Source organism: Agelaius phoeniceus, chromosome 6 (assembly GCF_051311805.1).
Source record: "Agelaius phoeniceus isolate bAgePho1 chromosome 6, bAgePho1.hap1, whole genome shotgun sequence".
In the NCBI taxonomy this organism is placed as follows: Eukaryota; Metazoa; Chordata; class Aves; order Passeriformes; family Icteridae; genus Agelaius; species Agelaius phoeniceus.
Window position 1 is genome coordinate 50,272,531 of NC_135270.1, and position 72,089 is coordinate 50,344,619.

General features: G+C 38.4%; 1 protein-coding gene across 3 annotated transcripts; it reads left to right on the forward strand.

The window, feature by feature from the left end:
• Positions 1–2,656: 2,656 nt before the first annotated feature.
• Positions 2,657–50,554, forward strand: VRK1 (VRK serine/threonine kinase 1). Of its 3 annotated transcripts, none has more exons than XM_077180666.1 (13): positions 2,657–2,804; positions 24,204–24,359; positions 25,840–25,895; positions 31,334–31,403; positions 31,806–31,893; positions 33,289–33,397; positions 33,539–33,631; positions 34,633–34,765; positions 35,997–36,117; positions 36,992–37,050; positions 37,895–38,073; positions 42,000–42,099; positions 49,239–50,554. In XM_077180666.1, the coding sequence occupies exons 2-13, from the start codon at positions 24,209–24,211 to the stop codon at positions 49,313–49,315; spliced, it is 1,236 nt and encodes a 411-aa protein (XP_077036781.1). In that variant the 5' UTR covers positions 2,657–2,804; positions 24,204–24,208; the 3' UTR covers positions 49,316–50,554. The 3 variants fall into 3 exon arrangements, with proteins under 3 accessions (XP_077036781.1, XP_054491673.2, XP_077036782.1); XM_054635698.2 differs by lacking the exon at positions 2,657–2,804 and adding an exon at positions 18,907–19,024; XM_077180667.1 differs by lacking the exon at positions 2,657–2,804 and adding an exon at positions 22,845–22,876.
• The last annotated feature ends 21,535 nt before the right edge of the window (positions 50,555–72,089 follow it).

The window sequence follows — 72,089 nt, forward strand, 5'->3', positions numbered from 1 at the left end:
TTAGTCACTCTCCAAAAATGTAGGTATTTCAGGACATATAGCACATACCCTTAGTGTCTAACTAAGCACACAGAAAGTGTGTGTGTGTGTATGTATTTATTAAACATGCAGAAGCATTTTGAAGGTTTGTGCTTTGGTGTTTGATACTTCAATAGAAGAACAGGAACACAGGATATTAACAGACAATAAATAGCTGAAAAATCTAAATAAGATACTGTGGACAGATAGTCACGCATGTTTATATTTAATGCTTGGTTTATTCCCCTTTTACCAGTTTTTCATTCCTTTTACTTTTAGAAGAGTTAAAAAAACCCTCTGCATATATTACTGCATTTTATGTCCATTTTCTGTCTTTGCTCATAATTAGCGCTGCTCTTTCTGCAGATGTGAGCCTGTATTTTTAAATATTCTCTTTCTAATGTCATGCAGTGTATTATAAACAAGATGTGGTTAGTTTTACAGAAATACTCACAAACATTTGTTTGTGTAAGAGCCACAAGACTAAGATCACTCACATTTTTGCCCTCTTCTGTACATTTTTCACAAATACTTTCTCACCAAATTTTTGTTTGAAAATGTTGCGCGGAAATTAATATAGTGCGATGTTTCTAGATGTGCATACATGGAAATCTTCAGCTCCAGCCAGTCAAAGTGCACAGATCTTTGTGTGGCCATTTTGGGAGTTCTTTGTGGTGGAGAACATTATCCAACTGAGGGGCAGGAATAACAGCATATGGCCTAGGTGGCCAAGCATGCAATGTGGCAGCACAGCTTCCAAGGCAGGCATGATTTGCCAGCACCTTGGTTCAGGCTCTTTGTGAAGTACAACCAGCACATAATCAAATCAGCAATTGTAATAACTAGTTTGCAAGCAAGTCAAGAGCTAAAATATGTACGTACAAATTAATCATCATATCATTTTAAATTTCAATCAAAACATAACTTTGAATTTGTCAATCTGTATATGACAAAGAGGTAAAATAATCAAATAAATTAACTGAGAATGTGTAACTTTTCCTTTCCTCTTAATCCCCACAAGATCTGTATTTGTTCCTTGTTTGCAGCGTTTTTACAATGTTATTTAAATAGCATCTGCTATATTCCACTTGCAATTACTCTGTTTTAATCAATTTACAATTAACTTTTTTTGTTAAATTCACTTTCTCAACAAAGCCCTTTGGTTGTTCCCTTCCTCTTGCTCTGTTGTTTCTTTTAAAAATATTCAGATTCCAAGTGCTTGCACTCGTGTTTGAAATAGCCTCTTGTTTGAGGAAGCCAGGTTTTTCTGCCAACAGGACACCTTTGTGTGCCAGGGTAAGGCTGAGAGAGAGCTGTTGTCACTGGGATTTGGTCTCGGGCTGCTCAGGAACTCCTGGCTCCAGGGCTGGAAGTGGGGAAGGCAGCAAGTGGGCGAGCTCTGCGAGAGCTGCCTGTGGTAGGCAATAGAATCCCCTTTCTTCCTCTGCCCCGTCCTCCAACATACTGCTTGTGCAAGGTAACAGCAAACCAGTTAATTTGGTTCGATGGGCAAAAGGATGTCTAATTCCATGTAGATTTCAGCAGTTCAATGTGCTGAATATTGTCACAGCTGAGTTGAATTCTGAGATTGTTATTTTAACCCTTTACTCATTTCTGTGCTGAGATTTTACGTGTGAGAAGTTAATCTAAGAGAAACGGCTGCATCTTGTCTAGAAATCTGTGTGTGCATATATATTTGTATAATCCATATTTGTATTTGTGGGGAGAAAAAAAAAGACCATATTGGATGTATGTAGAACAACTTTTTGGAGAAGATCTTTTTAACAGATTCCAGTCCTTTCACATTAAAAAAGATCAAAACAATGAGTTTCAACTAGAAACATTATTTTGATTAAAAAAATATTTCAAGAACAACTCTTTCTAGCTTGTCCTGATAATAATCTTTTTTTTTTAATTTATAAAAAATATATACATAGACATCTAAGTTGGAACATTATTAAAATGAGAAACTGTTAGGAATTAAATGAGGTGCTTTATACACACATGCAGCAATAGTTCAGGCATACTGCAATACACTTCAGAGACACATATGTACACACACTCACCTGCTCATTAGAAATATTACATTTATATTTCATGTGATTTCTATTGTCTTCTGAAACATTTATATTTATATGCTAGAAAAATATGAACAGCATGGTGTGCGGCACTATTTTAAAAATATTTAAATATGTCAATGGACCTCTCCTGGGTCTTTACTTTGCAGCTTCTCTAACTGGTAAATTAACAGGGTTTTTTTCAGGATGCACTTGTAGGATTTGAACATATTTCTCTACTGGAAAAGTTATTTCATGGAAATAAAAATCTGAAGATAGCTGCACCTTTTTATCCAGTGCTGGGTTTTAAAGAACTTAATAGCCTCTCAGTATTTTTAATGCGTGTGATATTACACAGCTAACAAATAATTTCAGAATTCAGTTACCACAATTAGGAATTTGAAGCAGGTGGCTCAATAATGGGGCTTTTTCATTTCATTTATTAGAAGGGGGAGGAAAAAGCCCAGCAACGCAGAGCTTCATTTATTTTCATCAGCTCCACAGTAAGAGCGTGGCAATTTGCAACACCAGAATCATTTCAAGTACAGCTTTGCATACATCATTCATTTCTTTAGTTTTAAAAGCTTCTTATCGTTCAACCAAAATTTGAAAAGATAATTTCCTGTCTAAAGTCCAATCTGGTCTGAGCATCCTGGCTGCTTTTTAACACTATGTTGGCTTTCTTGGTAAGCAGATGGAGTGTCGCTGTCACTGCTGCGTGACCCCCAGGTGAGTGTGACTTTGCCTGCGTGTGCCCGTACGTAACACATCCGCAAGCAAGAGCCGTGCATGATACCCAGCTCGAAGTTTGCCTCACCTTCCCGCTCGCTAGGAAGAGAGTTTAATTTCATTTCGCTTCAGTCCCGAGCCTGGCAGCAGAAGCAGCACGCTCCCAGCAGGAGGATGCAGCGCTTGCAGCAGTGCAGCCGCGGGTTGCAGGGCAGCGCTCGGCGGGGCTGCGGCGGGCTCGGGGCGCGCACCCTCCTCTTCCTCGCACCGCTTCTCCCGTGCGCTCTCTGGGGGCTGGGGCTGCGGGGGGCTCACGCCTCGGAGAGCCCCACTGCCCTGCAGGGAACGACAGTGCGGACAGGATGCACTGTCGGCCCGGGAGACACTTTGTTGGCTTGTCACTAACGGGATGTGTTTATGCTGCTTTGAAGAACAACAAAGCTCTGTTGTTCTTGCGTCAGAATAAAGGGGTTTCACACCGCGGGAAGGTACCTCAATTTCTGCATGTATTGCGAGGGCAACGCTAAGGAAAACATCAAGGAAATGTGGCAATAGTCTAAGGCCAGGTGACAGGTCTTACCGTGCATTAGCAGGTTGCTCAGGTTTAAGTAAAACAGAGGCCTTGAAGTGGCCCCAGGTGCTGCCAGTGGGAGGATTTGCACTTTCAGCGTCTCACAATTTAGAGATCAATTCATGCTGCTACCACAAGTGCTGTTGCAGAGCATGAGTGGGCTATTACTGTCCACTGGCCCTTTGAGAACATGCAGCCCCTTCTATGCACAGGAATTCCCATCAGAAACCTCTCCCTGGTTCAGAATGCAGGCAGAAACTTTGTTTGGAAGCAATCTCTCGGAAGACTTTGAAGCCCCCCTGCACTGTACCATGGGCCCTGCAAAGCTGAACCAGCTTGTGTTTGCTACTGGGCTAAGTGCCCAACAAAGAGCCCCTTATCATGGCAGAGAGAATCTGTTACACACGATGCCATATTAAGCAATTAACAGGGTTGTGGGGCTGAGCTTAGTGCCTATCCTCTGCAGTTTAATAATTTCTCTGTTTGCAAGGTTCCTAGCAAATAAGACATCCATGTTCCTCGCATTAGCACATCAACAGTGTCTATGGGAAAGGCAGAGACACGAGGTGCACTGCTGATCTGCTCAGGAACAGGGTCATATTGGGCAATACTAATCAGAGGAGGTGCAGCTTCTCAGCTGACTGCTCCTGTTCCGACTGCACAGTCAGCTGCCTGCAGACAGGATGCCCTCCCTGTAAGACCTTGTCCAAACATGTTTGGCTCCATGTGGAAATTTTGCAATTCTTTGTATGAATATGTACTCGACAGTAAGCATTACTGAAAAGATTCTCCTTTTGCCCAGATGTTGCCTGCTTTCAAACCAGTTAATGAATATTGGCGATAATTTAAAATAATAATAAAAAAAAGACATATGATTCTTAGCCCTCAGAAACTCTCTTCTGCAGAGGCATGGGAGAGGCACAGGCTGCACAGGCAAAGCCTTCAGGGCTGTTTGAGCCAGCAGCCTCAACACTGGGCAGCCTCCACCTGCCCTTGCAGTACAAGAGTGCCCCAGCCCCAGTCTCAGATTCTGCAGCCCCAGGGAGCATTTGCCCGCCCTTGGATCTCCTCCATGCAGCCACTCCTGCCACTGCTGGCACAGCTACCTGCTCTTTGACAGGAGCTCAACAACCCTGTGTAAAATTGTCCTTTCCCATGCTGGAGGGAACATGAACCCCCTGATGTTTCACTTTAGATTGACACAGTCCACAGTTAACATCACCCCAGGATACTGTATGCTGCTTCGGTGTAGTTCACTGCAATACTCAGGGAAATGGTAGGATTGCACTGAAATGGGAATAGTGCAACTGTGAAACTTGGAGACTGGCTCACTCCACTTACATTAGGGTATCTATGAATACCTTATATGCTGAATATCCAGAATAAAGTGAATTAACGTGAAGAGGCAAACTCTGTAAACTCACTCACTCTTTGCAGCCCACACAAAGAGGTAAATAGGGAGCCTCAGATAGGGAAAGATGCTGGAGAGGATGAAGGAAGACTATCCAGTGAGTGGAGCACTATTGCAAAAAGAATGGACACTACAGACTTGAGCCCCAGTCTGAAGGAAACATGGAAGCACCCCAGGCCTTTCATTCCCCATGTATAAATGGGAATGAATTTATCAGTCATCTAATGAAATGATTTCTGAGTATAATTGAAATAGGGGAGATATGTGTCTAAGATAGATGAATGGACAGATGGTTTACAGTCTCATCCTGCCCACCTGCTGCAGAACACAGCTAAGCCTGCTACAACTGTGTTATTTGTAAAGCATAGGAACTGCTGGTCCAAAAAACCCCAGTGAAAATGACAGCAGTAATGAAGGCAGCTCTCACATTTGCACAACAGTTCATATTTCCCACTAGCTAACAATTACTTCAAAAAAATGTAACTGTGTTATTTTTTGGCAGACAAAAACTTGAAATCCTGATGTGATCTATGATACTGCTCTCTTCCAAACACTGATTGTCTCAGTAAGAAAGCAGACATCAAGACTCTACATTGTGACATGGAGTACACCTGCTCCATCATCTGGACATTGAACTGACTTGCTTACTTTAGAAAGGGAAACATTGACTAGTGCTTAGTTTGTTTCCAGAATAGAACACTTTTCATTCTTTATGACATCCTAAAGTAGCTGCAGCCAGATTCTGCAATGATCTATTTGACAGTAGGGAGTCCCATGCAGTCTACAATAGTTCTTACTGACTTACATATCATAAATTTTACTGGAATGATAGAAGACTCACATTGCTTTTGTGATCAATGTAGCATTTCCTTATTAACCAGGGACACCAGTCCTACCCTTTCTGAAGTTAGTGAGAAATAATATTATTTTTATAAGGCCTTGCTACTGCTTCCAGTGCATCAGTAATGAGTTAAATATTGGTATTAAAATAATTTACTTTTGTTGGATAGTTTGTTGGTTGCTAGAACCCAGAATGTAATTTCTGGCTCTTCTTCCGTTGTTATTCTTTCCCCTCAAAATTTAGGACAAGGAACGTTGTTACAGCCTTAAATTTATCACTAAAAACTGATGCATGTTGGTGCAATGGAAAGAGGCTGGTTTCATTTAGGCATTCCGAAATTGATATCTAATTAAATTTTGAAATGAAATGTTAAAACCAGTGGGTGACAGACTGTCTGTAGGTGTGTCCCCTGAGGTGCTCCCTATTTTATTTGTTAATGATCTTTCTTCATTGCCCACACTAAGCCAAGCTCTACCAACTACTGCTATAGCACCATTATTCAGCATTTAATTTCTTACAATCTTAAAAAAAATTAAAAATCACACTATATTTAATTAGTTGCTCATTTAAACCCTCAGTGATTGGTTATCTCCTGTGTACAGATACTTATCTCTACCTATTTCAAATACTGAAGCATTGTTTTTCAATCACAAGATTCTGGCATTGACAAAAGTGAGGAGATATGGGGTAAATTAATGGACTCAAACTGGTATGACAAGAACATGCAGGTGGCCAAAGACTGAGATCTAATTTTAACTATGCTACTTGGAAAAGCATAGATGTGTAAAGAAGTGACTTGGGGGCATATATGCAGCCTCAACCTGGAATTTTAAACTTTTCCTTTTTGAAATTTTTCATTGCTTCTTTCTTTTTTCCCCATCTCCCTTCTCTATTAAATCAATGTCAAGAAACTACTTCTGTCTGACTTTAAATGAATACAAATGCTCATTACCTTTAGGTCTTTGCAGTTATCACTAAACAGAGATTTGATATTGTCTTGTTCCTTTTTTTTTTTGGTGTTTGTTTGCTTGTTTGGTTTTTCGGCGGGGGGGGAAGGGGAGTGTGTTGCTTTGTTTTTTATGTTTGCTTTTTTTATAACCACTGATACATCTCTGATATAGAGAAAGGCACTGGAGAAATGCATTAACAAGTACATGCAGTAGTCTTTTCAGCCTGTGCCACTGGATGGCTCAATGTGTCACAAAAGAAATCTCTGTTAGCAGTATAAGTTAAACTCAGTTATTCAGTTTGTGAAGAAGCTACTTCTCAAGGAGGATCTTAATCTATTTTGCTAAAGGTATGAAGATCAGAGCAGCCATGATGGCCATGTTATTGCAGACTGTGAAGTTTCCTTTATCTACAATTCTGTAATACCATTTTCAAAACCTCCTGTAAAGGACGGATATAAATTTTTCTCTGTGGGGGGCAAAAATAGCTTTTGGCAGTTGAGTTTCCTTTTTGACACTAAGGAATCAAGAACAGTAGGTAAACACTAACTTGGTGGCTCAAAATTTGCCTGTTCATGGACTTGGTAAGAAATGTTGTTATGGCTGCACCTTACCACTGGCATAAACAGAGAACAAGTTTGGTAAATATTGGAACATGTGTGTGACATGAAACCACAGAGACAAACTTCAGAATAGTTCCCTGCTTAGACAAACTCTAACAGTTTGCTGCTCTTCAGTCTGCAATACTGACTTGAAAACAGGCAGATAAAGCTATTTTTGTTATTTGTACCCTGTTTTTCTCTAGGAAATGTACTGAAACAACTAAACTCTTTGCAGTTGCTTACATAAGTTGGCAATCATTGTTTTTTTACCAATCTTGATACAGGCTAATAGCTCAAATCCAGCACAAGATTAGAAAGTAAAACTACCCATGTTTCAGGTCCCTGAGTTGTCCAGTCCTATGTGTTTTGGTTAGTAATGAGGTGAGGAAAAAGAAACCAAACTCACCCTTTCCTGTCTTCTTCCATGGGTCTTGAAAAACATGATGCAGCTTGTTAATAATGCAAGTCTTTATTTAAGACATAGTTTGCTGTACCAGCCTGAAATTTCAACTGCTCTTTGAATGATGATGTATTAAATTGTCTGCATTACAAATACACTTTTGGAACTGCTCTGTTTTTTGTGATAACTGTGTTGGATTCTGAGTCATAAAGGTTATAAAACAGATACAATAGACTATATTCTGCCACAGAGGTGGCATAGTTCAGCATGACTGAGTCACTGCTCTGAAGGTAGACAGCACTGATTTTTATGCAGGGTATTGCAAGTCAAGCCTGAAGTGCATTGGCAGAGCTGCATTGTAGCAGGCAAAAAGCTGCTCCTTAATACATGCCTAATTTTACTTGTACAATTCACATTTTTCCAGATACCCATCATATAACATTCTAAACTAGATTTTGATGCAAGTGACCCAGGATCATTTCAAGCAGTGAAAAGGGAACAAGTAAAATTCTGAACCATTATAAATGCTCAACTTGGCAGGTGCCAAGAGTAGCATGTGTGACCGTACTAAACAAACTTGGCTGGGAAACTTCAAGTTGGCAAGTATCTTCTACCTGCTGCCTTGTCTGCTTCAGTGTCCCTCTTTCCTCAGCTGGAAAAATCTTACTAGAGTAGTGGAGATCTTTGCAAGAGTCATGCTTTTCTTTTTCCTCCTCCTACCTCTGCTTGTCCTTTGCTTTACAATCTGTGCTGATTTGAAAAGGTTTTCCAGTTGGCCATGTCTCCTCTCCAGTAACTCCAGTTTTGTTCTCCTTGCCCTCTTCTGTCTGGACTGTCTGCCCTCTTTGTGCTTTGTCTATTTCCCAACAACTTTTGTGCCCAGAACACCAGGTGCAATTCTTTCCTCCTTGCCACCAGACCAAACCCCTGAGCTGCCCACTCCTACCTGCTGTCATCTCTGTCACTCATCTGTTAAATCCCCAGGCTTCTTCTATTCCTAGGCAAATGTCCCTTCTGGTTCTTTCTTGGAACATCTCCTATGGGTTTTCTGAATATTTCTGTGCGTATACTTCTCATGATAGTTTTGATTCTTTTTTTGGTGTTATTTCCTCGGTCAGTAGGGCACAGACTATTTCAATGCTCTATTTTGTTTATTAGTACCCTGAAAGGTTTTGCAGCTCATTATTGATGTGAAACATAAATTCACAATTATTAGACCACACCTTTAATGATTCATGTTCAATCCAGGATCATATTGCCCTGGTAAAAATGACCACACAAGGGCAGATAGGTTGATTTGCATTACGCTATGTTGTTAATTTGAAAAAAATTCCCTTCATCTAAAAATGGTGTTTTACAAGGACATTTTCTGATGTTTTATAATAATCTGAATTCCTTACCTTATGCTTAGCTTTCCATTGGAGGAAAAATAAACCAACAACCTAGAGGCTGTATGTGAGTTAAATATGTCATTCTATGAAGAAAATTATCCGTATGTCCTTTCAGTCTTTTATGCTTTCCATCTTTTGAGTGTTTAGTAACTAAAGATTATTATGCATGATAAATTAGAATCTTAATCAGTAATAAAACTTCAAATACTTCTACCCAGTATATTATACCTGTAACGTGAATTAATTGTTCACAAGTGGCTTGTTCTAAAGACCAGGTACAAACGTTTTTCAGGATATCCCTAGGAAAGTACACACCTACACATGCATACCTCTTCCTTCCATTCACCTTTGTGATTTTAGGATGACATAATAGTTTTTTTTTATTTCCAGCAGATGCTTTGGAAATTCAGAGATGTAACAAACAACATTTGCAGGAAAAGGTTATGTATCCTATCTGACCAATTGCATGCAGAGATGGCAAACTTCCATGCATATGATTTCCCCTTTCAATTTTCTTACATGAGAACATTTTCTTGCATCACATTCTGAACATTCCCAAACATAGCCTTTCTCTCTTTCATATGACACAAAAATTGGTCAATAAACAATTACATTTTGAGCTTAATCTAAACAACAGAACAAAGATGTTAGTGCTGAAATGGGCGCAAGAGTATCTTTAGCTGGTTATATAGGACTATGTTGTTTCTGGTTTTATAGGTTATATTATTTGGGCTTTTTTAAAGATTTTGGAACGTATGTAGGCTTTTTTTGATGCCTGGTGTGTGAGTGCTGTGTGCCATACCATGGGGTCTTGATTAAGAGTGAGAGGCAATGTAGCATCTATGTTGAATAGGTACTCCATGGTAGCAGACTACAGGAAGGGAGCTTTTCATCCCCAAACAAGTGCTTGAATAACATCTACACAAGCAGGAGAGAGAGACAGCATGTGCACTTTGGGATAATTTAGCTCGGTCTGCATGCAGGGTGGAGTAAACAGCACCAATGATTTCATGCCTGAGCCAGGCAGAACTGTCCCTCTGCTAGGAGGCTGTCTCACTTACAAACAATATAAAGCCAAGTAAACAGCAAGCACTCAGGAAACATTTTCAACTTTAAATAAATAACTTAATAAAAAGGCTAAAACACCTCATCAGGCAATCTACTTTTAAAAGTAGTTGTACCCTCTCAAGTTTTTACAACTAGAAATGCAGGAAAAGCAGGCTCTATTTTGGGGCTCTGCAGATAAATTATGCATTAAAAATATGCTCCAACTTTAATGATCATTCTCAAAAGGCTCTTTGAAAATGAAGGAAAAACAAAGTTTACTTTGGTCAAGGAGACGGGACACAATTCTAAAAAATATTCAAGAATAAGTTATATAAAATTCATGAAGCAGGAATATTTACTCTTTTACCCATCAATCTTGACCCAGCTAAGTTACTTTCATCAGGAGAGATGGAATGCTTTACACTTATAGCCTTTCTAGCAGTCAATATAGTATTGACTGTATTGCAGCCAATGTAGCCAGTGTGGTGATGAGATACTGTAGTTTTCACAAGCTTTCATTAAGTTTGCTGTGAAATGCCATGTTCTCATATTAGTCATCCTCTCTGCTTTATATCTTAGAAGATGCATTTCAAACTGTTTTTAAAGTACATTATTATTCAGCTGTTCACCAAAATAGACCAATATACATTATAATATGTTTACGAGGTGGCAGTCTTACAATTCAACAATTTAAAACTTACATTCTATCTGACATAGCTACAAAATTGTTTCAAATGGCTGTGTTTACTTTTTGGAGCAAGTGGTTCTAAATGAAAAGGTTGATGGCTTCAATTTGATTATTAGCAAGTAAAAGAACATTGATGAAAATATTGCAGTCAGTATGTTGATATTCCAGGGAGAATGAAAAATGTTTAGTGGACAGTTTAGAATACTGTCAGTATACAGTGTCATAAAAACTGCTGAACTTGCTTCTTTATTTATATCATTGATGTAGGTTTCATACCATTTAAATATCTTCAAAGCCACATCATTACTGAAAAAATTAGCTGTTTTAACAATAGATGGTGAACACTTTCTTCCTAGTATAATTCAACAAAATATGAGCTACAGGCAGCTGGAGAGGGACAAAACTTAGCATCTCCTGTCAAAAAGCAGCCAGTCTGCAGGGAGTGTGGAACTCACCACCTCCACCATGAGATATGCAAGGTCATATTTTGTATGAGTGGATGGAGTCAGGTTCAAGCATTTGAAGGGAAAGAAGGTGAGGAATGGAAGGAAAAGCCAGAAATTTAACCTATTGTCCCAGTAACAAATTATAAAACAGAGAGCCCATCAGATTCTACACAATTTTTCTCTGCCCTGGTAATTTCACTGTGGCAGAGGACAAAACTGATTATCATGTTTTCCTAGTTGCTACTACTATATTAATTAATTCAATGCTTTCAGCAGATGTCTGCATGAAAATACAGCAACTCAACTTGAAAAAACAGATCTTAAAAACAGAGGTCTTAGGAGGTGAGATAATACTCAAGTAAAACAGTAGTTCTCTGAATAACAGGGCCAGTGCCTGTGATATGGAAAATAAGCAAATGAGACCCTGAGGACAGAAAGAAGATGGAGAGAAGGAGCAGAGTTACAGTGTCTCCTGAAGTCGAGGTTGGAAAAGTGCTGAGATTGTGTGTGTTTCTGCAGCTTCTTAAAGCCATGCATAACTCTTCAGTGAAAAATGTGTTTGCAATTTTCCCCACCTACCATCGGAAAGAAAACAATTATTAATTTATTAACAGACAAGAAGATGTCCTAAACTATCCACACACATTTGCATCAAGCTATTCTAGTGGAATACCTGTCTACAGATATCCAAACAAGTGGCCTTTAAAGCAAAGAGTACTGGTCACAGAGAAGATCCCTGCACCACCAGTCCTGCACAGTGAAATGCAGCACTGTCAGAGGGACTGCAAACATCCACCATCCTCACCTGCCTCCCTGCAGCCAGAGAGAATGCAAACATCCACCATCCTCTCCTGCCTCCCTGCAGCCAGAGAGAATGCAAACATCCACCATCCTCACCTGCCTCCCTGCAGCCAGAGAGAATGCAACATCCACCATCCTCACCTGCCTCCTGCAGCCAGAGAGAATGCAAACATCCACCATCCTCTCCTGCCTCCCTGCAGCCAGAGAGAATGCAAACATCCACCATCCTCACCTGCCTCCTGCAGCCAGAGAGAATGCAAACATCCACCATCCTCTCCTGCCTCCCTGCAGCCAGAGAGAATGCCAACATCCACCATCCTCACCTGCCTCCCTGCAGCCAGAGAGAATGCAAACATCCACCATCCTCACCTGCCTCCTGCAGCCAGAGAGAATGCCAACATCCACCATCCTCACCTGCCTCCCTGCAGCCAGAGAGAATGCAAACATCCACCATCCTCTCCTGACTCCTGCAGCCAGAGAGAATGCAAACATCCACCATCCTCACCTGCCTCCCTGCAGCCAGAGAGAATGCAAACATCCACCATCCTCACCTGCCTCCCTGCAGCCAGAGAGAATGCAAACATCCACCATCCTCTCCTGCCTCCCTGCAGCCAGAGGATGCTCTCCTGTCTCCCTTCCATTCATCCTAAGCCTGTGCTGCTGCCAGCACGTGTGAAAACCATCGCCAATTGTGACAGTTGTTTTCATGAAGGGGGACATCTGTCTACATAAAATGATGCTGGGGTCTGCAAACTCATTCACACAGGACATGAAATAGTCATCAGATGGTAAAAATTACCTTCTTGGTTAAAAGACAAACTGCTGTCCCAGAAGTGAGAGAGAGTCTATCTGACTAACGCTCACCTGAGCCAGGCTGAAGTTTGTAACATATGTGTTCAGGGGAACCCGTGTAATTGCTGACAGATGGATCTCCATCTAAAGAGCCTTCCACCTCTACTTGCATCTCTCATGTTTTGAAGTATTAACAATAAAAATTACCTTCTCTACTATACATCAAAAACCAGGAATGTGAAATTCTTGAAGAAGGTATCAATATATACTCTAAATATCTTATCAATGAGCTGTTTACAAATGCCAACAAAACAGCCCATTGGCTTTGTGGCTCTTCATAAATGGGGTTGTCTCAGAGGAATATCAACATCAGCCTAAGTCTCTCCTTGGCATCCCCTTTCTCCTCTGATTGTTTCTCTAAATCTTTTGCTGTAAGCCTAAAAGCAAAAAAGTTCTCCATACAGTTGGTTCCAATTAAGAAAATTAAAGCTATATATTTGTAAGCAAAAATAAAAATGACACAGACAGCATTTAAACATTTAAAGCACAAGAACAGTGAATGGGCAGGCAGTTATATTGACTCTTGACAATCTACCTTATGCAACACATTTCCAGGGTAAATACATTAGCAGTTCAGTGTTTCTTTAATTTTTGCACAGAAGCATCATTTTTTTTTGTCCGATCACATTTTGTAACACAATATCAATCTTGCCATACCCATGTTCTAGACGGGCTGTAGGGATTCTGCTGTAATTATGTCAAAAAATGAAATATTCCAAAATCTGATTGACAGCTTGATTACAATAATGCATGTGACTAAATTGAGGGTGTGCTGGTGTAACAAAAGAGGGGATGTCAGTGGTAATCAATTGTATTTTTGTCAAATTTTGTGGAGCATTTCTTGCTCTTGGGTTGTAGTACATTGAAACCAATGAGACACCTAGTGGTAACACTTTTTTAGAGTTTCTTGGTGCCATTAGAGTTTGGGGAAAACCAGTTCTTATCCAAATCATGTATTTTGTTACATGTCAAGTAAATATGATGTAGACTAGAATAGTCATGAACACCAACACTATGCAGTGCAGTAGCACGACAGGAAGGATTCCATGCTATGCTCAAGTATAGAATAGCAGATCTGTAAGCACTTTTTCTTCTCCAGACAGCTATTTCTGTACAAGAAATCTTGCCAGAAGACAGACAAGTATGAATTATAATGAATTGCAGCGGTTTATTTTTAATTTTCATTGTATTACATTTCCTTCCAAGGAAACAGTCAAAGATTTCTGCCCCTTTTACTTTCTCAAAGAAAGTTTGTATGAGACAATTAATTAACCAAAAAACTATTCATATGAATATGGATTAACTTTTGATATTAAAAAGGATGAAAGGTGCTAATTTTCATTAGTTTTTTGTTGTTGTTTTTTTTTTTTTTTCTGAACAACATGCTCCTCAGACAAAAACTGCTGTCTCCAAATCTTATAAAAGATCTTAGGTGTTTCAGCATGCAGTTTATAAGTAAAAATATTACCTAAATGATAAATTTGTAGTGCTGTCTCTCATGAAACTGATGGATAAATGCAGAGACAAGAAATTATAATTTCCTGGATTTAAATAATTCAAGGTGCCACACAGTATAATTGACTCAAAACTGCGTTCTTTCATGGGTCTGCTGATAACTGCTAACCTTGATATTTTGCCTGCACATCTCTTCCACAAGTTTTACTGTCCTTTCAAATGTCTCCCTTACAACTGCAAAATCCATTCCAGGCCAATATTTTTCCCTCGACCCAGATTTTATTCCCTTTTAACCATCTGTAACCACTGACTTGTCAGAAACCAGGTTACCTATATTTGTTCTATTTTGGGGAGTCAGGAGACAGGGTAGAACAACTAACAAGGCTTTTGAATTTATTTGGTATTTACTGACTGTAATATCCTTGAACATGTGCTATGTTTTCCTCTGTATCTGGGTAGCATTCAATAAGCTTTGCTTCTTGGCAAGTTATATTTGGTAAAAATATACAAATAAGATGCAATCTACTATAATAAAGTGAAAGATAAAAAATATATAAAGCTGGCATACTCATTTATTTTCCATGAAAAGAACTGAAGAGATTGCTAGAGGAAGTAACAAGTACATGGTGATTCTTTATTTTTCCCAACACACAAATACATTTTCAATAAGTGTGCTGAAAGATGCTATTTCTTCTACTTTCAAGCAAAAGAGTTAATACTGTGTTGTTTAAAAATCCACTGTAGAAAACATATGACAGCTTGGTGACCTTGGAAGTGATAGTGATGTTTTTAAGCAGTGGGAAATAGGGAACTGTAGATAGGGAGTACAAGGCACAGAGCACTCCCTGTTTGCATCAAAAGAGGGTTTTAAAAAATATAGCCTCATTCTTTCGTGCATTTTTCTAGAGCCAAATCACCTTAAGAAATCACTATTTGATCAGGAAGTCCACAGCTAAGTATAAGCTCACCTCATTCAAGAGATCTATGTCCTCTGAGCTACAAAGAATATCAAATAATAAGTTTATAGAATTCTGGTTTCTTATTTAAATAGCATATAGTGACAACACTACTATTTAGCAGAGAAGTGTTTGGAGGTATGCTAATGACCACAAGAAAATTTCAAACCTCCATAATGTGCTTTAATCACCAGCTGGAGATCAAAAGCCACCATGTGATTTTATACAGCATGGGCAGTTTCCAGAACTGCCTTACATGGAAAGAGATCAATGGTAAAATTGGTAGATACAGCAAAGCTTTGCAATAAAAGCGTTTTATGTATCTTGTTCAAAGTATTTAAGTGCCTTTTAGATCACTGATTGAACCATAGACATTATAAAGTGGAACCTTTTAATACCAAAATAAATTTGCAGAGTAAAATTCCATTACAGGAAAAAGCATTGCACTGCAACAGGACAGATAATAATTCTTTCACATGTAATGGAATATATGAAATGTTTGATGATAAACAGAAGTTCTTTGCATCATTACAGTTGGATCCTATGCACTGCTGTTTGTGTGCATGTGAGTGAATCTACAGTGTAGGATATACACTGCCCCCAGATAAAATGCATTTGTACCTATAGATATCACTCGAACTGGGATGGGGGGAGACACTTCACAGTCAAGACAATTCAGTCATTTAAGTAGAGGAAAACTGCCTATGCATATGAGTTTGGACCTTGACCAAAGAAACATAGAAATGCTTTAGAAACTCATAAAAGTCCTTTAATTTGGATAAATTTAATGCATTTCAAACAGTTCTCATCTTAGAAGCTTCAACTTATTTAAAATTATTTCCCTTAAAATTGTGTGTCTGTTAGCATCACAAAACTACCAGGAAAAAAGTGAAACTTCCAATGGATCTCACTGTGTAGCTTTTCTTTCACAGTGTTTTCATCAAGTCTTCTAATACTTCATCCCTTTTCCATTGAATTATTGGGTACACTGTAGAGACTGAGTCTCTTCTACCCCATATTCCACTCCTCTCTTTAACAAATTAACTACTCAGGGAATGAATACAGATGATATTTTAAAAGAGCTGCAAGATTTAAAAACATTTTTCCTGCCTCAGTATCTTAATTTTGAATTTAAAATATCTTGAAAATAACAATCAATAATGTCTTTTTATTCATAATATAGAAATAAGAGTCAAGTAAACCAGGTCTTACTTTGAGATTTGTTACAAATTTTCTTTATCACTTCAAGTTAAGCAAACTTTACCCAGCATGTCTGTATCTGATTCTTCATTTGTAATAAAGGGTAAGTATTTATTTTGCTGAAGCGATTCTTTATTAAGTGATTCTTTATTAGGAAGTTGACCCTAACAAAAGACAGTATTATACCTTTCTTTGGTGAGGAAAACTTAGATGATGGCCTTATCTTATGGGGAACTTTTTAGACAGATGTGTAGTAACTTCATTGAGTTAAAAAATAATTTCATCAAATTGATTAAGTATTCAAAGTTTCTTATTCACTGCATTCTGAAGGAATTAATAAACAAAAATTTATATTCCTTCCCAAAAATACAAAAATTAGTCTAACTTGTAAAGACATCTGGAAAGATTGGGAAAACCAGTTTTGTTCCTATCTACCCTTTAACAGCACTCAGACACAATCAGATGTTGTACTGGTCTCCTAAAATACACACAAGCTCTGAGGTTACTGGGTAGATCACTTTAAATTCTCTTGAAATGTATATTAATGGATAAACAAGACAACTCTGGAGTGCCATATTGATATTCTTAGAGAATACTGATTACTCTTTTAAAGCTTAATAAAAGCACATTAGATGAAAAAAGCCACAGCCTTAATTTAATTTATATAACCTCTTTCCTCTGAGGAAAATAGTGTGAAATGTGAATGGGAGGACAAAAAGTAAGTTTGCAGTGAACACATTTTTCCCTTAGTGTCAGTATATTCCCACTGCAGGATAACAAGGGGATGTGATGGGCAGTATAATTTCTTGTACACCAGAGTAGGTGCAGGGCGGGTGCATGACAACAAAGGGTTCTGAATAAAAAACTTGCTCCTTGTAAAGTGATCATACCACTGCCCTTTTCCAGACTGTTTTTGGACTGTTTCTGACCACAAGGTTTTTAACAAAATCTTCTATGGTCTAGCCATTCATGAGGTCTGCAGTTTGAAGAAAATACTGTGATTATTTTTGATACAGTGACCTTAATCTCTACTCCCATCAGTGGTCCTCAACCCCCAGTTAGGACAGCTGAGTGTAGTGCATGTGTACTCTTTTATCAAGTATTTGTGGTGGCACAGTCTCCCCATTCATTTGGGAATTATCTACTATTTTTTTTTAAATTATTTTTTGTGGTTTTATTGCATTGTGTGTAGTATGACATGGTGATTGAGCAATGTATATGCATTTTTCTTTTCATGTTTCAAAGTAGAAAAATAAAGAAGATTGCAGAAAGAAAACAAATACTGGAATTATAAGACATTTAATTCTATAATTTTTGGAAGAATGGAAATGTGAAGAACATTTACTTTAGAACTTGAGTGCTACATTCTATTAAATAAAAATGTGATTCACAAGTAGAAGTGGAATATTTATTACATTTCTCCTTTAGTTTTCTCTATCAGCATCCTAAAATGGTTTCATGATCCCAGTAATTCAATACTAAAGAGGATGGTACTGCATGCAAAATGCTATGATGTCGGGTAGTTTTCTTCAGTAATACCCTAGAACATACAGAACAGTTCAGATTGTTGAACATCTCTAGTAGCACCTAATATTTAAAAAATAAATTTTTTAGTATTCTTAATGTAGACCAGGTGGTCAAGGAAATCTATGTAAGTATTGTTATGATGTACATTCATGATGATGATGATGTTCTTTGTTTGAGCAAAGATAATAGTTTGGTACTATTTAGTACCTCTAAAACTGCAGCATGTCAGGACAGTGGCCCTGAAATCATAATGCTTTTTTAAGAGTTGGAAACACCCAGTCAATTAACAAAACAAAATAATTATCCTTTTTATTTTCCTGCTTCATCCCCTAAATTCCCTGGTTTGCCATGTCTTTCATCTTCTGCTCCTCTCTCTCACTTCCCGGCTCAGCAGAATCAGGGGTGGATGTGCAGACATTTGTACTCGACAATGGAAGGAGGAGGAATCACCGTCCCTGGAGGTGTTTAAGGAAAGGCTGGGCTCAGTGCCCTGCTCTAGTTCACCTGGTGGTGCTCGGTCCTAGGCTGGATTCGATGATCTTTTCTAACCCGATTGATCCCGTGCTATCAGCTTGACAAAGGCCTTCCCAAACTCATTGCACCAGAAGAAACCAAAGTTTCTCGTAATTCTCAAAATTGTTTCACTGAAAAGAGCTGTGAAGCCCTAGAACAGGCTGCCAGGGCAGTAGTGGAGTCATCACCCCGGGAAACGTTCCACAAACGACTGGATGTGGCGCTTAGACACGGTTTTGCGGTGAACATGGGCTTTAAAGGTCTTCTCCAACCCAACGACTCCATGACTGCAAAAGACTTTAGCTCTTGGCCCATCTCGGGCCGCGGTGCCTGTTGGGAACTGTAGTCCGTGTCGGGCGCGCCTGCCGCCACTTGCTGCGGCCACGGACTACATTTCCCAGTAGGCATCGCAACCAGGGAGGGACGGAGGCGGAGGGCCGCGCTCGGCGGCCCAATGGGCGCGGGCGATGCTGGGAGGTGGCGCCGGGGCGGGCGGGCCGCCGGGGGCCGCGGGCAGTGCGGGAATTTCGGACCGGGAGGAAGGAGCGGCGCCGGGCCCGCTCGTCCAGGAGGTACTTGGAGCCAGCGGCTGCCTCTGGGCCGCAGCTGTTTGGGGTTTTTGTTTAGGAGGCGAGTTTTGGGGCACTGTTTCTCATCCGTTTCGCCGTGCCGAGCATCCTCGGCCCTTCTGGCGGCTTGCGGGCAGTTTTCCCCGCTTCCCTCGCGGAGGAGGCCGGTGGGACCGCGGGGCCCGCCCGAGCCTTGTTCCTCCCCAGGGGCAGGGAAGGCCCCTTCCCTCTCCCTTCCCTCTCCCTCTCCCTCTCCCGGCCAACCCGCAGAGCTCCCACAGTTTCACCCGTGAGGTCTGGGGCCCCGCCTTTGCCGGCTGTGGGCTCTAAAACTGCCTTCGGTGGCAGCGGCCTAAGTTGTTTTACTTCCTGTTTTTTTGGTTTTTGGGTTTTTTTGCACTAAAGCTAGGCGGAGGAGGCTGAGTAAAAGCTATGCTCTGTGCCACATTAGAGATTCGTCACCTTCGGGATTGTCTCGGTGTGGCATCACCTTGGCTGGGAGGCATTCCTGAGTTTTGCTTTGAAGTAATTTTTTTTTTGAACACAGGCCTACAAATCACAAGAATCTGCGATTTTAGGATCAGGGAAGGCCTGGTGTGTAAGAATTGGACTAACCTAGTTTCTGTCATTGGTTGTGGTTTTTCTTCAATTCCTATTTCTGTTTGACTTCCTTGTTTGAGATTTCAGCAGTTGCACACAGGGTGAACTGTATTGTTCTCTTTGGTTTTCAATTTGTGCTTAAGCACTCTGAGAACTATAGGCTTTTATTAATTTGTAGGGAATCCATAGACCCTTTTTTGGCTAAGAAAAATACAAGAGCTGTTGTGAAGCTTCCTGTAACTGTTACTGTATCAAAGGGCTTGTGCCCTCATCTGTAGGAATAAGCTGCCCAGTAAATTCTTGGGGATAATCCCTAAGTGAGGTTGGATTCCTGGTGAATTTCAGAGCTGATGATTTTTATACAGTGTGCCAAATTATCATAAAGCAGTTAAGTGTCTCACTCTCATTTTGCAGTTGGTATAGAGGTGAGGTGATTTGGAGTGACATGATTTGGTACCTTAGAATGCTCACTGGTTTTTATTGCAACAACTGAGTGATGATTAAAATTTTCAGGAGAACCTTAAATAACGTTAAACTTAAAAAAAGTAATGTATTCTTAAAAACGCAATTTAAAACTAGTAGCACAGTAATTCTACTTGTAAATGACTGTTTCCTACCTCTGAACAAGCTGCATTCTGAAATATTAAGTCATCTTGGTTTGTTTAGCAAAAAAAGGAAAAAAGGCATTTCCTTGGTCAACTGTGCTGCTATTGTGATTACATGTTTCTCAGTAATTGTGGTCCACCAATGGTATTTATTAATTTTGTCTAAAAGGAATTTTTTTTAAAATTTTTTGGGAGAGAATTGTAGTGCCCTTCTTGTGTGAGTGCCATTAATTGGCCAGTATCTTAATCAGGAACTTCGATTGGAGAGGTTTTCACAGACAGGGATCAGCCAGTCACAGAATGTCTGAACTTGTGTGCAAAAGTCTTTGTTCACTGTTTTCCTCACCTGGTGTGACAAGCCACTGACACATCAGTTATTTTTTGTGCTGTCCCTCCCATGAAACAGCTTTACATCTTCCAAGAGTCTTTAAGTGTCATGTTCTTTTTTCCCTACTCCTTGAGCAAAATTTTAGTTTTGTTTTCTCCTTGTGTTAATTTTTTTTTTCAGGCAGACGTGGATTTCTTGCTTTGACTAATGAGCAGTTTTAATGATACATAGATTTCAGGTCTTGCTGGAACTACCTGCTCCTCTAGGAGCACAGGTCACTAGCATGCCTTCTCTGGGTCGACAATGAAAATACATCCTACTAAAATAAACAACTATAAGAATTACAGTTTCCAGAAAATAAAAGAGGAAGATCAGGAAGCCACCAGTATGACTTGACACACAGCAGAAATTCCTTCAAAATAAATTTGTTTTGTATTCATTTCAGAGTTTTGTTGATAATGAATGGCAACAAGAATTAAGAAGTGGCTATTCATATTTGTTCTAAGAGTTCAAGTATCGCTTAAGTAGCAATTGTAGCAGGCAACATTTGTAAAGATAACACCGCTGATATGCAGACAGTTTTGCGTCAATAGTGCTATCTCAAGTACAGTGTATTCTGTTTCTTCCAAGATGTTTTATTAGGTGGAAGCCTTTGTAGTACTAAGAGGCTTCTGGAGAGAGTTTAGACAAATAGACTTCTATTATTCATACTTCTTAGTAGGAAAATCTTTGTTTTGAGCACATTGTAGCAACATAAAATGCTGCTGTTTACAATCATGCACCTTGAATATTGTTCTTGTCAGACACCTTAGCTAAGTAGGGTCAGGTCTGACACTTGAATGATAGTACAGTACTTGACATCCATGGCACTGTTTCCAAGGACTTTAGCATGATTGCAGGAACTAATGAATTAAACTTCACAATACCTGTGGATAGAAAATATTTCCTTTGTTGATGGAAAGAAGTACTGAGAGGAAAGTTTAAGATTTTTTTTTTCTTTTTGAAGGGATGGTGGTGGTGAATTTTTAAAACTGATTTTAGGGAGAAGTAGATGGCTTTATTCCAGTTCTGCAGTGTACAGTAGACAGCTCTATGTCATGTTTGTTGGTGCACAAGTTTCCTGACAAACCCCTTGTGTTTACTATATTTTGATTTGAAAAGCATATAGAATAATAGAATATGTACTCAATTTTAATTGTCTTTTAAATTTTTTTTATTGTGTTTTTTTTTTTCTAGTTCTATCTTTTCATGTAGAGAATTTCTGCTGTGTCCAGGTGTCTTTGGTGTCAATCAATAGAAGATATTTGAATGGATTTATCCAAATATATGTGAAAGCATGTGCAGCCATTGCTTAAATATTTCCTTGGGTAACAGCTTTTTTGCAAGAGATTGAGTGCTCAGCATTGTGCATGCTGCCCATTGCAAGCGATCAGTGTTTGGCACCTATGGCCTACTGATAGTTTGACCAACTTGTAAGTAGGCACAGTGCCATGTTAACAGATGGGTATGAATACAGACAGCCAAGAAACCATGTATGTGTATCTAGTATATTTGTTAAGGGCAGGGTTCCCAGCTGGGGACGTTCAAACTTATGTCCATTTTGAATTTTTGCTTTTATGGATAAAGGAAAGTTGTCATTAACAATTTTTTTTTTAAAATAAATACCTTCAGGCATACAATTATTGACCATGTTAAACAAAATAAGCGGGGGTGTGGAAGAAGAGGGAAGCACCAGCTCTTCCTTTGATACTCATGAGGAGCTATTTTAAGTAAATTTAAGTCCTTTTTAAGCAAGGCTGCTATCAAGAGTCTCACTGTGAATGTCAAAGATGTGGAGTGTATCAATAGCTTTGTTTCACAGGCTTGCTAGCCTTATTGGAAGAGAGGTTACAAAGTTTTCTTTTACGGGCAACAATCTGTCCAGCATTCAAGCACCTAAGTGCATCTGTCCAAGTCTTCCCCAAATTATTTGTAATAACTCAGAGATCAAGGGGGTGCAGTCCTTCAAGCCCTCTGCATGGTTCTTATATTGACAAGAAGTTATTTCTTAGCCTGAGGACGAGTGTGCTCATTTTGGATATGTTTTGGTATCCTTTAGACGACAGTGTGTGTGATCTTGTCCCACATCTGAGTCACTGGGCAATGCTGCTGATTTTTGCACTTTCTTGCCTTATCTGAGTCAGCTTTGGGGCTCCAGACTTCTGGTTTATTTCATTAGCACTTCTAATAATTTCAGTCTGCCCTTTGTTTTAATCCATTTCCTGATTTAGATGTCCTGTGAAGCTGCTTAAAGGTCTGCAGTGATCTTTCTGGCCTGCTCTTGTAAGTGATACCAACACATAGGCTTTTCTACTGCTCTGTTCTTTCTGACACTTTGACACCATTGCTTTCTCATTGGTATGGTCTTATCTGAGCTGGCTGGAATTGTCTTTGGTGCTTGAAAGTCTCATTTTTCTCCTGTAGAAAATCTGGAGGAAAGATCTTCCTCCAAGACAGTAAACTATGTATCACCTTGAAGATTAAAAAAAAAAAAAAGAAAGACAAAGGGATGTAGAGAGGAGTTTCTTGAAGAGACTATGGATAATGATGTGGGTAAAGGTAGTCTTAAAATTTATGTGTAAAATGTGTCTTGATAGTAGGGAAGAATGTTACTGTATAGAAGTGGAAATATGGAAAAATAATGCAGAATCAAAACATCCTGTTTTGTGATAATGATGAAGCTTATGCAATGTAGGTATTGATAAATACCAGTATCTTTCTGTGATATGAGTATTTCATAAAAATTTCTCATTTAGATATAAGTAATTTATTCAGACGTGGTTCCATGACACAAAAATTCCTCTCAAATTAACAAGGACCCTAAAAAAGAAGAACTTTGGCCTGGAATGATGCCCCTTCTTTTCTGTATTTATGCATGTATTGAGTGGCTGTTCTGGAGACTGCTTGCTGCCAGAGTCCATTACTCTCTGACTAGGTTCTTTTAGATGTTCAATGTATAAAGGATATAATATTTAATATCAAATTTACTTCTTTAAGATAGTTGATGCTATGTGAGATTTCTGATTTAGGAGAGTGATATAAAATATGCTGAAAACAATACAACTGCTAAGTTACACTTGGCAAAATACAGCAATTGCAATACACAGTTCAGTCATGGTACTGATGTAATTCTCATTACTGGTCTCTGTGGTGTGTGTTTTTTTACAGCTAAGAGGAATTCCTCTTATTACCACTGAAGACTTGCAGTTTTTCAGTATGCAAGTTTAACTCTAGGAAAACTGATGAGCTTTATTTCATAAATTTACTTTTTTCTAAGTTCAGACCTGTGATTTTTTGTGATTGATTGAATGTGAGAGATTCTGAGATCTTTTTAGCATGTATTATACAAGGTCTTGTAATAAGTTTCTCTTGTGAAGATTTTTGCTGTCAAATTTTTTTGTGATGCCTGGAAAAATGAGTTGTTTCTCACTTTTAATTCATGCTGATGAAACTGCTTATTGCATTTCTTTTCAGGTGTCTTTGTAGTAACAAATTAGGGCTTAAACAATCCATTCTTTTTTGTATTTCTAACAGATTTCTATGTAAAATAAGTTGGATCAACATGTAACTTATTTTTTTTTTAATTTTTCCATCCCTTCACTTTCTCTAGGGAAAATGCCTAAGAAGAAAACAGCTGGAAAAGCCCCTTCAAAAACGAAACTTGCTGAATTGTTTAGTCTGGGGGAGGTTCTAGCAGACACATCAAAAAAAGAATGGAAATTAGGTGTCCCTGTAGGGGAGGGAGGCTTTGGACGCCTATACCTTGGTAAGTGCAGCTATCTTTGATAATTCTTTAAAATGGACATTAAATGTTTTTCCCCATTTAAAACAATGAAAAGTTGACCCTAATATAGAAATATGAATATAGAATAGTGTCTTCACATGAACTTTTCTGCTAGAACCTTAGCTTGGGTCATGGTGTTGGAAAAAAAAGATGGAAATAGACAAATTGTTGCTTTAAGCACCAGTTTTATGAGTTTTCTGTGGTGGTTCATTCTTTTTAAAAATCAAAACCTTTATTACTTTTTAGCCATGGAAAGGATAGTTTAGTATTTATTTCAATTTGAATTTTGGTCTGTCTGAATGACTGGATTTTTGCATGATTGTCTTTATAATGATGAATTCTGAACTGAAACTATCAGTGCATATATCTGGAGGCTACTAGTCAGCCAATACTTGGACTGGCTTTGACTTTGGTATTGCTTTTATTTTTTCATTGCCTTCTGAATTTCTGGCATGACATATAATTTTTTTTAATGTAACCAGTGCTAAAAACAAATTGAAGTGTTGAACTTTACAGTTTAGAGCCTCAGTTTAGGTCTTGTTTGGCAATTCTGTTGCAAGGAAAACTTCTAAAAGTGAAATAGTGTTCCATACTTAGTAGCTCTTTCACTTGGACAGTTGAACAGGTAAGAGAGGTCTTGAGACTTTTCTGCTTTATTTACTCTAGTCATTTTTCAAACATTTCTGAAGGGATGAAAGTTAATATGGTCATTATAACATAGTCTTCCTCATCTTGGGGAAAAGGTTGTGCTGGATTCATACTGAGTTGGAAAACAGGAAAAAAATCTGTCCTGCTTTTAAAATGAACAGACTGCAGCATAAGTGGGTTAAGGAGAAAAAACAGGACCAGTGGGTGGCTTTTTGCCAAAGAAGCTTTCAACTTCTTACTCAGCCTCACTCAATGAGCTACTAAATTTACTGGAGTTCCAACTCGAATTCCTGCTTTGTTCAAGCCAAAGCTTGCTCTGCTTCCCCATTATTTGCACAAAGCTGTGACCCTGACTGTTCCTGTACTTTGTACTTGCCTAACTTGATGTTCTTCATATCTGTATCTTCTGTCACAAATACCAACAACTTAGTAGCAACAGAAGGTCACTTTTGGATACGTGACATGGCAGCATGGAATTTATTTTTCTTCTTTATGTTCACAAATGTGTATGTTTATAATAGTCCTAACAAGCAAAAGAATCACTATTGAATAGGAAAAAGTTACTCAATTAAAAAACAAAAAAGCCTTCATTTAATAAACAGTCTGTACTCCTCAAAAAGAAGGGAGAATGCAAGAATGCCATATCTGTATACAGCAGCCTTCACATATACTGTGATTCTCTTACCAAAGGCTAAGGTACTGCTCTGTGTTCATGTCAGCACTTAGTTACTTCATTGTATGTTTGTCCATCCTGCATAACAAGTGACTGTATGCTGTCCTCTCCTACTACTAATAAAAGCTTCCTTTTTAACAGCTGATGTTAATTCTTCAAAGTCGGTTGGCAGTGATGCCCCTTATGTTGCAAAAGTGGTAAGAGCATTTGAATCTTTACTTCTCAACTTGAAAATGTTTGTTCTAGAATAGAATGTGTAACTTAAAACATCTTCTGAAAATAATGCAATTGTGAAGTGCTGTTTGAAATAAAAGTGTGGGGAGACAGAGGAATGCTGCTGAGAATTGAGACTCCTGTGTATGAGGAACATCATGATAGAACATCAGTGGAGTTTAAAAGGATCCCTGAAATGGATCAGATTCTGTTTCATTTGCTTCCTGTAAACAACACAGATATCACCAAATGAATGAAATCTGTCTAGCTTTTGGAGAATTTCTGTGATTCAGCAGTGAGTCTCTGTGAACTGTTGCTCACCACTGGATGTTGATAAACTGACAGATGGCTCATGACTAGAAACAGCAAAACTTTAATTCCTGAGGTCTCCAGAAAGTTTTTTTCATAAAAATGGTTTTTCATTAGCCACATAGATGTTCTAATTTATATTGAACTAAAATAACATTGACATAATTTTTTTAACCTAATGATTAGAGAGAAGAAAAAGCATTGTTGATAGTTTATTTTTATCCCATTGTAGCAAATAATCAAAATCTTCTTATTACTTGAAATTTTCTTATGGTTTTAATAAAAAAAAAGTTTACTTGGATTTGGCTATTGCTCTTCCTAAGGTATTAAGTATTTTTTCTTAAATTTTGCCAGAGTTTATAGATATGGTAAGACCTTTCACAGTCTTAGTAAAAAACAAGGACCATGGCAATAGTCATAGTGGATCCAGAACCCTTCATTTTCTTGATAGTGATTCTGTTCCTGCAATAAAAGTAAATACCAGAGAACTGTACAAGAACTTCACAGTGTAGACGATTAGTTTTTCAGTGCAGTTCAGAACTGCACTGTTTTAACATTATATTTATTAAGCTATATGATGATTCTGAAATACCTTGCTACAGTAGCCAACCACTTTGTGTACATGTTAGTGCTTTTAATATTTGTTCCTGAAACTATAAGGTTAGGTTAAATTAGAGTAAAATACATTTTGGTTAGTATGTGCCTTTAATCTTGGTATTTACATCTGCTGACGAAAGGGAAATTCTAGAATACTGGTTTTGATCTGTTCAGGCACCCCAAGGTACAGTTTGTGATGACCCTCTCTCCGAAATGTTTTCCTCTGCTGAAAAAAGCAGTACTTGCTAAGCAAATGTCAGACTGCCACACTTTCAACATTGATCTGCTGCTGCTGCTGCCTTAGATGTTTGTGGGCAGGAATTCCAGACAGACCAGGAGCCCCAGGCTGCAGTTGTGTGGTGGCCAGCCTGTCCTCTTGAGGGTGGGGGTGTCCATTGTGCATCTGTTTTAGAGGAAGATAACAGCAGTGGCTTGCCTGGGAGAGGCAGTGGCTTCTAATTACTGGCTCCTGCTGAGTTTGGACTGATCAGGAAGCAGAGTGCCATTTCACTCCCATGGAAGAATCTGGTTTGACTTGCTGGAAAACCATCAGATATGCATTACTTTATGCTGTGTGTAATTGCTATTACCCTCTTTTCCTGAGTTTGAAACCCATCCATCATCTTCTCTCCACTTTGGGCTCTTAATTTAAGAGTTGCCCCAACTTTTTGGTTGCTCCTGTGCTAGATTCACATTGTTGCAGCATTTTGTAAATACCTCCATTGCTAATATCCCAGATGACTACTCAATTTTAATTTGACTTTCATAATTTTGTCTTTATGGCAATAAAGAGTAGCCCCAGTCTTTGTGCAAGCCTCACAAATGACCCATAACATATTATGCCTCTACAGTCTGGTATAACACAACTTCAGATAAGAGCCCATTTTCTGATGTCTGGGTGGATTCTAGTTTTTCCATCAGCTGAAGCAAAGTGCTTAACAGCTTTGAACAATTACTAGTGTTTAACAAAATATGTGCTTCTATAGTAACGTTCTTCAAATTAAGCTATTAGAGCAGGATGGAAATTGGCTTAGTCTTTGACATATCCTCATAGTATTGATGTCTGAGCAGTATGAAATGAATCACAGTTTTTATTAAAAAAGAAATGCTTTTTAACATGTGGACTTTTCAGATGTCATTGTTCAGGAGTGGATGCAGGGTTTAATTACACTTCATTACATTGCTGACTGAAAAAGATCAGAATTCTTAAAACACTACTTGAAATTTGTTCGGTTTTGACATGTACTCTATAATCTTTCATTGTGTTATCTTTTTGAATAAGACTTTTATTTCAGTTTTATAAGTAATGTATTTAGAATGAACCTGTGCACAAAGCTGTAGAAATTTGTGTTTGTACTCCTTCTGGGCTATTATGGCAAATACTGGATGCTGTGTAAGCTTTTTTTAGTATCATATATGCATTTCTTTTTCTGTAGGTAGAATTAATGGTACTGTGGGAAAACACTTTCATAGTCAACATAAAGATCTGCTCTATGTTTGAATCATTTATCCATTCTCCAAGTATGAAAAGATAGCAGATTTTTCTTTCTGACTAGAGAAAAATACACATTTTCAGCAGTGAGGCATAAATTTTTTTGAATACTTTATTTATGGATAAATAATGTAAAAAGTTTTAATGCCTACTTTTTTTGGCTGTATTTTAGTAGGAAAACAACATTGTTGAAATCCATGTAAATTAAATGAAAATTATATATGAGAATTCATATTCTAATAAGTTAGGGTATTGATAGATAATGCTACACAGGATCAAGTGAATAGGTCAAGTAAAAAAAAAATAAAGAATCTAGTTTACCCTTCTTCTCTGCATATATAATCTCTGTATTACTAATTTGTTATCCATTGTGGATAAATAAACTAACTGTGAAAGTAAATTTGCAGGTACCAAAGTTTGTGTGTGCTGATCACACAAACTGTCTGGTCTTTGGTTTTGGGTGTTTTTCTGGTTCCTCCTCAGAAGGAGAGGCCAGAAAGCTGTCTTGGCTCCATTGTTTATCAGTGCAGTGCTGTTGGAGAAAGGGAGGTGGAGACAGGCAGTAGCTTTGTAATCAAGTGTCCAGGCCTAGGAGTAGTGCCCAGGCTGGGGGTATCTGCTCCTAGTGTGTTCCAGCTGGGTGTGTCTGCTCCCAGCGTGTCCCATGTCCCAGCTGGGGGTGTCTGCTCCCAGTGTCCCATGTCCCAGCTGGGGGTATCTGCTCCCAGTGTCCCATGTCCCAGCTGGGGGTATCTGCTCCCAGTGTGTCCCATGTCCCAGCTGGGGGTATCTGCTCCCAGTGTGTCCCATGTCCCAGCTGGGGGTATCTGCTCCCAGCATGTCCCATGTCCCAGCTGGGGGTATCTGCTCCCAGTGTCCCATGTCCCAGCTGTGGGGGTATCTGCTCCCAGTGTCCCATGTCCCAGCTGTGGGGGTGTCTGCTCCCAGCGTGTCCCATGTCCCAGCTGGGGGTGTCTGCTCCCAGTGTCCCATGTCCCAGCTGGGGGTATCTGCTCCCAGTGTGTCCCATGTCCCAGCTGGGGGTATCTGCTCCCAGTGTGTCCCATGTCCCAGCTGGGGGTATCTGCTCCCAGCATGTCCCATGTCCCAGCTGGGGGTATCTGCTCCCAGTGTGTCCCATGTCCCAGCTGGGGGTATCTGCTCCCAGTGTCCCATGTCCCAGCTGTGGGGGTATCTGCTCCCAGCATGTCCCATGTCCCAGCTGGGGGTATCTGCTCCCAGCGTGTCCCAGCTGGGGGTATCTGCTCCCAGCATGTCCCATGTCCCAGCTGGGGGTATCTGCTCCCAGTGTCCCATGTCCCAGCTGGGGGTATCTGCTCCCAGCATGTCCCATGTCCCAGCTGGGGGTATCTGCTCCCAGCATGTCCCAGCTGGGGGTATCTGCTCCCAGCATGTCCCATGTCCCAGCTGGGGGTATCTGCTCCCAGTGTCCCATGTCCCAGCTGGGGGTATCTGCTCCCAGCATGTCCCATGTCCCAGCTGGGGGTATCTGCTCCCAGCATGTCCCATGTCCCAGCTGGGGGTGTCTGCTCCCAGTGTCCCATGTCCCAGCTGGGGGTATCTGCTCCCAGCATGTCCCATGTCCCAGCTGGGGGTATCTGCTCCCAGCATGTCCCATGTCCCAGCTGGGGGTATCTGCTCCCAGCATGTCCCATGTCCCAGCTGGGGGTATCTGCTCCCAGTGTCCCATGTCCCAGCTGGGGGTATCTGCTCCCAGTGTCCCATGTCCCAGCTGGGGGTATCTGCTCCCAGCGTGTCCCAGCTGGGGGTATCTGCTCCCAGTGTCCCATGTCCCAGCTGGGGGTATCTGCTCCCAGCATGTCCCATGTCCCAGCTGGGGGTATCTGCTCCCAGTGTGTCCCATGTCCCAGGTGGGGGTATCTTCTCCCAGTGTGTCCCATGTCCCAGCCCAGCAGAGCCCATGGTCAGGGTGCTTTGAGCTCTGCATTGCTCCTGTGAGACTGGACAGCAGTGAGCCTCTCTTAGCTCCGTGCTACACTCTGGCCTGTGGTAATTGGCCGAATCACATCTGCATTTAAAAGTTAAAATTAAACCCGATTAAAATTGGAGTGTATCTAATGTCATATGATTGTATTATTCTTGAGTTTCTTTGCCAGCAATTGCATATGTTTTATTTTTTAAATGTAGGATATTCCAAAACGGATATTTTCACAGAGATAGAATGAATTTGGATATCTATGAGTAACTAGACAAAAATAAATTGCTTAAGCTCACCTCAAAATCAGTTACTCAAAAATGACAAGAATTGAGATAATTTTTTTTTTACTTTTTTCTTTACTATGTTCTGGAAATGTAGAATCAAGATACTTGCCCATATGCTGTTCTTGCAGTATTTAAAATCATTGGTGTTTTCATAGGAATTTCTCTCTTGAACTTTACTTGTAATACATGGTTCCTGTAGTTTTGTCCCTTAAAAATGGAACTGAAATATACTAAATACAAGGTGTTTCTGAAATTGAAATAGGTGTAGTTCTTATAATTTAGAGAAATTTTGAAATCCTCTGTTATTTTTATCTTGGTCAACTAATGTATGAAGGGAACAAAATGCCTTATGTTCAATAAGGATTTAACTTCTGTTAAGATTTTTTTCATTGAATCATTTCAGGTGTTATTTTAAAATCACTAAAGGCTACTGTAACTGATGCAATCCAGCTGTAATCTGGAGAACCAGAGATAACGTTGTTTAATGTTCTCTGCTAAACTTCTTCCAATAATTGTTAATATTTCTATACATTTCAGTTAATTTCTTTAGTCTTTTGCTGTGGGACAGTGTTTTTTGATACCTTTAATGTCAAGCCAGTTATAATAAAAACAGCTTTTGGAGCTAAATTTCTTCTATAATAAGAAGATATTCTATGAGTTTATCAGCATCAGGTAGAGCATTTGAGGAAGAGTATGTTTTTATAGGGTGAATGCTTCAGATTTTAATAATTCTTAGGCATTAACACAGCAGTTTTTAATGAATTTTGAATTGTCTTAAAGGAACCCAGCGAGAGTGGACCTCTTTTTACTGAGTTAAGGTTCTACATGCGAGCTGCTAAGCCAAATGAAAGTAAGCAGTCTGTTAAAATGTTTTTAATGACCTACAACTATATATGAAAATAGAGCCTGTAGAAGTAAAGTAAGGTTAAACTTTGAGTATACTTTAGGTAATTTTCAAGATAATTTTTAAATTATTGAAATTGAATTCAGATATACAGTAAATTAGAGGGTTTTGGTAAGAAGTTCTTTGTAATTCTCTTGGTAGTATTGTCTAAATTTAAACTTGAGTTGCATCTCTGTCCTTACAATGGATATGTGATTAACTTTCCAGTATACTTTGCATATACATTTCCATGAAATAAGCAGCTCACAGGTACAGGTATGCAGAAACTGTAAGTGATGTGACTACTCCCTTTTTATGTAAGTCTCTACTCATGCAAATTCATGAACTTAACTTTATTTGTATTTTCAGTTCAGAAGTGGACTAAGTCCCATAAACTGAAATATTTAGGTGTACCAAGATATTGGGGTTCTGGCTTGCATGAAAGAAATGGAAACAGGTGAATATATCTTTTTTTGACATATATTGGCATTTATTTCATCCACAGACATTATCTCTTTTAGCCTAAGTTATTTTACAAGGTTATTTTCTGCTTATCTTCATGTTGTTAACTTCTGCTACAAATTTTCATGTGCATGGCAAGGGTGTGTTTAGGGACTATATAAATAGATATATTTTGTTTGCATTCTGTTTGTAACTCCTATTTGTGTTTGTTACAGTGTTTATAATTGAGATTTCATTTGTTGTGAACACTGCTGTAAAATAATGATGTAAATTATGTATATGTGGATTAGGAGCTTTTTAGATTGTAATTAAAACAAAGACAATTTCTAATGTACAAGTCCTGGAATAATATGACTAAAGTTCTTCTTGTTGTGTGCACTTAAAGTGTATTTTCACTCACAGATATTAAGGACTTACTGCTCTCTCAAATCTCTTCTATTTTCCATAGGGATGGAGCTTTTTCTGGCTTAATCTGTGAGCTGGAATAGCTGCTAGTCTCATGTTAAATATGTTTTAAGTCTAAGGATAGTTTTAGTATTGTTCCATGCCAGGAAAGGTTTTTGTTACTTGGTCTTTGATGCTAATGCCTGCTTATGTAATAGTCCTTGTTTCCTAGTGGCCCTTCTCTAAACAGCTGTGCTGCAGAGGAGTTTTCGTAGTTCTCTGGCAGCTTACAGTAGGTCAGGCTGCTTTGTGTGGCTGACTGCATAAAGCAGTCAGTGTGGGTGCCTTAGTATGTCAGAAATATCAGTTTCAGTAGATCCTCAGTTGTAAAACTAACCTAATGTAAAAACAAAATTCATTTTGATAGCAAAAGTAAATGTAGCATTTTTTTTTATCCTGCAAATAAAAGTGACTTTGCATTTAGTGTTTAGTGCATGAATTTCTTTAATATAATCACTATGAACTCTCCTAGTTCTAGAACCAGTTTGGCTATAGCAATGAATATCAGAACACCTCTGGCAAGTGAGAGGTTTCTGTTGTTAACAATAGGTCAAAAAAAGTTTGCAATAGATTTCAGTAAAGGAACATTTTACATGAACATGTTAAACACTTAGCCACTTCTAAAATCTAAGAAATGTATTTTTGTAAGTAGATGATGCTTGGTTTTGCCTATAGTGACTTACAATAGGGATGCTTTCCTCTGTGAGCACTTCTTATTTTGTTGCATAACTAGAATATAGAGCAGTTCTTTTGATGGATGAACATTTGAGTAGCTGATGTGAAAAAGGTAAGAATTGATGTACAGTGTGAAAAAAATGCTGTATTTCAAGTATTCCCCACAGTTTCTTTTGAGAGAGACATATTTTATCACTAGTTAGTACAGTTAACATGGAAATAAAAATTGCTGGTTTTTTGGCTTTGATTTTTTTTTTCTCCTTGAATTTAGCTATCGATTTATGATAATGGACCGATTTGGCAGAGATCTTCAGAAGATGTATGAAGAGAATGCAAAACAATTTCCTCATAAAACTGTACTACAATTAGGCCTGAGAGTAGTAAGTTTAAAAAATACATTTTGTTTTCTCAATCTGTCTTCCCCGTGTAAATGTCTCTGTTCAGTCCCACTTTTGTGCCGAGTCCAGGTCCTCTGGTGGGCAGACCTGGGTACTGCATTTAAATGACTTTTGTTTTGTTAGCTTGATATTCTGGAATATGTCCATGAACATGAATATGTGCATGCAGACATCAAGGCCTCAAACCTCCTTCTGAGTTACAAGAACCCTAATCAGGTATTTATAATGCATTTTACTCCTCGTGTTTTAAACCTTCTATTTGACAACAATGAAAGTGTTTTGAACCTGTGAAATCTAGCAGAAGCTCATTTTTAAGAATGTATATGGTAGCATTATTTCTGCTTGACATTTATATCTAGTTAATATTCTATGATTTTTTTAATGCATTTTTCTGGACAGTTATCAATTGACTATTTGGCCTAACTAGTATTCTAGAGAAATTCTTGAGATTAAAAAAAAATTGACTCACAAATAGGTATTTGCAGGTGGAAGCCTAAAATTATGTAGCACACTGGTAAATTATGTTTGCCTGTCTGCATTGTTACCTCTGCTTTGTTCAAGAAATCCATCAGATAAGTGTTCTGTTACTTGGAAAAATTGGCCTTTACAGTGTTGATTGTTCCACTTGATTTACGGAAGTCTTTCATTTTTCTGCATTTTTAACTCTCTTTACTATTCAAACAATGCATATTAGAGTTTCAAATTATGGATTTGTTCTTGCTCAAATGTTTTAGCTTGTGAAAGATGTAAAATAGTAAGTAATTTCAGTTCTCTTAAAGTAACTGGGTTGTTATTGAGAAGTAGTAGTATGCAGTATTGTTCAAATGGGTCAACTGACTTTAAAGAGGGTAGCACAGTGAATGTGTTTATAACTCTATGTACACTACTTCTTTTTTTGCTTGTTACTTGGGTTTGTTTTTCTTTTTTAAAATCTCATTTTACTGGTAATAACTATTGTACTGTACTTCTGTAGCAGCAAGAAATGAGTTCCAGATCAGACTGCTTTGTGGAAAACAATGAAACCTAACTGACGCATTGTTTTCAAATCATATGTGTTAAGATTAATAAAGTACTGAGAATCATTCACAGTTGAACAACTTGCCATTCTTAATACTTTCAAAGAAGTTGTGAGAATGGTTGGGAGTTGTGTTTATTATTTGTGTATTTTTTTGTATTTATGGTTCTTTAACATTCTAATACTTTGTGGGAACTACTAGGTGTACCTGGTGGATTATGGACTTGCCCACCGGTACTGTCCTGAAGGAGTTCACAAAGTATATAAAGAAAATCCTAAAAGGTGCCATGATGGAACTGTGGAATATACCAGTATTGATGCACACAAGGGTGTGGGTAAGGATGTAAAACTCTGCAATAGGCATTTACATATCCCTTTTTATAAATAAAGGACTTGTAAAACTCAGTGCAGCAAATAAACAAACCAGGTTTGTGATTCTAAAAAACACACTTTTCCTTTTTTTTTAAATTTTTGTTCTTCATGTGCTGTGCTGGCATTTTTCTTTTTTTCTATTAACTAAATTTTACTAATTGTATTTTTAATGTAACTTTGTTAAGAGCTCCTTAATTTATAAAAGTAAGATGTTCAGCATATTGCTTTTTATATTGCTTTTTATTAACCAAGTAGAAATGTAATAGTGCTTGGTAGATCTTGGTAGAAAAGTAGGTCCTGCTTTTAGGAGAAAAATAGTTGCTGTTATCAATGTGAAAATATTTTTTATTTTAACTCAAAAAAAAGTCATTTAATTAATTAATTATACCTATAGACACTGAACATCAAAAACAAGAAGTGAGAAAAGGTTGAATATGTAAAGGACAGGTTTATGTCTGATTAATCATTGAGGATTTATAGTGAATATCAATTTCATTTTCTTACTTCTTAAATTTTGCTTTATTAGCATAAGAGTGTTTTCTGCAAAAATAACAGTTGTTGAAAATGATTATATACTTGAGGATGCTTAAAGCTGAACATAGCCAAAGACAACTTGATCTGCTGATTTATATTTCTAGTATAGTCTGTGGTCACTGTGTACGTGAATTGTTTTGGTGGGTTTTTTTTGTGGTTGCTTATTTCTAGGTGGGTTTTTTTGTGAAGGCTTTGGGATCTGATCTCATACGGTCCTTTTATCAGTTTTCAGGCCACATAAAATAATTCAGCATTGTAGAATATTTTTGGGGGAGGTAGGGGTTTCAACATTTTTACCTTTTTTATACATGAAGGGAAGTAAAAACTATTTTGAACTGAAAGTCAATCACTTCACTAACTTGTTCTATTTTTTCCACAACCTGAGTACTTAAAAAGCTTCCCAAATTGGGATAACTGCAGCATGTCATGCCTTTGAATAGGAGAAGTTGATAAAGGGCTTGAAAAATAAGTGATCCTTCCAGATGTAGGAACAATATTTTTTTCCTTCCTAGCTTTCATGCTAAAATAAAGACATAAGTAACAGATAAAGCAGTGTTAGCATTGTCTTAACATATTTATAAATTTTTACTGTTGTTAAACTGTGTGTACTTTATTAACTTATGTCATGGTTGGTTTTTTTGTATGTGCATCTATATTTAGCACCATCGAGACGTGGTGATCTGGAGATCTTGGGTTACTGTATGATTCATTGGCTTAGTGGCCATCTACCATGGGAAGATAATTTGAAAGATCCAAATTTTGTCAGAGACTCAAAAATCAGGTGAGAAGCTATTTGTTTTCATTCTCTTTTGAAAATGAAAATGTCTTTCTGTAGAAATGCTTTGTACTTTGAGTACATTCCCTTTTGGTAAGCTGCTCTTACTGTGTATACCTCCCATTTTCCTTTTGTGTCTCATGTATCCTTGACATGTAATTAAACTTCAGTTGTACTGTTCTGCTGGCTTCTTTTGCGTGTCTGAGATGTTTATTTTTCCACTGCAGTATTGGCACTTTAGAATTGCCATGGTGAAGCCAAAAGCACTCTTAGCAGGATGCAGGTAACCATCAGTCGTGCTTTACAGGAAGAGAAGTGTGGAGTGTGAGTCCCTTTAACACCATGCTCTCATGCATGTGGTAGAAGTGAGGGCTAAAGGGGAGTCTTAAATGTCTTTGAGCATCATTCCAGCTAGAGCACTACTGTTATGGGATTTTAAGATTATTTTTCATTTTGTCCTTCAGCCTAAATGTCAACGTGCCTTCATCTTCCCCTCAGCCCAGATCAGCCTTCTCTCGTCACATATTTAATATGAAGAGAGCTGTCCCAGTGCAGCAGTTTCTGTCTCATTAACAAATATTTGTTATTTGGCTTCCTAGCATCAGTATGTGAGGGTTGAAAATGGACCAGTTCTTTTTCTTCAGTCTTCTACTTGCTTTTGAGAATCAAAAACTGTTTCAGATGGCCCATCTGGCATTCATCAGGTTCTGAAATGTGCTGCACACCTACAAATGGCTATGCTAAGTCATAACAGAGGCTTATGCAGTAGTGTTTCATGTGTCTGACAGTGGCCCAAACTGGGTACTTAAATAGATTATCAGAACAGGACAAAATTGAAAATTCAAAAGAAACAGTAGTTTTGATTAATTTTGTTTTTCAGATGTAGAGATAATATTTCCATTTTGATGGACAAATGCTTTCCTGGGAAAAATAAACCAGGTAAGAGGAGCTATTTTAAAATACTTGTTTACTGAACTTTTTACATATTTTAATTATTCCTTTCAATCAGGAGCAACAAAGTGGCATGAATTAGATTGTTGCTTAAGAGAAGTCTAGACTTCATTTTGGCTGCAGTTTTGTACACTACAGACACTGTGTTGTTTCTGGTTAAGCAAAGTATTCATTTCAAACATGAGATGTGCAAATTGATTTTTCACAACTGAATTTTAGATATGGAAATTTAAGAAGCAGTGCAGCCTTGAAGTATATGTTGTTCCTATTTGGCACAGGTGATTTGCTGAGTACATTATTTATTATTTTTAAACTGACTCTATTAGAAATACACTTTCCTGGGATCTTACTATTTAGTTATTTTTAGCTATTCCTGGTGATCAGAAGAGTTTTCTCATTCAAGTGTGACTTGTTTGTTTTTTCAGTGGCCTAATGTTTCATGTATTATTTAGTATATGTTTCAGTCTTGAACTGATGAAGTTCTGAGATAACATTGAATTTCCTTTTCCACATTTTTAAATATAGACATAAGAAATACTAAGTAAATAAGCATTCATTGGTGAAAATTGGCCTATTAGGGTTTTTTACGACTGACTGTTTTCTTCATTGCAATAAACATGTAAAAAACAGTGATGCTGTCATCACTGGGTAATGAACCTTGGTATAATTTTTTTCTAAAATGTGTAGTAAAGACATAATTATTATGAGTTTATAAATAACCATTTCAAGAATAGCACAAGTAGTGCATGCATAATTTCTGTCTCTTTTGTAGTAAAAGTGAATGATTAAAATGTTTTCAAATAGAAATTAATTGGAGGTGCCATTTCTTTAGATGAAATAGCCAAATACATGGAAAAGGTGAAGGTACTCAGCTATGAAGAGAAACCTGTTTATCAGCATTTCCGAGAAATACTTCTGCAAGGTCTCAAGGCCATTGGACAAAAAGATGATGGTTTGCTTGACTTTGGCTTGGCAGAGAATGGAGACTTTGAAAGAAATCCTGTGCAAAAGGTTTTACTCTCAAAATTCATGTCATCTTTTATTGCATTTGGTTGAGTAAGAGTGATGTTGGAAGTAGGTGTCATAACTTAATCCAGTAGCAAATAATTAAATAGTGAAATGTTTAAGTCCTAGTTGCACACATTATTTTTCTAATTAAACTTAACTAATTGTTAATAAAACTTAATACAGAATGATGTTTATAGGGGTACTTTTACAGTTGATAGTACCTTGGTTAACAAAATTTGTATACTTAGATATAATGATGTTTGAACATTATTTTGGTTAATTTACTTATTTCTTTAAATTGGTAAAACTCCAGATGGATCAAAGTATATGTAAGATTAGTCTAGTTTTTGTTTTGTATTAACTTCCTTTCCTTGACTAGTACAAAGCTTAGTTTTAAGTATACATCCTTATGCCAAGTATTTCATTCTGGAATTCACATATTGATTTCACTAATCTAATATGTTATTTTTGAGTCTTAACTGTATTGGTAGGCTAGGGGTGTTTTTAAGTAGCCTTGTATTTAAGAAGCCTTAAACTCTAGACTTGAATTCCAATTTGAATACGGCATTAAGGACTTTTTAAGCTTTAGGGAAAGTGTATGTTTAAACACCTTATATCCATAAAAAGGTGGTCACATAATGGGACAGTAATTATCATCTTCTACTTCAAACTGCATTTATTACTTCTTTATTTACATTTGTTAATAGCAGGTTGGCAGTTTGCTGGTTCCTTAGCATGAACCAGGGAACTGAGAATTATAATACAGGATAATAGTACAAGTACGTTGCATTGCTTACTGGCATGATCAGCAGTGTGTTAAAGATGAGGGAAAAGCAGGAAATAAAAAACCTATAGGATTTTAAAGTCTTCTAAAGATACACGTTCAGCATTTCTTAGATCTTTTTGCCCAGTAAATATTTTGGCTAAAATCGTACAGCTGTGATCTCTATACTAATATTTTCTGCTGAACTGAGTGTAAAGGTCCCTCCAGAAGGAGAGTTTGATGGCATAAGTTCTGTTCCCCTTGAGGTTTGATATGGCTTGTGACCTGTATTTTGGGGAAAAAATAATCTGACTTTAATGGTTGGCTGGTTTCTTTGCTGAGTAAGTTGGCCTGCTGCAGAGCCAGCATCTGTGACCTTTAATGTCCTTGTCCAGCAGAGATGTCTGGTGCACATTTGCAATAGAATAAAAACTTCAAAAATCTTGGGTTTTTTTAGCCTGTATCAGTCAAGACCATTCCCAAAGGGTGGATAATCCTTTTCCATAGGTTCTTACCTCCAAGCAAAAAGAAGTAAGCCTTTTCATTGGGTTTCTCTTGTTTTTATATACTTTTGAGAACCGTTTGCATGGTCAGCTTACTCAGTTGTCACAAATACGAAGCACTTAGGTAAAACAGGGAGTGCTACTGGCCCACTTGAGTAACTGTTTTCAGCTTCGTATTTCAGTGGACTTCATGCTACTTCATGCCAGCTACTGCTAGAGTGTCTGGACAGAATAAGATTGATGGACATCATAACATTCTTGCTTTTGACCAAACACCAGGACAGATGACTCTTCCTTCTATGTTGACTTTTGTAGGCCTTGTGACAGCTGCAGTATAGGCTAGGGTAGAAGATGACTTAGTGTTTTAAAAATAAGCTCCAAATTCCAAACTTCATTAAAAACTATTCTCCAAAAATAAAATTTGCCATTGATCAGTAGCATTTTGCCTCTAAAAGCCAGAATCTTCTATCACATGCTGAATTTTGTTTGACATGCTTAATGCCTAATTTGAAAAAGAAAAACACAGTCTGACATCCACCCTTGAGAAGATTGTGACCTCTAACACAAAATATTTATGACATTTTGGTTCTACTATTTTTTAATCACAGAAGGTCTTAACACACATATTCTTCATTTCTTTTGGTGCAAAGAATATTACCATAATATTTTCTTAAAACAGTGTTGTTTGACATTCTGAAGTTATGGTGTTTGATAGTTAGGAGATAATATTTCTAGCATCTATGTAAATACCTTCTTAGACTGTAGGAATCTCCTGTGCTATCAGCTAATTGAGCCATGGTGGGCATTTACCTGTTACATATAAACATGGTTGTTCTGGAATCTGAGTCATTCTCCAGTATTGGTATCTGGGTAAAAGTCACAGATGTCTGCTGTATTAAAAGTTAGCATTTTATTTTCTATATCATGTCTCAAGTTTCCCCAGATGTATGAGTAAATGAAACATAGTCCACAGATGTGCTTGAGGTTTTTCCCTTTTCTTTTTCTTTTTTCTTTTTTTTTTCTTTATAGTAAGCATGCTAGTTTGTGAGTGTGGTATTCTCTAGTAGTTCTAGACAAACAAGAAGCTAGCAGTACCACGTATTGAAGGAAGTATTTCAAGCTCTTGACTAAATTATTTAGGGCAAGGACCACATTTTACTGTTTTTCAGTGCCAAAGAGTGTCTGGGAAATATTGGGAGTGAAGTAGCCTGGAAAAATACAGATCTTAGTGATTTGTGGTTCCTTCTAATGTTCAGGTTCAGATGTGCAGGTGTTGCTTTTGTCAGATGAATGCTGCTTGATTTCTACTGCCATGTAATTCACCTGCATCAAGATTAAGAAACCGCTTTTTATTAAATAAGCTTGGAAACAAGATAAATGTATTTTGCTTTTCTGTAATATGTATTGAATATCTGTTTTTCTGATGAGCATTTAAAATGTTTCCTAGTACAATTGGGAGGAATGCATTATCTCTCATATAACAGCAGTACAGTGCTGAAATAGTCCTCCCTAATTTTGGTCAGAATGAACAAAAGTGTCTGTGTTTATTCCTGCCTAATGCATCACAAATCTGCTGACATGCTAACCTTGGAGTCTTGGCTGGCGGTAATCAGGCCTGTGCACCGGCAGGAAAGATGTACCTAATGCACTCCATCAGTGCAGTTTGCATATGGAAGTTCTCACAGGGGAGCTGCCCTGTGCCAGCTGAGGGTTACCTGCCCACTGCAGTTATTGTATGTAATTATCGAACCAATCTGTTCAGCCCAGCAGGGTTTAGATGGTAATCATGAAGCAACACTTTGGAAAGGAAAGATGTAATGCACTCTCCCCTTCTCCCGTGAGCTGTGTGAAGTTGTAGCCACTTTTAAAGCTCTATTAGTAAAGCTCTAGTCTCACACAATTAAAAAATAAATAAATTAAGAAGCAGGAAAAGTAAAACTCCTTCAGTGTTCAATGCTTTTCATGTATGCTCAATGCAGATCACTTCATCTTTTGCAAAAATTATGGCTTTAAAGCAATAATTTTCCATAACTACTTCAGGAATACTTTGCAATAGTAAGATTAATTGTAATACACAGATAATAAGAGTTCTATCCATTTAGAGGTTTTAAGATAATGTACCTTGAATAGAGTTCAGATTTTCCAAATACCTCTCTTTGGAACAGAACCCATGGTTGGTATTTAAAAAAAAGTACTGTCAGTGAGTATTAGCTGCTTTTGAGCTGTGCAAAGAAAGCCTTAAGAAGCAAGGATCCAAACAAACTTGACTTTAATGTGGTGTAATTTCTTTAGAAAACCCAATTAATATGAACTTGGGATAAAATGTTATGTGTTCTTTAAGCTTTTCAGATTGTTCCTTTTGTAACATTTATTCAGTGTAAGATAAAAAACCCCCAGGTTATGATCACAACACCTCATGTTTTCCTAAATTAAAATTTCAACTGCTAAAGTGATCTGCAGAGTGGGGAACTGTTGTTTCAAATTGTGTATGGATTAATACCAGTATTCTTGTGTTAATGCAGGAATACATCTTTTCTATGACTGAAGACATTTTATAATATATAATATAAAATAAGGGCATACCTTGTGAGGATATTGTCTGCTTTACGTGGTTTTTCTTGCTCTTGAGTTCAACTGCTAATTTTTTTTTTTTTTTTTAACAGAGAAGAAGAAAGGCAACGGCAGCAGCTGCAGCCAGTGAGAGCACTGAGGCAAAAATGGAAGATACAGGAAGTCCAAAGAAAAAGAAAGCTGCTATTTCGAGTAAGTCAAAAGATTGTTCTGACAGTCACACGTACTGGTGTGGCAGGATACCTTGGCTAAAGTCCAGACCCTCACACAGCACTTGCTCCCCTCCCCAGTGGGACAGAAGGAGAAAATAGGATGAGAAAACCCATTAGTTAAAACAAAGATGAAGAAATTTTTTACTGTTTTGGGCAAACCAGACTCAACTTGGGGAAAATAAATGTAATATATTGCAAATTTAAAATAAATTTGGATAGTGAAAAACATTAAAACAACACCTTTCCTTCCCCTTCCCCCAAGCTCAACCTAACCACTTCACACTAAACTCTACCACTTTCTTGGTTAGTGCATGGGTGCTGAAGGAGAAGTGTGCTGTGGTCTCTGCTGCTCCTTCATCCTTACATTTTCCCCCTGCTCCAGTGTGGACTCTCTCTTTTGGGTTGCAGTCTTTTAGGGGAAAAACAAATGTGGTCCATTTTTTTCAGGAAATATCTATTTTTTCCAGGTTGGGCTCTCACATGAGTTTCAGGGAATATCTCCTCCATTCTGGGTCCTTCCTGAGCTACAGGAAATAAGTGCTCTGGGGCAATGGAATACGACTTCCACCTCTGACTTTGGTGTTCTGTCTGCTGTTTCCCACTCTTCTCCCTGCACTGCTACTCCCTTTCTACCAGTCCAGTGATTTTTTTTTTAATCCTTTCTTAAATCTTTCCACAGAGGTGCCACAAACAAATTTGGCTCAGCTTTGGCCTACAATGGGCTTGTTTTGAGGCTTTGGCCTGCAGTGGGTTTGTACTGGAGCCAGCTGGAAAGGGCTCTGTCAGGCACAGGAGAGCAGCTGGCCTCTCCCCACAGAGGCTAGCCCTGAAGCTGACCTCAGCTTACCAAAACCCAGCCACATAAAATACCCAATAGAACCTTTAGCAGTTCAAGTGCTTTTGAGTTTTTGCAATTTCTTTTTAGATTAACTTTGTTAAGTAAAGTTAAAATATTTCAACTTTCTACGTAAGAAAGGATTATGCTCCAGTCAAGTAGTGCCCAAAGCTGGTGGAATTGCTGGTGATAAAAATTGGTAGCTGAACCAATTTATTTTCATTTTGCCATCGTTCATTCTCTGCTCATTCTCATTTTTGTCCATCTTGTCCAGTTCACTGTTAGAACATGCTGACTCCTCAGGATTCCTCTGCACAGAGTGTTAAAGCCAAGGGCTAACAGCAGCAGCTTCCAGAAGCAAGCATGTTTAAAGTCAAGGAAAGGATTATCTATAAGGATAGAAAATGCTGAAGCTATTATTTCAACATAATTTGGCATAGTTTCAGTGCAGTATGGAAAAAGTCATGGACAGATAAAGTAGGATTATTGAAAATCCAATGTGAGAAATCTTCAATAGATCTGTGTAGGGAAAGCTGGTGGTGAGTGTCCAGTTAAACTGCCTTATGGATCCAACCTTGTAGTGCCTCTATGTAAATGTGAACTGAATAGCAAAGATACTTTTCCTAAAGAATTTTTGATGTATAATTTTAAGTAAAATACCAGATGTTGTCTGTGGTCAAATAGTCTAAAAATAAAGCAGTAGGACTGAAGTCTACCCCAAAACAAATGTCCTTGTTTAAAAATGGTTTGATGGAGTATTGCAGGATGGGAAACTGTAAGCTCTCAAAGACAGTAATAATATTGGTGAGTTCTGGATTTACCCTGGTTTACTTATTTAAACTGTATGGAACAAAGTACAAGGAATGAAACTAATGTTATTCCAGGAAGTGAGTCTGCTTTGGTCATTTTCAGCTGTTCATATTATAGAATTTTAATCATTAAGGCCAGTGATTATTTCTGTTTTTTGAATATGTATTTACTTATTGATTTCAATTTATTATAAATTCTCTAGTCTGTCAGTGACTGAAAAAGTATTAATTGGATGATACTTTCTTTCAAAGCAATAGAATGATGCTGACACAGTTTTAGCATTTTAGATATAATTTAAGACTTTTTAACAAAATACTTAACACAGTTGACTATGTTCTGGTTGAGATTTGATACACATGTGCAGAACATACTTTCTTTTCTTATATTATACTAGTTTTTCCTGGGATTGTAGATTGAAATTCTTATAGAAGGAGATGGATAAGAACTTGAAGAATTGCAATCCAGGTGGTAACATCAGCTTTTTGTAAACAATGAGGTTTTTTTAAGACTAAGTAAAGGTATTTGTGAGGCTGTATAGATTTTCAACATAAGCTTAAATGAGAAAAACTTGCTAGTTCAATGAAGTTACAGATGAAATGGCTCTAATTTCACCTTTTTACACTACTCAATTTAATGAATACCAAGTAGAGGGAGTATATAAAATGCTTTCAGGTGAAATGTGATACATGTACTTACTCATTTGGTTCTCTCCAAATTTGGAATTAAAAACTTTACCAACTATTACATGATTCATAAACCTGTGTTGAAGGAAAGGGCAATTGTTTCATAATAGTTTCTGATTCTGATGCTTTTATAGTTTGAAAAGGGCTGATTATTATAGAAGTACTTAAAACTGTGTTTCCAAATCTGAGTTTTGTGTTACCATGGACTTGTTTCTCCATTAAATGGTTTTTCCTGTAACTTAAAAAAAAAAATCCTGAAGTTCAGTAAAATGGATATTTTCTTGGTGGCTCTTAGTTGTAAGTTTGAGGTTGAGTCATACAGCAATGCTTTGAAAGTTGTTGAAATTCTGTATTATTGGTTTCTAAGGGGCATAAATATGGTGGAACGGTGGTTGCTCTTCAGGGATTCACACAACATCTCATAAATATTTCAACAGAAAGCAGTGGCAAGAGCTTTGCAGCCTCTTCTCTTGCTGTTCAGCTCATCAGCATTAACCACATCTGACTATGCAGTTGTCTTGTCCAGTCCAGAAGATTAGCTGTCCCCAAAAGATCCTGATCAGCTGTGTGGCATTTTGAGTACCCAAAGGTGCTCAGTGGCCATAGGAAATCTGCCACTATTGAAGTCTGCTGGGGCTGGGGAGCCCCCAGACTTCAAGGAGGAGGAAGAAAGAATTGTTGGAGGATCTTCAAAAGCTATTTAACTTAGAAAAGGTGTGGTAGGAGGTGCTTTTAATGTTAAAGATTTTTAAATATTGTGGATAGGGAGGTTAAAATAGATTTGGTTTACATTTAATTTATCTTTGTGGTTCTTCATGAATAGTAGGGTTTTTTTCTGCAATTTGCAAGTGACAAATTCAGTGAGAATTAGTTTGAACATGTGTCACTAATCATAATAAAGAGAAAAAATTAGTGTCCAGCATGTAAAATATTGGAGTGTTACTGTGTACTTCTGTATGTGCTTGGAACACAGTTCTTTATTAAAATCTACCTTTATATTTTAAGCTTGTTTCTTTACAATATTTTCAGATCATTTCTAGCACTTAAACACATATAAGTAATTTATGTTCTCTTTTTATATTTAATGGGACTTTCTTGTGTTTGCTGCTAATAAAAAGTATTAAAACAAAACATCTTGTAATGAAAATTTTCCATGTGTAAGGTTTTGTATAATGACTTTACATGTAGAACTAAGTAATTTAAGAAAAAAAGTTTTGTCTGCTTTTTTGGTTGTTTTTCTGTGACCTGAAGATGAATTGCAGTATGTTGAACAAGTATTGCAATTCAAACTCAGATATAAAATTTGCAAGTGAAATTTTTCTACAGGAAAGAAAAATCATACTGCAGTGACTCAGATTTTTACAGGGAACTAACCTTTTGCAAGATTGCAAGTAATGTTTTGAATTAAACTGCCTTCCTCCTGCAAATTGCTGTGTGGCAAAGAGGAAGGTTAATTTCAGACACATGCTGCATGGGACGAATGATTTCTGTTTATGTACAATTGTGTTTTGAAATATCTTCAGTGAAGCAATTTTTGCAAATAGAAGTAAACCAGTTTCAGTTTCATCTGGAACAATTTCATATGAAAATTTTTAAAAGAACACTCATATATTTGGTGTTATCTGTAAGAAATACAGAGGCATAAAGTCATAAATAATAGATTCTTGTGTTCTGATGTTTTTCCTTATGAGAATACGAAAAGTATTTGCTTTATTTGTTGCAGGAAAGGGAGTACTTGGTAGAACAGAGTAGTTAAAGCTAAGCTCCATCCCACAATTTCACTGACTTTTCTCTCTCATCCCCACCCCACAGTCATGTATTTCCTGGAATTCAAGTCCATGTTTGCATTCTTCTGGCTTCTTTTTTTTTCTGAGTTGTATTTCTGAATTTTTGTAGAAAAAGAGCTGCTGTGAAAACAGAAAAAGCCAACTAACCACAACTACTATTTTTTGCCCTTGCAATTTCTTCGTGCAGCTTCAGGGCACTGAAGAATGCTGGTCTGAGAAGTGTTATTCACCAGGTGTTTTCAGTTATGCAGGGGTTCCCTGCCTGAACTGGGAAAGAGCTTGTCAGAGGACTCTTCCTTAAAGGAAAGAAGAGTTTTCTTAAAAGAAGACTTCATCTTCTTACAGTCTTTTTAAAAGAAGATTTTGTCTTTTATCTTCTTTAAAAGAAAAGTATCTCTTCATTGGCTCCATATTCAAACTGCCCTAAGTGATTGGAGAATGTTGGTGTTTAACTCATTAAATGCTGCATCATGGCCTAACTTCCCATTTGAACAGAGCAAACTTTTCCCGTTTGCTCTGTTTTCAGATATTCTAACCTATGATGTAACTTAGAAGCCACCTAAATCCTATCTGCTCAGTTGCTGTGTTTTCATGTTTCCAAATCTCACACTGTCCTCCTTTTCATCAAAGAAGGCAATTTAAACAGGAAAGTAGTGGCTTTGTTTTTACCAAAGGAACTTCTGTAATTTTATAAAAATTTTAATTTTTTTACTTGAGCACAGTTTTATTTCTTAGCTGTAAGCCTTGCGTGGTTTTAAGACAGTGTATGTAGAATTGGAAGATGAGAAGGGACATCAAGAAGAGATCTATCTCTAAGAAGAGATCTGTTATTTTATTTACACCAGTCTAATCAATTTATGTTGGTATTAATCTTGATAGATGCTAATGCTGTATGATTATTCTAAAACTTCCCTGGTCAACATCACTTGTAATACTTAATTGTCCTTACTATTACAAAGGATTTAATAAGGGGGAGTATTTTAATATTTTTATTACCTAATATGAATTTCCCTTAAGCTTAGTAGTTATTCTAGCCACTGTGGGCATGAAAATCACACTCATGCAGCAATCTTTTGCACATCATATGTCTCCCATTTTTCTTTTTTTTACTTTCTTCAGATAAACTAGTTAAATTCAATGTTTTCTTCTTGTTTTTGTTAGAGAATGGGAAACCACTTTTTCTCCCCATTTTTCTCAGACCTCTTGTAGGACAGAGCCCAGAACTACACACAGTACTGCTGGTTTTCTTTTGTAAAGCTTTGTTTTGCATTGTTCTCTGCCTCCTTGATTCACCCAAATTTACTCATTGAGCTTCAATGATCAGTGATTGCCCAAAGGCTGTTGTCTTAAGCAAGCAGCTTCTTTCTTCAGGTCTTCCATGAAATTCAGTTTTGCTTTTCTTTACCTGTGCACTTGACATGGATTGTGGAATTATAGATAGTTTTGCAAGCAAGAACTGAAGTAGCAAGGCATGCTGTCTTCAAGGAGGAATTTAGGATTAAGAAGAAAAAAAAATAATTACATGACTAGGAGATAAAAAATACTTCATTGTTACTGTACATGCAAAAAGGTAGAAATTTTTATTGTGTGTAATATTTTTTTGTCAAAGTGACTACAGTTGAATGTGATTCACAGAAATGAGCAGTGATGTTTTTTTCTTCCTTTTCCCTGGCAGTAGGCAGGCATGAATCAAAGTGCAGGGAGGTTTTTATTATTGCTTTTAGGTATGGTCTCTTTGAACAACCTGCCTGCCAGGTTTACTAGAAATCTTATTTAGATGGGATTATTCCTTAGCTTTGTTAATAAAATATTGTCAAGTGATGGCTTCAATCTATAGGCACAGTTGCACTGGCAGCTGAGCTGATTTAACAGCTGACATGGCCAAACAGAAATCTTCCTTTCTTTTTCACCTCTTTTTCTTCTACTTCCCCTTGTATGAACTCCATTTAGAATGCTCTAAGATGCCACATTTCACTAAACTGTGAGAATACCAGACCAAATTTTATTGCTAAGTGTCCTAGTTTCAGCTGGGATAGAGTTAGTTTCAGCTGGGATAGAATTAGTTTTCTTTGTAGTAGCTGGTGAAGTGTCGTGTTTTGGATTCAGTATGAGAATAATGTGGATAACACAGATGTTTTGGTTGTTGCTGAGCAGTGCTTACCCTAAGTCAAGGACTTTCCAGTTTCCTGTGCTTTGCCAGTGAGGAGCTTCACAAGAAGCCAGGAGGGAGCACAGCCAGGCCAGCTGATCCAGACTGGCCAGAGGGATATTCCATACCATTGGAATGTTATACCCAGTATATAAAATGGGGGAGCTGGCTGAAGGGACCAGTTATTGCTGGGGGTCAGGCTGGGCATCAGTCAGTGAGTGATGAGCTCTTGTATTGTGCATCACTTGTGGGTTGGGTTTTTTTTGCATGTGTGATAATTAATCTCTTTACTTTTTTTATTATTATATTTTACTTAATTGTAATTATTAAACTGTTCCTATTTCAACCCATGGGATTTTTTTCCTTTTTCCAATTCTCTTCCACTTCCCATTGGGAAGGGAGGGGGAGTCAGTGAATGAACTCTGCTTGATAGGTAGTTACTGTCTGGGGTTAAATTGTCATCCCAGAGCTGGAGGAGCTTAGCACAAGGTCCAAAAAATAGCTTAGTACTGGAAAGCATTATAAAACTAAAAGTTGGCACATGGAGAGGAAGGAGGGGTGTCCATTTTGTAGAGGATCTAATTCTTTGGTGAAGATGAGCTAAAAAAATGACTCAACTCCATGTGATGATACTCTTGGAGAAGTTGAGCCGAACAACATGTTTTTTAGGAGAAGGTCAGTGTCCAGAAATAGTTGAAGATTCTCCTCTGTCCGTGGCATATTCCCATCCCCACTTAAAGCTCAATAAATTATTTGATTTGAGCTATACTTTTAAAGACTAAAGTTGTTTTCTTGTGATCTGTTTTTGTTATTTTATTTAACACAGTCGGTCTTTCTGTTTTGTTTGAATTGCAGATGCAATTGCTGCCAGAACCCAGAAGATGACCTCACCAAAGAAAAGCACAGCAACCAGAAAGAGAGTCAAGAAGTAAATAATATATGGAGCAACAAATTAAGTTGCTCTGTGGCTCATTTCCAATTTTTTTTTGTTGTTGTTGGTAGCACTGGAATCTTTTTCTTTCCTTTTGAAATGATGAATTCTGTAAAAACATGGACTGCTGTTTGTACCTGTTTTTGAAGAATAAATGTTTTATTAAAATATTTGCATAATTTATATACATGTAAATACTAATGCAAAATTTTACCAACTTGTGAAGTGGGGATGCATTTTTATTCTTTATATACATGAATTCATGTCTTTAAGGCAAACTAAAAAAGAGTGCTTTTTTCCTGCTTTGTAATGTAGAGATCAAGCTTTTTTTAATAGTTTCATTATGGATACTGTATAAGAAAGAGCAGTGTTGCATCTGATTTCTCACAGTTCTGAGTAAAGTCATATTGGTGGTCACTTAAATGCACACTGAGATGAAATCTGAAAAAGCATAAATAACTTTTAAATATGTTACAAGTGTTTGAATTAAAAACAGAACATAAGGCAAAAATCATGTCCTTCCATTGTAGTTTGTATAAAATGCATTTAATTCTTTGGAAGACAGGTACTGAATTTTAGCCATTTTTTTGCGTAGTATTTGTGTTTCTATCACTTCCAATTATTCACAGTTTCTCTGGAAAGAAAGAGACCAGAATTTCAGACAAAGGGCCCATGGCAAAGAAAAGAACCAACTAAAAAACAATGCCTATTCTCAACACCCCCTCAGGTTTTCTTTTTATATTAGGGAAAAGACTAGAATATAATTGTGAGTAACTGTGTGCAGGATCTAGTTCCCATGAAATGTTGTCTCACGTCTGCTTCTCTCAGCAGTAATGGTTTACCTTTACTTGAGGGGCATGTAATCTTCCAAATGCTTTTGTACAAGTACTTCCTTGGTTAGCTTTGAGTCCTCTCTTCAGAGTTGTTAGTCAAAAATAGCGTTGGATTCCAGTGTGAAACACTGCTACTTTTCATATATCTACTGCAACATACACATGATGAGGAATGAGCATCATTCTTATCAGGACAACTGAAAGTTTGGCAAACCAAAAGGAATCCATATGAGCCAGTGAGAGTGTATTCGTGTGGATGTCCAGCTTGCTTGATTGTATAATGTCTGAGTAGCAACTCATGAGATTAAATAAATATGTTGTAGCATGAAATGTCGAATGAATGAATGATGAAGTTATTTTTTGGAACAAGGGAATCTGTTGTTTTGAAATAAAACTGGAATACCATATTTAAGAGGTGCTTTCTCATTTCTGTTGACTGTTAGGCTCGTCTTCCTGGGTGCTAGCAAAGTGTGGCTGACAACTTTAAGTGTAGCATTCTCTTCATTTCAGATGTAAAAATAGGTTTGCTAAAGCCTCTCTCATGTTTAAAACTCCTCAAATCAAACTATCATTTTAATGACTTCGTTTAATCATTTTGTTCAGAAAGTGTGTTACACTGTTCTGAATAGCTATTGTCAGGAAGGCATACTGTATTCTCTTCCTTGTCACATACTCAAAGTTAATGTCATTCTTTTGTACTTCAGTCGTCTGACATTTTGGTTTTTTTAGTAACTTATTTACCAGTAAACTTCCTTTGATTATTTTCCAAGTTTTCAAGCAATGTGTTTTCTTTTGACACCACCAAAGCCAAATGGAACAAACAGTTATTTCCATATATTTGAAAAGAATGTTTTGAGGTGCGAATTTCATAAGCCACCCTTACCTCCTCCCACCCCAAAAATGTCCCAGGAAAAGATGTCCTGGCAGGTGTTCTGTGAAGGAAAAGGGTGCTTTTTATTCAAGGTGAATGTTGTTTCAGGGCTTGTCTCTGCTCACAAGGCACTGCAAAGCCCCAGGCTCCAGCTGGCTGTAACTGCAGTAGTGTTTAAGGCGTGGGACGGGCAGGAGGAGCGCAGGGAAGGCTGTGATCATACCCGCAGCGCTGCCGTATGGATCACATACAGTGCTGCTTGCACACACGTGTTCCCTCTGCTTTGCAGAGCACTGATGGGGAAATTCAGCACTTCACGAGAGGCGGAGGGTGCAGTCGGATTTTGTTTGACATCCCCGTTTGAAAGTAAAGCCCCTAACACAAAAGAAGCAAGCTGCCTTTAGACTGCATTTACTGCTCTTGATGACTCCAGTTGTGTGTAAATATTAGAAAACAGCAGGGTCCTGCATTCCAAGAATCACTTGAGCAGTGCCATGAAGACAAGTGTCCTTACTAGTATTGTAGTCATACTCCCAAGCTCTCCTGCTGTTTCTAATCTGTGCGTGCAGCCGTGAAAAAACTGGACTGACATTTACAGGCACAGCAGGGAGACGCTTGAGAAGGGAATGTTAAAGACTCCGCTACCTATGTTTCAAAGTGGCCACCATACATGATAAATCTTCATAGGAGAACTAGTCAGCACTTCAGCTGATGGTGTAATGAGGATATTGATAATGAAGCACAGAATGCTTCTTTTAGTGCTTGAACGTTTTGCAGACAGATTGTTTATATTTTCCCCTAATATATCTGGAGAGACAGTCAAATTCAGCATGGATATAACATATTTTTTTAGATGGTGATGGTTTGATAATTTTTAAAGGATTATTTTCCAATAAGTTAATATAAAATAATAATTCCCAATATTTGCTGCAGCTAGCATTAAGAAGGGGGTCAGTTGCTTTCCTGAGTAGTTTGACAGACTTTTCTCACTGTTTTGTCCCAGTGAGCTGCCAGATTTGGGATGCCATAATACCAGTAATGCAATTAGGTTTTCTGCACGTTGTCTGGTTGACTTCTCAGTTAAGAGTTTCTTTCCCTTTGGGAATAAGACTAGACAGACTGTCATTTGCTATTACTAATTCTGCTTAGCATTATCACTGGAGCTTTTTTGTAATTAGCTATCTTAGTTGGCTCTTAAATTTTAATAGCCAATTGAAGCTACATTTTAGCCAAGTTCCATATCTAAATTGCATTCAGTCCATTAACAAAGTTGGTTAAAAGGCTATTAAAACAAAAGCCAATATATGGTGGTTAGCACTTAGATCTTTGCAGCAGTAGCAGTACCAGCCTCCAATGAATATTCTCAAGAAATGGCACTTCCTTCTAGAAAGGAATTGCACGAAGAATGACCAAAGTTTGCTTTGGCAACAAAGGCTGATATGCAGAATACTTGTAGGAAAAGTAAATAAATTGAAGTGTGTCCTTTCTGGAAGAAGGTGGGAAAGATGACAGGGGGAGATGTAGAAGGGGGCAATTAATGGTTCTGTTCAGATTTGACAGGTTCTGGAAAAGCCAAATAAATGAAATTATGTTTTTCTCCATTTCAGCTGATCAAAATTATTAGCAAAACCATCTGAAGCACCTTCTGGTGGAATTGTCATCTTGCTGAGTTTAGTTTGTAAAACATCCTGCCAGACATTAAAAAAAACTGTAAGCATGCCAGCACATAGGCTCAGAGCACCACTTCTGTAATTGATAGACCCTATAATTTTCTTTTTTACTGAAGATCATGGCTGGATACCTCAGCCTCCTATGTAATTTAATGTAGCATCAGTCTGAATTTTTTTATCCCTAGTAGCATTTGTTTAAATTAGCTTTCTCTCCTCTTTTCTTTCTCAAGGTGTAGACAGGAGATTAACTGCCTTTGGTTCATCCTGTGACTAATAATGCCTTTCTCAGACTTTTCTGCTTAAAAAAAAATCTTTACTTTTGGGAAGACATCAGATATTAATGCTGCTATGGCTTTAACAGAGAGTCTACCAGTTGCTGATGAGCTGTTTCAAGGATGGTTTGCAGTGCCCTGTATAGGTGATGATAGGTGAGTATCAGTAGCTTCATTGTAGGAGGTGTGAGGCAGACTCCAGATTGTGTCTTAATAACCAGTATATATCTGCTTTTGCCAGCATATGTAGTGGGACATCTCAATTAGAGTTTCCAAATTTTACCAGTTCTGCTGCAAAGCAGAACACAGAGCTGGTGCTCTTTGAACAAGAGTCAGATCCCGTTGCCTATAGTGGCAGTGCTACATCAAACCGACTGAGAAAGCTCTGTGGGAGTAAATACCAATTCCTTTACCTCCCATGTTGTTTTTGGGGGTGCTGGGCTCTTTACAATGATGAGGTACTCAAAGGGAGAAGGAGTCTGTTTTTTGTGAGAAGTGATTTTCATTATGTCCTTTCTCAATGGCAGAGAGAAAGCAGATGTGATGGGATCAACTTTTTTGAAAAGTCCTGGAGTCCTAGCTGGGACCTCAGATAGCTTTATGCAACTACATGCTACCTCATAGGCATTGCAGTTTTCTTCACTCATATTATCAAGATTCAGCAGCTGAAGATTTAGAAAGTTGATTCCATGAATTTGATGCTTCTTTTGATGCTAAGTTCTTTATCTCTGTTGTTTATCTATAGCACCAGTTTGGGGTTTGGAAACATGCTACAGCTCTAACTGGCTGCTACAATTTGACTACTTTTCTCTACATGGATGTACCATGTTGTTAAATATGAAATCACAAACAGTATTGCACTGGTACTTCCTTCTGGAGTCTGTGTTTCATCTTATCCTACCAAAGCCTGTCTTCTTCCAGACTGTTGCATATCTTGCTCATGTAGTCTTCCATGCCAGATTTTAATGCCCTTGCATTTAGTTCTGCATACAAATACTTGAAATTGTGAAATGGCCCTCAAGTTTCACAGCTTCCTAAGCTGCTATACATGAAGCTTTTTCTTCCCCATTGAGAATGTGGCAACAAGTCAAAATTGAGGTTTTGCATTTTCTCAGGAGTACCCCTAAGAGTAAAAGAGTTGTGGAGGAGCTGTCATTTGATAGCAGAAAGATTGGCTCCCATATTTCTACCCCTTGTCTTGGAAGGTCAGCTTTCCAACCCTGCAGACCTCAGCTGCTGTGATGGGTTTTCATAAGTATACTCAAAAGAAAAGTGATGAGAACACAGTGAGACAGTTGTGAAGTGTAGTACAAGTAAAAAGAAAGAATACATTTTTATGAACTTTCCTGAACTAATTCCTTATGCCAGACCACTCCAGACAGGAAGAAGCTGGCACAGTGGGAATCTGCATCTGCAGCTTCTGAGAGAAGAAAAATTCTTCCTTGGCAAATGGAGTTAGAAACCCAGGAAATTAAGGATTAATATGTTCATTTATACAGAAGCAGTGAGAACACAATAACATGAAATACAACCAAGGAGGATGCATTTAAAAGACAAAAGAGCCCTGGAAGGGACGGTACTTAGCTTTGTTCAGAATGCAAACTCTAACATGCAGTTCTGGGAATTGGTGAATTGCACAGCTTAATGTTAAAAGAAATTACTTCGTACCACAACTAATACACGATCTGTGCCTTGAAAACCTGAAGGTACTTTCTCTTTCTGCCAGGAAAGGAGTGGAACACTGGATCTACTTGAAAGTAAGTAACCCTCCAGCTAATTTTGTCTATCTGCTGCTAAACCTGAACAAAAACAGTGTAAGTAATAAATTGAATTCCTTTCTGAAAAGAGATATATCTATAAAAAAAATAATAATGCCTTCATTCTTACATTCTCACTAATCTCTCATTGTGGAGCTGTTTCCTTTGGTTTGTGAGGGTGTATCTGCAGTAGCAAATGTGCAGTCCCTGACTCACTTCTAACAATACTTGGTGATAGCACAGCAAAAAATATACATCAAAGAGCACATTTAGAAGACAATGTAGTGCTGAAAATATCTGGGTGTGGTGTAGCAACTGGTTTCCTCTGTCACTGAGAGAGCTGATCATCAGTAATTTGTAGGCTTTGGGCTTTTTAATTAGTGTGGTCAAATGTGGAAGAAGGCAGAATTTGAAAATTATCTTATCTAGACCAGGTATCACCTGATAAATCTCTTTGGAGACTGACAACAGTTTTTGCCTTTATTATTCTCATATGTGATATGGTTTATGTGTGGCAGTGAGTTGTCACTGATTGCTTGTTTCCCTCCCTCATGGCAAAGCCCTCCTAAAAACAATTTTGAAATTTGTCATCCATTTCTGGTGAAAGCACTGCCCAAGATTTTCTCTAAATCTGACCAGAATACTTGTCTTTCAGTGCATGGAAACTATTCTGTTTTGGGGGTGAATTCCAGTTGTTTATATTAAAAGCCTGACCTTTCAGAGGTAGTAGTGCCCAAAATATTATTTGAAGCCAGTAAGGGCTGCAGGTAACCACTATCTCTGAAAATCAAGTTTATGTTCCTCTGAAAGTATATCCTTTTCCTGCTAGGAAGATAATGACATTTTTGGCTGTCAAGCACACTGCTGAATTATCTTTAAAGATTAGGGGTAGGTGCAAAATTGCAAGAGAGATCCTAACAAGGAATGAGAAATTCAGAAGTGAAATTGCATGCTGCAAACCAGTAACTTGAGCTGAACCACAGAAATTGTGCTTGAACTTGACATTCCTTGATTAACTATGGGTACTGTGTCCAAGGTAATGAGGAGCTGGAGGAGTGAGAAAAAAAGTATTTAAATGTGTATGTGTTTTTGCTGCATTCTTCACAGGTTTTTTTCATAATGTCTCTTATAAGCTCTTTCAAGATGAGGTTGTCTTCTTACCCCTCTGCATAATACCTGCTGTACTAGACTGTGAGAAGTCGAGTGTCTGTGATAAAATAAATTTCCTTCTATTAGTTATTTTGTTTATTTCATGGCAATATGCTTCTTCCTTCTGCCTTTCAAGGGAGTATTTTGATTATTCAACGAGTTTGTTAGCTTTATTAGACTAATTATTTAGCCTCATTAGATTAATTATTAGCCTTAATGAAATTCATGTTGCCCTGAAGAGTACAGAAAATGAGGGGAGATGCAGGAGACCTGGGCCACTGGTAGGCATTGGAGTAGGCCCGGGCAAAACACTGTGCTTAAAGCTGAGGAAATGGAATGGCTGTTCTGGACAGGCTCTCTTGCCCCAGGCTGATTAATCAAGATGTGGGCCTTGCTTACAAGTGTGGCTGCCTTGCTGCTTCTCCTTCATCACATCTGCCTGGCAAAAGCAGGACAGAACCATCTGCCTTGGGTCTTTCCTTCAGCTGTCTCTTTCAATCCGATGCCTCTGATTTCTTCCCCATTTCAGCACAGACAATGCCATTTGCTGCACTGTTCTAATCAATCACTCTTGCAGTGTTCAGAGCCCTGGGACCAGAAGTCTGAGCCCTGCACAGCTACTAGGGGACCCACTAGATCCCTGTGGGTCACCTGAGTTTCACAGCTTGGCAGGGGCTGTAATATTACATGGAGCTTTTAAGGAGACACAATGCATGAGAGTTTCCTCTCTTTTCTCCCCTAAACACTCTCCTTTTATTTCTTTTCTTCACGTTAACATCTCCTCATATACTTATAGGTTCTAAAGATGTTGTTCTCTTCCTTCCATCCATTTTCACTCTAGTCTCCTAAAGAAACATCTGATGACTCCTCAGAGAAAGCTACACTCACTGCATTTCCACATTATCATTTTACCTTTGACAATCCTATTAGTTTTTCTGAAAGACCATCAAACCAAGGAAGTAATTTCTTCTAGAAAACAGTTTTATCCAATTGTATGATGTTCAGCCTCCAGAATATTCCTTTACTTCATAGGTATGATAGTGTTCTGTGTATATGTCTCGACTAGGTATGGCTTCTCAAGAGTGCTTGAATTTCTTAATATATTAATAGTCCCCAAGGGAGAGACCCTATTTATCTCTTGAAGTCTCAAGTATCTAAAATGAAAGATGGACAAAGAATTTTGTAAGTCATATCACATTCCACTGGAAGTTTTTTTCCCTGAGGAAACCTGGCTGAATGCATGGATGGTCCATATAGGTCAGCAGCAAGCAATGGAGTGTCCAACTAAAAATTGCAAGTTATATTTCTACTGCAGGCCTTCTTCAGACAAGTGCCAGGGGATATTATGTGCCCAACAGCTGATCATTCTAGTAGAACACCAGTCAAACAGTGATCCAAGCCTCTGGTGGCAAAAGGCATGGCATAATTTTCTGTCTTAGGAATGGCTGCCTGTTCAAAAAGTGGAACTTTAACAGGAACAGCATTCATTAAATAAATATCCATAATTTAAAAAATTAATGTCTACTAAGAGATTTCCATTCTTTTGTTTCCTTTGTTGCAACCTAAAGATGATATCTTTGTCTGAACTGGTAAATTTCAAACCCTGCCCCAGTAGCTGCATTCCAGTAATGGGCAAGAACACACCTGCTCTTGTATCACAAGCAGTGACACGTTTCTAATGTATGATCTGCTGGCAAATTATTTAAGCCATCAGACCACAAAAGACTATCAAACTTACATAACTACACACCTTATAACAGAATTTGTGAGCATTGCCAGTTAACTATGTTTGTACAAGCTATGGTGCAGGTGTGGTCTGTTCTTCCTCTCCCCCTAGTGACATCCCTATATCTGAAGGAGACATTTGTCAAGAGAAAGGGTAGGGAACATCTGATGGATGGATGGGAAGAAGGAATTTTAGGAAAGCTGCTCCAGAGACACTTGTCTTCAGGAAGTCATAAGTCCCATTTCCATGTACACTTTATAATCATTACTTCTGCCTTTAATACCATAGTGTATTACCCAACTTGCTGTCATTTATTGTCACAGGATGCTCTAGAAAGATTTTCCATTCTGTCATAAGTTCTTCCAGGTCTTCTTCCAGGATCTGTTTTTTTTGCTTTGTGCTTCTATGAAGGAAACAATCAAACATATGTGATGACTGCTGATTTTCTGCATTAAAGTTTAGTGGTAGATTAATCTTGGCAATTAATGAAGCACTATCAAATATAGTAAGAGAGACTTTTGTAAGTCCTATGAGAAGGTTGGAAAAGTTAGAAAAGAACATTAGAAAGAATTAGTGTCTCTCTGAATTGAGCATTTCCTTCCTTTTTGAAGGCCTGGGGTATTTTTTTTGTCTTTGTAGACTATCAGCCCAGTCTAAACACTGAAATAATGTGGGTGAATAAAACTTCAACCGATCTTTGATCATTCAGACTCTGCAGAAATTCAGGGCAAGTCATTGCTACCTAGTTCTGTTTTCAGAACAAAGGTTTTTAGAGCAGTCAAGTTCAGCAATTACTATTTTTGAAATTTTAACAGATCACTAAGATACATTAATCTTTTTTTTTGCTTCCTCCTCATCAAAGCATTTGATTACTATTTGATGGTTGGAGGACATCACAGTCAGAAACCCTTTGGCTCTCACTGCTGCATCCTTTGCAAAGCAGCAGCTGAGTTCAAGACCTGCCCCAGCATTCATGCCTGGTTTCTACCTCCTTTTGAGAGGTTGAGTGGTGTTAAGAGTTGTACCTAGCTTACAGAGGCATACACATAAGTGATACCAAATGGAATTGAACTATTTCTGAAATGTTGAGAAGTACCTCTGATGCAGAGCATAGTTCTTTTAAGAATTAGGGCATGTGTTTCCTCTACAGTTCTTTGCTGTGCCAAAAGAGGACTAGTCAGTGGATTATTTATATAAAACTTGTATTAAGTTTTTCTTCATACTAATTATGAGGATAGCATGTGTAGAAATTTATTTTTACTTTAAAGATTTCTTACTGTTGGTTCATTTTACCAAGGTTAAGATTCAGACCATTCTCCGTTAGACTTTTTTGTCCTTATCAATGATCCTGACATTATATTGATGAGATAAAAATATAAAAGGGAAGAATCTACAAGCTCAAACTCAGAAAAAGAGCTTTTTTCCCCCCTTAATCTATTTTGTCCTTCCTACCCTGCAAAACATAAGCAAGCACTAGAAGAGGAAAATGAATCAACAGCAAACCAAATTATATAAAGAGAGACATTATTTTTCACCTATCCTTTTTAGAAGGGTAATTGAAAGAGACAGAAGTCAACTAAATTTAGTACACTAAAACAATGTACAGTACTGTGAGTACTTCAGCCTAATGGATCAAATATAGTTCTTTAAATCCTTCCCATAGCAAATCCAAGGAGAGAGAATTAAAATAGGCTTTCTTTTCAGAGTTGTTAGTCAGTTAACTGTAAAATAATTTCCAAAGATAAAAAGATGTCCTTAATGCTTTATACTATGTGGATTCAGGTTAGAACATTTTTGTTCTGCAAAGTTCCCATCACCAGAATCTCTTTTCTTCCTTGTACAGACATTTAAAATCCACATCCAGAACTGTTAAGTCTTAGAGAATGAGACTCATTTGGTTCATTCCTGTCTTACGTGTTTCTATAGATGGGCTTGATATCAATCACAGAATAGATTCACATTTCAACTAAGCCAATCCAGTGGGCACCTGTGGTCAGTAGCACAGTCCCATTTTCTTTTGCTGTTTCCTGCTTATGTGTTCCTGCCCCCTTTGCAGTGCTAATATTGTTGCTCATTGCAGTGAACTACCTAAACCTGCTTGGGGGTACAACCCTTTGTTAAAATAGGGCTTAGGACTTTTCTTCTTTTATTTTCTGAAGTAGGGTTTAAAGCCCCTTTTTAACTAAGAAATAATTCTATTTCCCTGGCTCATAATACTTTAATATCATCCATTACTGGGCTGGAAGTAAATCATTCAGGTACTGGCCAAAAGTAGTTTTTGAACAGCTCTAAATACCTGTACTGTCCCAAGAGTTCCACATACCTTCCTGAGAAATTCCCTTTTACCTTCAAACAGTGGAGAATTAGCCAAGTATCCAATCAAACTACATCATTATGCCTCATCACTGATATTTTCTTATTTGGAATAAGATATATATATATAAAATGTTTTTATAGAATATATATATTATGCATTAAGTCACATGTCAAAGTCAATTATGAAAAACAAACTTTTGGATGCCAAAGAAGAAATGAAAAATCTACAATTACCTCTATTTTCCAACATTGCTTCTAGTAGTGGAGCCTCAGGCATCACCAGGCATTGTCACTCAGCCTGGTGCCTGCATCACATTTTGCTGTCTCCTTGTCACCAATCTAGCAGGTCACAGGGTTAATTCTAGAATGTCCATTTCAAGCTATTAACTTTGTAATCAGAATAAGTGTTGGTTTGGAATGTGATGAAATAGTTTAGAGTAATTTCCAGGGTTGTCAAGATGCACATGCTAGCCCTGTGACTGCAGTGGAAGCTGAATGATTGGCAGGGACAAGCTGGAACCAGTTGCTGCTAGGCTGTCCTGTATGGGTTGTTGCATTATCATAAAGCCATGCATATACAATAGGTGGATTTGATTTTTCACAAAAAGGATTACCAGTCAGTCTATGAGGTGGCCATGACATTATATTTCACTGTAACATTGAGTGGAAACAAAACACACATCCTTTCTCCCAAAAGCAATGGCCCCCAGAAAGTCTCTTTGTATTAGAAGGATAATGAGAGCCTTCAAAATTTCAGGCACTCACCTGAAATGTGCATGTCTGAAGCTTTGTGTGGTGTAATTATAAAGGGAAGGCATTCTTCCCAGTAGTATATTACCTGTTTGAGAGAAAGAGAAATTACAAAGAACGTGGAGTGTAAAATGAGTCTTGATGTTTTAAATAGTATTGACTAGGGCCTCTAAAGAATTCCGTGGGCTGCTTGATAAAGCAGAAAGAGACAATAGAGAATTTTCTGCATGCTGGCTTTGCAGGAACATGTTCTATATTTGATTGTTTCATTGAGTGCAAGAACAGAGTATGCTAAACATTTGGGATCAATAATGTTTTTTGTACATCTTTTTTCCAAAGATGCTAAGTTATTCTGCAAGAACTGAGATCAGCAGGAGAAGCTTGTATCTAGGAACTAGGTACCCTCTTCCCTTTAAAGTGAAACAGGGGACCAGAAACACAGTTCAGCTTGCTCAGCATCACACTCTAAGTCAGGTACTAAATTGCATATAAAATTCCCAGACAGCACATGTCGCTTCATCTCCTGGTAGTTCATACAAGCCCTGAAAAATGTTTGTTCTTGATTAATTGTCAAGCTAAATTATTCAGGTCTAATGTTAATGTCCTTTGGAGGCCTTGTGAAGTAAACCAGCCTCAGTCTACTCAGCCAAATTCAAGGAGCTATCTATCTATCTGCAGTGGAAACTATACAGGTTCTCCTCTAAACTCCTTTATAAGTCACAACAAAGAGTGGTATATGTTCTGGATTTTTTCTCTTGTCCATTCATTTTTAAATATGAAGGGTAGCACTGACCCAATCATCTGGCCAGTCCTGGGCTGGGAATTACATTAATCACCTTAAGATGGCAAATGTATGTGCTGCACCTACCAAACATTCATGTGGCTGCCAATTTCCCAAAGCCCTTTAGCAGTTAAAATATAATTACGTATGTGGACATGAGATGGTTGACTGGATAGGTTATATCATCAGCATAATTATAATGCTAGTACTCTGTAGGTGTTGTGGAGGGCAGAAGTTAGGACATTTCTGCCTTTTTATCTGAGGGAAACTTCCTAATGCTTCCAGCAGGGAAGTCAACTTGCTGCTGGGTTCAGTGCCCATCTCTGTTGCTGAGACTGGTTTAGTCTCCGAGCCTTTCTCACTTCTCTTTAAGAAATAATAAAACTCATAGCCTGCTTCTGAGAAGTTCTTTGCATTTTATAAATAAAAAATCATATGCAAAAGCAAATTCTGATTGCTTAAGTATTTGCAACATCTTGTATGAACTATCCCACTACTTTCCTGAAACCTTCCACTTCAAACAAGTGGGCACACTGAACAAGCATAACTTTCTTTGCATTTTGAGGATCTGATCTTTTCAAAATGGTAGATACTATTTTTAAAGGAGGCTTCTAGTACATCATTAGTAAAATAACAGGTATATTTTCCTTTTGAAATAATTATTTACAATTTCTCATTTTTGTAGTAATTTCATGATTGCAATCAGGTCATCAGTTTGTAGGAAGAATTCTAAATATATATTCATAAGAGGGTATTTTCTCAGAAAAGGAAATAACAATGCACAGCCTAGTGTATTAGAGCAGTAAAAGTCCTCCACTGTTTTTACAAGTTTAGGTTAAATGTAAGGTGCTTTGTAATGCTAGTTAAAATAGCTGTGCTTCACTTTCTGAGGATAATGAGGGGAGACAAAAGTGGTGCCTCCACCTTCTGAAATTTTGGGGGGGGGAAATTAGTTTGTCAGGAGATGGTTTGAAACAGATGCTCAGGTAATGTAAGGAATGCCCACAAGAGAGTCCAGCATTCCTAGATCCATTTTTGTTGAATATAGCCTCCCCAAGATGACATTCCATGCTTTTTTGTATCAGGTCATTACAGAAATGTGTTCTGTCTTCTTTTTCTCAGTACTTGCTACAGCAGCCCAGAATGAAGTTGACACTTCACATTACCTCGTGTTTAATAGTTTTATATGCAAAATCTCCACTGCTTGTTGGGTTGCCTGCTGGAAGCCAGCTGTGGCCTACCATCAAAAGCTGTGTGTCAGGTTTCAAAGGCATGTCATAGTGGGGTGGTAAAGCCAGTGGAGCCACATACCAGTCTGTGTGGTAGCCCATGGAAAGGGGCAGTCATGCAAGGTGAGAATAATTTTTTTCAGAAATAGGCTTCTAAGATCCAGCTGCCAGGTACTCACAGATCGGGGTGTATCCCTGCCTATGGTTTTGCTCAAGGACAGAGCAAAGCAGGGAGCAGGAGGAGAAGCCCAGGGAAGTTTGGGGGTGGGATGTGGGGTGGAAGATTGAAACTAAGGATAAATTCTTCATCCAAAGGTAGTAGTGGGCTTTCTGGTGTTCCATTCTCAACTTCTCAGTGGGTTTTGCCACAATGCAAGGGGCCATCCTGCCTGGAAGAGGAAAACCATGGCTGTGAAACATAAGCCATGCTGGAAGTTGGAGAGTGGGCCAAGCCTGCAGCTCAGGTTTGTCATCATGTGCAAGGCAGTGTGGGCTGCTGGAAGGCCAGGGTTTTGTGAGACCTGGGGTGGCACTCAGGAATGACAGCCTGTGTGCCCAGTCAGACAGCTATGGGGCTCTGCAGGTCCCCAGAGGAGTGCACTTCTGGGATCTGGTGATCTGAATGATTACAGTGAAGCTCAGTCAGGAATTTGTGGTTGGAGGAAAACTTTGTTTTTAATACACAGAAGAAATCCTCTTCATGTGGGACACAGCTTTGACTTACCTCCACCTGCAAGTCCATAAAGATGCCTGAAATTTCCCAGCTCATGCTTCATAAACACATTAGACCTACACCACAGCTCTGGCTGACAGACTGCCAAAGCTTTTAAAACTTTATAAAGTTATAAACATATATAAACTATATATGTATGCTGGAAACAATCCAGATTCAAGAAGCATCTGAGAAGGCACGTGGTAAACACAAAGTCAGTAACTTTTATATAACATGGAAGCCACTGGTTTGCTTTAGAACTGCAGAGCTCTGACCACAGTGGATTTGGAAAGCTGGCTGGTGTGGCTTAAGGCAGACCAATTTCTGTGCTGGAGAAGTGATTTCCCAGGGATTTGAGGAAGAAGTAGTGTTCCCCTTTAGCTAAAAACATCTCTGTGCCTCTGACTGCCTTATGGAGCCAACTACACTAAATGCACAAAATATGCAGTTGTCATCCAGGGTACAACTGGATCTGAGCAGAGTCAATGGATTGTCATTTTCTCCTGCCATGCTAAATCTCTTCAATTTACAATTTCTTTTTCCTTATACTTTCATGTTCTGCAGCTGCTTGTAAACCTGTGAGCTATACCCAGTTCAAGCTGCCTTCTCCATAAAGAGCAGTCACAAAAATGTAGCTGTGGGCTTTTGTCCACATAAAACCATTTCAGCTGTGGGTGCCTCTGCTGCTACTGAACTACTTACTGGGCTTTGAGCCTTCTGTGCCCCATTTCAGACAAGTGGTGTGTTTATTTAAAAAAATCTTCACACATATTCAGGTTTTACAGCCAGGACTTGCAGCCACTTAGAACTACAGGTGTTTTCAGCCACTCTGTAGCAACAAAGAAGTAAGTAGGTGAAAAAAGAGCTAGAAACTATTTTCAAAAGAAAAGCGTCCTTCAAGGAAGGGAAGTCTCACTGTTCCATCAGAAGAAGGAAGGCTCAGTGCTGGGCTTGGGCTGCAGTCCCCCTGGATGCCTCTCACAGCCTTGTACTTGTCCTTATTTGAAGGCTCGTTTTTGAAAGAATATTTATGCTCTCAGTTAGACGTCTCAGCTTCTTGGTTCTCTGTTGCATTACCTCTGAAAGAGTTAACATGAGAATGAGCTACAAAGCCAGGAGACTGATGAGAAGAAGGGACCTGAGGGCTGGCAAGGGCTGTGGTCCATTACGAGGGGCTGGGCTGAGTGTGGGCACTGCCAGCTGGATCAGTCACCTGGGGAAAGAGTTCCAGAGCCTGAACGAGTACCCGGGGCTCATCACCCCCGCCCTGCTGCTGCCCTTTCGGTGGGGTCGGGCCCTCTGAAGCATTTGAGGGGTGTGGGCTCAGCAGAGAGCGGCTGAGCAAGTGCCATGGGAGGGCAGCATTGCTCAGACACGCAGCCCGGCGCCTTTCAGCCCTGTCCTGCACACATCTGTGGAAGGGCTTCTCCTCGGAGAGGCCGGGACGCTCCCGGTGCCATGGGACCTGCTGCCACCAGCCCGGGACACTGCAGGAGAGCCGGGGCCAAGGCTGAGCCCGTGGTCAGCCCCAGTGCTCGCCTGTCCCTCGGCAAACTCTGCTGCTCTTGAGCTCGTTCGGCGAGTTTTTTTCCTTTTGTCTTCGAGTGTCTTCAAAAGATAATTACATGGAGCTGGGGCCATTTGCTCAAGTTACTTTTAATTCCCTTGGTGGTTGTAATGAAGTGTGTACTGCACATCCATTTTACTAAAGTGGTGTATAAGGACACACTTGACTTGCTTTTCCTCTGCAGTTCAGAAAGGACAGATCATTAAGGAAACAGAACCGTTCTGTTATTGGTGCCTTCAAACAGATTCCCTGGCCTGGCTCCTTTGGAAGAGATGCAGCAGAGTCTGGGACAAACGGAGGCTTTGGTAAGGGGCTGTAAAATGCTTCCTCCCACCCAGGCTGGTGCTGCTCCCAGCATCATTGCAGGTTTTATCTCAAAGCAGATAGGCTTGCTAGTGAACAGGAGAAGTGTCCATTAGAGGAAAGAAGGGAGAAACACCCTGCACCAGTGAACAAAGCCATTTCTGAAGATTTCCACTTTGTAGTAATGCTGGCAGCTGCTCTTCCCACGTGGTTCAGTTGGGGGTTGGAGATTTGTGTGTTTAGGTGCTGGCCCGTCTGCCTCATGCTGAGTGCCCAAGGTGCTGTCAGAGGACAGATATTTTCACGTTCAAATCCTCCTTTCCCAGTTCTTGACTTCCCAGAAGTTGCAGCACATACACAGATGCACGTTCATTTATTATTTCCTGAAAAATTGTCTCCTTGGGGCTGCTCTCCATAGACACGCCATCCTGTAGTCTCTCACAGAGGAACTGATGACAGGGATTTAAATCAAGCCCTTCCTGTATGTCAAAAGAGTACATAACTCCCCAGCCAGAGTGCATTTTGAAGCTGAGATTACATTGGAGCTTTCAAGCTAGATATATTTTATATAAAGTAATTGCACAGTCTTGTGTTTAAGATATGCACTCAAGTTTCTGTCTTTGATCTAAGAAATGCTTATTTCCCAAAGTGGAACAGTGTCAATGGGAAATAGTCATACTGCAAATATTGCTTCGGGGCTGGGGTGCTGTCCTGGGAGACTGAAAGTAGGGCTGTTCTATTCCAAGTGATCTCCCTAAACATGGAAATTTGTGAATAAAAGCCAGAGGTGAAAAAAGGGACAGTGGACATCAGCAACTTTTAAATTATTTAGATGTGCATTTTCTCTTAAAAAAAACCCCAAAAGTTTCCCAAATAATTCTTTTCTATCCAAATAAAATACAAGGGTTTTATTTTTGTCACAGGAAACACAAAAATATTTTTGGGCTGCATAAATTTTATTTTCTTCTTATATTTTAGTGAAAAATATTCTTAAATATGCTTGTAGGGGTCTATAAAGAGATTCATTGAGCAGAAACCTGTTCATACTTTTACAGTGCTTTGATCACTGGACTTGGCATTGTCTGTCAAAGCTTTGATTAACATGACAAATTTATGATGAATTTTTGTCCATGGTGAATAAGCCAACACCCTTTGCTAGTATGAAAGGGGATTATATTATTTTTTTTTCATATCCGCAGATGGTTGCAGACACCAGGAAAGGATAGAGTTAAATTCCTAATACTTGTTAACAATTTGGCATTATCCTGCCATCCTTCATTTCTTCCACCAAGTTTCCTAATGTGAGGACATACTACAATGAAAGTATTAGTTTAGAGGTAACTGGGACTGAAGCTCTTGCTTCTAGGATCAGGGACATCACTTTAACATGAAAGTGTCCCACCATTAATGAGGTTTTTTTCACTGTTCTGCAATTTAAGGGAACTTTGGGGTCCACCTATGTAAAGGACCAATGTAAACTCTGAATGACCACTAAAAAGAAACCCATTTTCTATTTATTATTTTATAGCTGAATATGGTAGCTACTTCAGAGTTGTGGAAAGAGAGGACATCCTTAGTTGTCTGTGCAGAGCATTTGCAGACTAAGGAGTCAGCAAGCACTGGTAGGATATTTATAATCTTGCAGTGTTCTGCTAATGTTTTCATAGTAAGGAATATATATTCTGTAGGAATTACTGCGTTCAGTCCTTTGCCCCAAATTAAGCAGATAGTAGCTCAGATTTTAGGAGTCCTTCACCTCTTAAAGACTGTTACCTAAATCCACCACTCTGAGTTAAAAAAATGCCATTGTATTAAAGCATTGGAGTGTTTCACAAAAAAAAAACCAAAACCAAAACACCTTTTGAACTCTAGATTATAATGAAGAGATCATATAGAAAACAGCAAACCAGTTAATTTTGCAGTGAGAGTAAAACATATTCTTTGAACTCCCCAAGGCAGGTTTTCCTGTGGTGAGGCTTCAGGAGGAATAGTGAGCAGGAAATGATTCCTGTGATGTTAGGCTTGTGGTTTGCTGCTTTGCAGTGTGACACATAAATTGGTGGACAAAAATGTTTATTTTCTATTTGGTGTTGCTGATGAAGCATCCATACTTCTTTGAGAACTTAAAGTGAACTCCAATCCTTCACTGTTATGTTCAGGAGTCAGTGCTGATTTCTTCTCCACATTCCCCTGTGGCAGCCTTAGATGCCTTTATTTTGCCATGATGCAAGATTGGTATCAGTCTATTTTCTTTCCTTTCTTACTGTATCTCAACTTGAATTGAGCTTTTGGTGGGCTCACCCCATGCTTCCCTTAGTATCACATTTAAGGCGTCCAGATGGGGTGACAGAATGGAATAAGACACCAGCCCTCCATCTGTTAAAAAAAAGAAGAAAGAAAAAAAAAAAGAAATTAAATACAAGGTTTTATTGTTCTTTAAGTAAGAACAGATACAGTCTGTATGTCAAGGCCAAACTATATGCTATTAAATCTATCCTTTGAAGTCTTCCATTGGGCTGACCAAGGACAGATGGTAAACTGTTATCAGTTGATATGGGATTAGGTCAAGTCGAAGTTCAAGACTGAGGGTAACAGTGAGAGCCTCAGTTCAGTTGTGAAATGTATTAGTTTATTTAACGAATACCACATAGTCAGCATCTTTGCTACTGGTCTGCTAGTTTAAAAATTGGGAGATTTATTTACCCAAGGATCTCCAACCTCCTTAGAAGTTTAATATGGCAAATATATCTGTTGTAATTTAGAAACAATGAATAGCAATAAAATCTTTATTCTTTTGGAGGAGAAAAGAGTTCAGATTTAAGATGAACCAGCCTAAAATTTACTGCAATTAATTTATATTTTTTGTTTTATTTTTACCTAGGTCATATATTTGCATCATTTGCCTTTGTGTTTCTATTTTCTTTGCATATGCACCAAGCCCAAAATATTCTCATTGGAGAAACTTATTACTAGTATCAGATGTAGGGAAGCCTGTGGCAACATTTCATTTCTTACACTTTATTTTCGCACCCAAATAATGAATGAAGACCAATGACCGTGAAGCTGAAATGCTGCATACATGTCAGGCTGTCTATTCTTCAAATTTGGCAGAGGAAATGAACTTGCCTTAAAAACAATCAAACCAAACATGTTTAGAAACAGCTTTTGCAGAACTGGCTGATGTTTGCCATATGACACATGCAATGGACATTAGACATAATTTGGAAGCAAGCAAAGCAGTTAAGCGTGTGCCAGTGAACGAGCCGAGACAAAATGAACTTTCAAGATCTGGTCATAATCTTACACAATAATTCTGTGTCAACCTCAGGGTTTAATAAAGTGCATGGTTTATATAAGTTAAGGACTGATGGGATGAGCCTTTGCTAGCAAAGCTAGAGCTAAAAATGCTCAAAATAACTTCCTAAAGAACAGCTCTTCTTTATAGCTCTACTTTTTTTCATCCCCATAACTCCTTTAGAAATTCAGTGAAAAGGAAACTCTTTTCTATAGGTATGTTCAGAAAAGAGGAGCAATAGTCATGAACCCTGACAGTGCAAAGTTCTCTACAGTCACAGGTGGAAAGGCTGCAATTGCAGCATTGGAATTATTTTTCAGGTATATAAATCATGAAATTAAAACTATCTGAGGTTTTCCTTATACTCTTCAGTATATTATGAGTACACATTGACTTCTCCATATGACATTTGTTCTTTTATGTACTTATTACATATGTTAATGTGTCATGTGAGTAAGTAAATATTGCCAGAAAAACAGGACTTTTGAAGTTGTGACACTTTGTGCTTCATCACTTGACATTCAACAGCTCTTCTTAATTTTTACAGTTGGGATGATGTGTAGCTGACTGTAGCGTTATACTGTGTTAGTAACACATCCAAACTGAAAAAAAGAGACAACCCTGGAACTGTTTCTGGTTCACTCTCAGCTCAAAGAGGTTTCTGTCTGAAGGCTCAGGACTCAATTCCCATTTACACAAAATTTTAAGCTTGGCTGGAGGTGCTGGGAAAATCACTTCATGCCATTTTTCCTGTTCTCTGGACTTGACCTGGCTGAAACTACTGCTGTAACAGGGCTGTGGGCTTCCTCCTGTCTGTCACAAGGAATGATGCAGCTCCCTGAGTACTGCTGAACTTCAGGGCTCAAATGTGGCACTGTCTGGTGTGGAGGATCCTTTGCTGTGCTCCTTTCTCCCCTTGCTGCTTGCTTTTCCATGCTGAACTAGCAACTCCTGGGCAGAGTGACAGGCAGGTTCTGGTGGCAGTGGATGGACAAGGCACAGCACAGCCCCACAGGCCTCCTTCCTCAGACATCCACAATGTTCTGCACTGCTGTAGTACAAAAGTTTTTTAGCTTCAAGCTTCAGCTACAAGACTGCTCAATCTGGAAAAATCATCTTTTCCTTACCCACTCTCCCAGGTAGCTGTATCCAATTCAGGGAACAGGGATGGAGTGGGTGCAGAAAATAACCATTAGAAACTTATTGAGCGTTTCTGTGAGCCTTTTCTCACCTCAGTGTAAGCTTTATACAATTACCATAGACTACAGAAGTAGCAAACTCTAACACTAGGTGGAAAGAGTCTAGGATCTACTTTCCAGACGTGTTTTAAAGTCACTCAGAAGAAGCAAAACATTTTCATTTCAGAATCTTGGTCTTTTCCACTTTCTTTTTGATTAGCCATTTATAGCACTTACCTTAACTAAGACCCATGTCTGTACTTGCTACTTGAACAGGAAAAAGCCTTCATTATACTTGGCAACATAAAGGAATGTAAATAATCAAAACCAAACTTCACTTGCTCAGTATATTTTGGTATCCAAATGTGTTCAAATTATGATAATCTATACATGGTTTGGGGTCCTACATGGAGGTTCCTGCTGTAATTTCATTTTCCCTTTTCCCCTCTATTTTCCTCTCTGCTCATTCTTTTGAGAGGGATTCACACCTTCCTTGGTTTCAAAATTCCCTGGCTACTGCAGCTTCAGTATTTCAGTCCAGTTAGCTCCCTGAGGCTTTGGTTAGTATTCTTGGGTTTTTTGAGGTAACTAGTGAGGAGATTAGACCTCTAGAAGCACTTGGCCTCCCACAAGTGTTAATGTTTCCCTTTGAGGATCCACCAGGTCCCACACTCCTGAAGCTGGAAAGTGCTTGGGAGATCCTTCTCTTCACTTCTGAACCCAAGCTGGCCATCCCCCAGATCTGCATATAAACCTATTTGGGCATGTTTCCTATATCCACGCTGCCCACTTGGACATTAATGTGTCTTCTCAAGGGACCTGGACAATTCCTAGAGCCTGCTGTGCTTCCTATGATGCAGAGGAAGATATTGCTCTGGTAGGGAGAGGGGTGTGCAGGTCAGAAATGTGTAACACCCTAACACTTGGGAGTGTCTTTGGGGCACGTCCCCGTACTCTGTTGTGCTCAACATGGATTGCTCCTTGTGTATTTGCTCTGGAATGGGCCTCATGTAAACAGCAGTGTCAATATATTAAAGCATATTAGAGTTCATGGGTGCAAATTGAAAATTAGTCTCTTTGTTGTAATTTTTCTCCATAAATAGCAGCAGCAATTGCATTATTTTGTAAAAGGCTAGGATATAATAAGTATAAATGGTACACTTAAAAAAAAAAAATCTGTTCTGCAATATCCAGGGGCCATGGCTGTCAAGGGCCAACACAGCCATCAAGAAAGTCTAAAATTAAAACAGACAAGTTGCCAATGCATAAAACTGCCATCATCATGTTCACTTCCCAGTTTGTTTCAATGACCATCCCATCTGTGAAACATATTTCTGTGGGACAGTTAAGGGTTGCAAGCATAAACCAGCCCATTCCAGTGAATGCTACAACCCAGGTGTCGCTCTTGTTTGACAAATGCCTGGGTGGCCCCACTGCCAAGGATATAACCACAGATAATACAATCCAGAAATCCCTTTCCAAAGCAGTGAGTAATTGAAATTTATGTACTTGCATAACTCATTTATTGCCGTGAGAGCAGCGAATCCAAGGTTGTGAGCTCCAGCCATAGGGGCTGTTCCCTGATCCAAGAGGCCTGTGACTTTATTGTTTGAATGGGAGAGCTGAGGCTGGTGACTGGCACTGCTGTTTAGAGGCTGGAATGTATGGCTGGGGACATGCTGGATGAGAGGTAAGGGCACAAACTGCTCTCCTTGGCAGGAAGAAAAATACCTCAGCAGGAGTGATGTAAGTGGGTAGGGGTTTGGATCCAAGGCCTGAGGCCAATCTGATAGGCTCTGTTTTCTCAAATGGAAAGTCTCTGATTTGCCTCATTCCTAGCAGTGCAGTAGCACCCACAGAGTCCTTTCTATTTCAAATCCAGACTTAAAGACTTTCAAGATCAGTTCTGGTTTTATGCATTATTGTGACTGAGATTTGGGAAGCAAGTTTGGGATCCCCAGAAGAATATCATGCTGGAAAAATTCCTTACATCTGGGAGATCTGTTTTCCCTCTTGCTCCTGTCTTGGATTGAGCTGAGGTCATAACTACTCTGGAACTTGTGAAGAGGCATATCTGGTAGCAAAATGTAAAGAGTTTTTTTCTATGAAGGGTCTGTGAAGTTCTTAAGTGAAGCATACTATAGAAATACTAAGTATTACTGTGACTAATTAAATTATTTGACACAAAGGTTTGTTTTAACAAGCCTATGCTCTTGTGTGAGGCATCAAAGCAGGGACACAATCTCAGCATCTGGACTCTGGGACTGACTTTGTTTTCTCTCTTCCAAAGCAGTCACCTTTTCTTCCATTTTACTGTCTGTCATGATAGCTTTTCCTTTCTTTCAGACAGATGAAGTTCTGTTTAG

Coding starts and splice junctions, on each gene's coding strand:
- VRK1 (XM_054635698.2), top strand. CDS start 18,907: ATGGGCGCGGGCGATGCTGGGAGGTGGCGCCGGGGCGGGCGGGCCGCC. Junction 31,404..31,805: donor AGCTGCTAAGCCAAATGAAA/GTAAGCAGTCTG, acceptor TTGTATTTTCAG/TTCAGAAGTGGACTAAGTCC. Junction 33,398..33,538: donor TACAATTAGGCCTGAGAGTA/GTAAGTTTAAAA, acceptor TTGTTTTGTTAG/CTTGATATTCTGGAATATGT.